Genomic DNA, 72,089 nt, shown 5'->3' with positions numbered 1-72,089 from the left:
TTTTAGGGAGAGAAATTCTCCTTCCAAATGCAAATGTCCTAATTCATTTTAACATAAATGAGGATATATTTAAATGTTTCTGTCTGTGTTACAATTTGACCTTGAGTGACTACTGGGAGATGGCAAAGAAACACTGTCTAGCTACTCAGATCACTGTTTTTTATTTCGTTTTGTACTGGGAAGATGAGTATTAGAAATGTATTTATGAGGGAAGATGGCTAAGAAGCACTGTAGCTATGCTTGAGCTGTTCTTGAGCTACGTCACATTCTCACAACAATGGAAAGAGAATTTGGAATTTCTAAATTGCACGTAAACCATGTCAAACAGTCAGGGGAGCACAGGTGTAGGCAGAGTGCAATTGGCTCTGGCGCTTTGGAGATTTAGGAGAAAAATCACCCTACAATGGACCTTGCCGACCAGGTGCCTAGTGAGCTTAGACAGACACCTGCAGGGCTGGCCTTTGTCTTCCAAAGTAGCTCGCTGGCATCCGTTCTCGAGTTCCTGGAATATAAAAGAGGAAGCTGCCTTGGTCATGAGATCAGAGGACACCCACTGTACCTTTAGTTCTTATTAATTGTAGGGAATTGCTGCCGTGAGGGGGAAAAGTAATTGGATATTCAGGGGAAAAATAATTGGGAACTCTAAATTTAAAAATCTATCACATTTAACCCTTTGCAGTCCATTTATTCAGCACTTGTCAGATGCATCAGGTCCAATTTATTTTCACACACACTGTTTAATTTATTTTTTTTCAGAGTAAAACAGGTTTAAAGGCATTGAATCGCAAAAGGACACTCAGTACGTATGAGACTGCTGGATACGAAATGCATGAAAACTACAGGGACCTGTCCCCTGTCACTAACCTGACATTTCCCCTTTTAATGTCGGACCTGGTGTAGTTCTGCAAAGGGTTTAAAGATATCAAAAATATATATATATATATATATATATATATATATATATATTATATATATATATATATATATATATATATATATATATATATATATTTATATATATATACTATATACTATCCAGTTACTGTAGTTATTGATATATTAACTTGATAGGTCTTCCAGTTTTGTTTAATTATCTACACCCCACACATGTTCATTCTGCAATATATGTTATATACAGTACATTAATGATGCATTTGATTAATTATACTGCTGCGCTGGGGTAATTAGACTCAAGACAACATGGACAGACCAAGACAGCACCTAGAAATCCAGAATCCAAAATCAAGAATACAGGTGCTTATTCACAAAGAAGCATTGCAAGTTTGTGGATTCAGCTGTATATTTTGTTTGTATTGGTCACATGTTTCTGGAAATTCCCAGGCAGGCAACAATTAGCTGTCCTGGCATTCTTTAACTACTACATGCAGTATATTCACAATTGACTATTGAGATGCCAGGAACCAATGAAGTACAAGCTTGATAACTTGTAAACTCAAACTGTGCAGCAAAATTGTTATGCGTATTCATTACACATTACATTTAAATATCATATTGTGATAGAGAGAGAAAGAATCGATGCTGTAAATCTCCCTCCCGATTAGAAAGGGCGCTGTGTAAAGGGGAAGGTAAGTTGCCTCCTCTGCTGTAGGTGGAAACCGGAAGGTGACCATATTAGGAGGGGCGCGTAGCTGCAAGTACTCAGGACGATTCCATTGCAGTCAGCTGCGGGGCAGCCCTCTATTAGGGAAACCATGGCAACGCGGTGACTGCGGGGAGGAGTTTACTGGGTACAAAGGGGAGCAGCTACGTCAAAACCTCCCCTTACGGTGATAATGAAAATAGACGGCCGGAGCCTGTATTGCTTTGTTTTTGGGATTACGTGTGTTTTGTGTTGCAGAGGAGGAGCGAGCCGCGGACCGGTAAAACACACGGCACGGCACGGCACGGCACGGCACCAAGAGCGCTGCGTGCACGGAGAAGGTGGGGACGGACAAAGTCCCGTTTTTGTTTACTTTTTATTTTCAACTAAGAAGAGCTGCTGCGTACCCCCCAATACTATTGCTGGTAAAGGGGTGGACTTATTTGTGTTTTTTTTTTTTTTTTTTATTATTATTTTTGTTATCATTAAAACAAGCACTGTTTCATTCACTGCACCTGACTACACATATGTAATTCATATTTTTTCAATGTGTAAAACACCCTTTGCAGGACTTTTCTGGAGTGCTGCCTGCTGTATTTATTCCAAGACACATCCCAAACCCAATTCATGACATCAGTTGTACCGGTTTCAGTTTTTACCATGCTGTATTCTCAGTACTAGCCCTGTTTACGTCACCTGTGTTAAAAAATCATACCTGAGAATACTTTCAGAATTGCATTCAAGTGCAAAGTCAATTCTAAATGGTGACATCATCATTTAGAATAGAACTAATTAGAAGCACATAAGTCATTAGATTTGATACCTAGATAAATATGCAAACTATGGTGCCATAGCTTTAATGTATCTATTAGTAATAGTAGAAAAAGTTTTGTTATTTTGCATACAATGTTAAGCACAATATAATGGCCAATACATCTAATGCCAATGATGGTTTGAACATGTTTTTATTAAAAGGCAGTTGTTAAACTTTAGAAACATACTCTTTTTCTCAAGTCGTTTTTCATGGATGTCTGAGCTTTCAAACTGAATATACTGCCTTCAATTATTGTGTCAAAAATTGCTACACCATAAGTCTTATGTGACTGTAATCAGTTCATTAAACACAGTAAATACAGATGAAGTTTGCTATTGTACCAAACTTCCTATGAAGGTCTGTGATAAAGTATTGCAGGTTGCAAAGCTCTTTGATGACGCTAGTATTCTGCCCATTGATTTATAAGTGAATTAATAAAACATCCACTCCTCCTTTAATTCATGCTTTATTGAACTGTTAAAGTTTCACCCTTAAGACCAAACATAGCTGTATAAAAATTGTGACATGTTATTATTTCAAATGTTTGTACCTTAATTTAATTTAACCTGTGTCATTTGTGAGTTTGAATAGGGCTTACCCTGATATTTTCTTAACGGATAAATTAGTACAAATCATTAAGATGCATGGAGAAATTAAACCATCATTCTGCATTTATTGATATAAATAAACAGGGAGAATATACTGTTAAAATCAGTCGTTATTTGACAGGTTGTCTTGATTCTCTAATGAGTGCTTCTTACTGTTGGGTAAAACACACACATAAACAGTAATTCATTGAAGCCAGGAAGCGATAATTTCCAATTGAAGTTCATGATGAATTTAAAGCACAAGATATCTCATACATCAGAGCAGAAACCTTATACATTCCAAAACTGACCTTCCAGATAAGTTTGGATCAGCTATAATGTGGATCAATAAGGGAAAGAAAGTCTTAGTTTGTTAAAATAGTTTTTGTGTGCTATCTTCAAAGAAATGTGTCTGCCGTCTATGTGAAGTATTAATTAACTAGACTAGGTCACCATGCATCAAAGTTATATCTAAAATATATAATAATATTTATTTTAAAATAAATACACCAGTATACATGGCAATAATGTATTTGTAACATATACATTTCCTATAACACGTTAACTATATTTGAAATATGATAACATCTTTCTAGAGATTTATTTTTCTTTTAGATTTATTTTTAATTTGCTCAATACATTTTTTAAGAGTTTACCTATTTTTATGGCTGAAGATTGAAAATGAACACTAGACTATCTATAAACCTGCATCTGACATGGTCCAGAGATTAAAAACCACTCAGCTACAGTCATTTGCATGCTTCAATATGGCAAGACAGAATAAGAGACTGTAATCTGTGCAGTTCTGAAGTTTCATCACTGACCCTGTTTCTGTGGAGCACTGGAACTTTATCCAATTTCATGGTTTTCAAAGTGCTACCTTGGGTCAAGAAGGAGCACCAGGAGGGTAGGCACAACTTTATTGCAAGCCTGGGTGGAGTTACTACAGGCTGTAAAGGAATTGCATTTCTGTAGTCAATAACATCTTTGGCTTCTGACTGGAATAAATGTAAAAGTGTCAATGTTTTTTTTTTTTTTTCCGGTGGGCAGAGTGTTGAAGGAATCCTAGACTTGGGATAGTAGTTCAATTTAGGTGAAGGATGTATTTGGGCCTAGGGAAAAGGCAATAAAAGGGGCACAGATGAATGTGGATTTATGCCACATACTATAATGAGTGTCTGGGGAATTATTAGGTATTGCACACTATCGCATTGAAAACTAATTAAGTTATGAATGAATAGCAATTTTGGAAGAGGATAGGTTAAAGCTGTCAAGGGAATTCTAGATAACAACTGTTTATTCCAATGTTTAGGTATTGTACAGAATATTATTTATAGAGTCAATAAAACAGATTAGCACAGTGCATTGCTTATGATGAGATGTTAAGCTGTCTTTCTTTTAGATTCCTTGATTTTAAAAGTAATACAAAGCATTACAAAATAATCATATGCTTCAATAATAAATACTATTAACAGTGCCACATTTTTATAATATGGTTGCTACAGTAATAAACCATTTTCACCCACATATCCTACAGAAGCACAACAGCAAGTGTATCGAGGAGTGTGTTTGATAATGGCTGTTTGATAAATGCCTGTAAAATATTTATTAACACAGATGTACGATGTCTTTGGTTATTGTGATGTTTTTACTTAATTTATGTATTTCTTTCTCTGCCTATTCTTCATTTTAGATCTGTTATTTAATCAAATGGATCCCTGCGCAATCTCCTCAACCCAAGTCTACACAGCCTCTGCCCTGGCTCCTTTCACCCTCTCCTCTGCGTCCGGCTGGTCTTCCCTTCAACCAGGACGCCATTCTGCATTCCTTGTCCTTGCAAAAGACAACCTATTCCTTCAGTATAGGTGTAGCAAACTCAGCAGCCAAATATATATAGTAAACTGGGCTCACTCTCTGTGGTTCGTTTGCCCCTTTTAAAATAAGACCCAAACACAGAACTTTAATTTTCAGCGCTTACGCGCACTTACTTTAATAAAGAAAAAACAACAAAAGTCTTGCTCTTACGAGCACTTATTACACATACAGCAGGTCCCTGACTGACTCACAGGGCAGATAAGCAGGTAACCTGCTGTAAGACACAAAAACAATACACAACTGCACAAACAAACACTTTGCGGAACTACGTTTGCAAACGTGTTTATGTTTTGAATATCTTTCTCTCTACGGTTCACGACCGGGCTCTTCCTTCATACTTTCTCATAATATATATATATATATATATATATATATATATATATATATATATATATATATATATATATATATTATAATATATATATATATACAGCTCTGGAAAAAATTAAGAGACCACTGCAAAATTATCAGTTTCTCTGGTTTTACTATTTATAGGTAAGTGTTTGGGTAAAATTAACATTTTTGTTTTATTCTATTAACTACTGACAACATTTCTCCCAAATTCCAAAAAAAAAAAATATTGTCATTTAGAGTATTTATTTGCAGAAAATGACAACTGGTCAAAATAACAAAAAAAGATCCAGTGTTGTCAGACCTCGAATAGTGCAAAGAAAATAAGTTCATATTCATTTTTAAACAACACAATACTAATGTTTTAACTTAGGAAGAGTTCAGAAATCAATATTTGGTGGAATAACCCTGATTTTCAATCACAGCTTTCATGCATCTTGCATGCTCTCCACCAGTCTTTCACACTGATGTTGGGTGACTTTATGCCACTCCTGGCGCAAAAATTCAAGCAGCTCGGCTTTGTTTGATGGCTTGTGACCATCCATCTTCCTCTTGATCACATTCCAGAGGTTTTCAATGGGGTTCAGGTCTGGAGATTGGGCTGGCCGTGACAGGGTCTTGATCGGGTGGTCCTCCATCCACACCTTGATTGACCCGGCTGTGTGGCATGGAGCATTGTCCTGCTGGAAAAACCAATCCTCAGAGTTGGAGAACATTGTCAGAGCAGAAGGAAGCAAGTTTTCTTCCAGGACAATCTTAATCTTAAGCGGCCTGATTCTAGCCTTGCTGAAGCACCCCTAGATCATCACCGATCCTCCACCACATTTCACAGTGGGTGCGAGACATTGTGGCTTGTAGGCCTCTCCAGGTCTCCGTCTAACCATTAGAAGACCAGGTGTTGGGCAAAGCTGAAAATTGGACATCTGGAGGTGCTTCAGCAAGGCTGAAATCGGGCAGATTTGTCTTTGTGAAGGACACATGAATCAAGCCAAGTACAAGGTTGTCCTGGAAGAAAACTTGCTTCCTTCTGTAATTCCTTCAGCAATGTGAAGTATTTCACAGAGGCAGGACCACGGACAGCTCAGTGGAAACTTCTAGACTGCAGCAGAACAGCCATACCTGTCTCCATTTGTAATCAGAGCCAAACTGCACACAGGTGATACTAATCAGTTGCTCTATTTAACCGCACCCTGGATTTCTTTCTTTGTCTTTTTGATCCTGGCAGGTGAAGGGAAAGGAGGTTTTACAGAGATAATTACAACAAGGATTGAACACTCAATGACAAACTAGGACTGGAGAACTCGAACGGCACTTGGACCCACCTTCTGTATGAAATCAACCCTCGGTAACAAACCCTGGCTTGAAAAGACAACGCTTGAAGGACCTCCCACTGGCGGCGGACTATTTACTTTGTTTTGATTTTTATTTCTCAAGAATGCTGTCAAAACCTGAAAATAATAAACAGGTTTTAACCTTAACTTGGACTTGTGTTGTGTGGCTTTATGTGTAAACCCCGCCTTACAAAGAACCCGCCCCAGAAAACGCTACATTGGTGAAGAATGCGGGCAAGGCAGTGAGGTTACACACAGACGCACAAAAAAAAATAATAATAATAATTTCCTAAAGACAATTGAGCGCACTGCAGAACAAGAGGTTTGGCCAAAGATAAAGTGGGCGGGAATACTGGCTCCATTTCTTTGTGGGGAAGCACAAAAAGCGTGGTCTGATCTGGAGGCAACAGAAGCCAATGACTATGACAAACTGAAGAAGGAAATATTAGCACAGTTGGGAGTCACTGTCTCTTTGAGGGCACAGCGATTCCATACTTGGATGTATCAACCCGAGAAGGCACCCAGGTCACAGATGTTTGACCTTGTCCACCTAGCAAAAAAATGGCTGGAGCCCGCGTCCCTCAGTACTGGTGCCATCGTTCAAAGAATAGTGATTGACCACTTCATTCGAGGCTTACCTTACGAGCTAAAGAAGGTTGTCAGCCAGGGTAGTCCCACCACAGCGGATGGAGTGGTGGACCTCGTTGAGAGATGTTGAGCAACTGACGAACTGCTCAAACCCAGCCTTCTGGACAGAACCACCCATGAAAAGAGAGGCCTCAAAGGAGGAGGAAGAAAAACATCCCAACTTCATCCACCCCAGGTTTGGAAAGAAATAAACCAAAGGGCAGATGGGGAACATATGCGCCAGGACCATGTTTCCCCACCTGAAGCAAAGATGAGGAATAGATGGTTTGTTGACACAGACACCCGAGAGTACTACAGCTGTGGTGAAATAGGACACATCACATGGAACTGTCCCAAGAAGGCAGAATCTATGCAGGTCGACATTTCCAATCTACACCACTGCCATGTCATTTCTGCCAATGTCCAAGCCCACCGCCACCCACCGCACCTCAGTCGGGTACAAGTACAAGGGAAAGAAATAGATGCTCTTCTAGACTCCGGGAGCATGGTCTCCCTCATCATGCCTTCACTAATAACCCAGCTGCAGATGACTGCAGCTCCAACCATGGACATCACCTGTGTACACGGGGACACCAAATCTTATCCAACTGCAGATGTAGAGGTTAACACCACCAGAGGGCGGTTCAGAGGTAACCTAGGATTGATTGAAACCCTACCATATCCCATGATACTGGGCTGCGACTGTCCATATTTTCCAGAATTGTGGAAAGGACTACAGGACAAAGGAGATGGCTGGGCCAGTAATAGGGCGTGCCAGGTACCATTTACATTTTCCAATGAAAAGAAAATGAAGACGCTACCAAAGAACTCCCTGTCCTATGAAAGGAAAATTAACAAATTGGTACTTACCTGCCTGACTCCCTTATCCAACACACGTGTTCTCCTGGGGAGGAAGGGGAAGAAGATGACGAAGAGACAGGAAACCCATTCGGGATAAATGGTCCAGAAATGGTGGAAGAGGAGGAGCCTGAAAAGCAGGGTGAGGAGGTTGGAAATTATTATGCCAATGAGATTTTTCCTCCTGTGTTAACACAGTATAGGGGAAAGTTTGGTACTGCTCAGCTGGAAGACCCCACACTACAGAACGCAAGACAGAATGTCAAGGTAATAGATGGTATACCTATAGATCCTGCTAATGCACTCACTTTTCCTCATTTTTCCATGAGAAATAATCTCTTATACCAGGTCACGAAGTCCAATGACGTCACAGTGGAGCAGCTGTTGGTTCCAACCCCATTTCAACGAACAGTGCTGAACCTGGCCCATAGCCATTTGTTGGGGGGGCATTTACGGAGAGAGAAAACACAAGAACGGGTGTTACAACATTTCTTCTGTCCGGGAGTGTATGCAGATGTGGTAAGATATTGCCAGGGGTGTCCTGACTGTCAGAGAACCTCACCACTTCCTGTTATACAAAATCCCTTAATCCCATTGCCAGTGATAGACACGCCATTCGATAGAATTGCTATGGATTTAATTGGACCATTACCACGGTCTGCAAAAGGCTTTCAATATATACTTGTTATGGTAGATTATGCCACCAGGTATCCCGAGGCCATTCCCCTGCTTAGTGCCAACACCAAGAGCATCGCCAGAGAGCTGCTACAGATGTTCTCCCGGGTAGGTTTACCCAGAGAAATCCTGACCAAGGCACGATGTTCATGTCTAAGGCAATGAAAGATTTGTGTAAATTGCTTCAAATCAAACAACTGCGCACTTCTATATATCACCCCCAGACCGACGGCCTAGTCGAGAGATTTAATAGAACCCTGAAATCTATGCTCAGACGGACTATGGAGCGGGATGGGCGAAATTGGGATCAGCTGCTGCCATTTTTGATGTTTGCCATAAGAGAGGCACCCCAGGCATCCACTGGTTTCTTACCATTTGAGCTATTGTTTTCCCACAGGCCCAGGGGATTGTTAGATGTGACTAAGGAGAACTGGGAGCAACAGCCCAGCCTCCACAACACTGTCATAGAACACAGAAGAAATTAGAGAATGAATAAACAGTGTAATGCCCATTGTGAAGGAACATTTACAGCAGGCCCAAGAAGCCCAGAGTCGAGTGTATAATCGTCCCGCTCAAACCCGAGAGTTCACCCCTGGGGATCGGGTTATGGTGTTAGTACCTACGATGGAATGTAAATTCCTGGCCACATAGTGGGAACCCTATGAGGTGTTGTAGAAAATGGGACCCGTGAACTACCTCATCTATCTATCAGCCAGGAAGACGAAAGCCAGAGCAGGTGTATCATGTTAACCTGTTAAAAAAGTGGGTAAGCCAAGAAGCACTGTGGTGTAAAGAAAACATACAGAAGTCAGTGTTTTCGGCCACTTCCTCTTCTTCAGAAAACTTGCTGGAAGAAATTTCCATCGGAGATGTATCGCCTTCCCAGACCCAGGAGCTACGTGAGTTGGTTATGAAAAATAAAGATGTGTTTTCTTCCTTACCAGGACACACCCATCACATCCAACGTGACATCATTACGCCACCTGGGATACGGGTCCATCAAAAACCTTATCGGGCTCCAGAGGCAAAGAGAGTGGCAATAAAAGAAGTAAGGAAGATGTTGGAACTGGGAGTTATTGAAGAATCACACAGTGCGTGGTCTAGCCCGATAGTCCTGGTGTCGAAACCAGATGGATCAGTACGATTCTGTAATGACTTCCGTAAGTTGAATGCAATTTCTGAATTTGATGCTTATCCCATGCCGAGAATAGATGAGATGATAGAAAGACTGGGAGATGCATGATTTATTAGTACACTTGACCTAACCAAGGGGTATTGGCAGGTTCCTCTGACCACTGCAGCTCGTGAGAAGACTGCGTTCTCTACTCCAGACGGCCTGTTCCAATATGTGAGACTGCCCTTTGGACTTCATGGAGCCCCCATCACGTTTCAAAGGCTGATGGACCGCATTCTGCGCCCACATCAATCCTATGCTGCAGCATATCTGGATGATGTGATAATCCACAGCCACACATGGGAGGAGCACCTAATCCGATTAACAGCAGTCATCGATGCCCTTCGGCAAGCAGGACTCATGACCAACCGAAAGAAATGCACGCTGGGGGTAAGTGAAACAAAGTATCTGGGCTATTCCATAGGGCGAGGGTTGATCAAACCACAGGAGAAGAAGGTCGCTGTGATCCAGAATTGGCCTCGACCAATAAATAAGAAACAGGTATGTGCTTTCCTGGGAATAACCAGTTATTACAGACATTTCATCCAGGATTATACGATCATTTCAGGACCACTGTATGACCTGACCCGAATGCCCAACCTGCCATGGTACAGTGGAACCCTGTGGCCGAAGAGGCATTTCAAAAACTGAAAACTGCCTTATGCACGGCCCCTGTGTTTTATTCGTCGGATTTCTCGAAGCCTCTGATTGTACAGACAGATGCATCGGACACTGGAATTGGAGCTGTACTCTCGCAAGAAGTTAATGGAGAGGAAAATCCTGTGCTGTACATTAGCCGTAAGTTGATTCCCCATGAAATGAAATCTGCAACAATTGAAAAAGAGTGTTTGGTGATTAAATGGGCTCTGGAGTCCTTGAAATATTATGTTCTGGGCCGCAAGTTTGTATTGATGACAGATCATGCTCCCTTTACCTGGATGAAGCAGAATAAGGACACTATTGCCCGGATCACCCGTTGGTTCCTCAGCCTTCAGCCCTTCAATACTTATGCAAGCAAGATATTTCAGTATTTTATTTTTCTTAAAAATATTTCTCAACATAAAACCAATGTCACCTTACAATAATTGATTCTGAGTTTCAGTGTTTAAAAATAAAATATCAAACAGAACGAAATTTCAATGTACCATTTGTAATTCATTAATATGAGAGAATTATATAGACTCACACACATACACACACACACACACACACACATACACACATATGTTGCGGGGAGCCGGGGGTCTTCTTTTAGGGGCAAGTGAAGCTCACTCCCCAACCTAGAGGCCCAGCCACACTAGCCTCTTCCTCCACCAGGAAGATTCTCCACAAGCCAAATGGAAATCTAAAAAAGCCTGAAAGAAAGCCTGGGCAAATCTATCCTAACTCTCTTTCCTTTTCCCATTCTCTGCCTACTCAAGGTTCACCTAGGGGGAAGTAATAGTTGCTTCCCAGCCTTGGAGACCAGTTGGTTCGGTCTCACCTCCTAAAGGGCGGCTCTCCACGAGTCAAAGGGAAACCTTGTTTTCTAAGTCATAAGAACTTCTCTCATATTTCAATTCCCATCCTTCATCCTCCATGAATTTGTTTTTAAATCTTCACTCATGGGCCTGACACAGCAAAGAGCGTATGAGAAATACACTCTCAACTGCATTAGAGATAGCCACCAAATACCATAAAATGACCGATGAGTCAAAGGGGTTTCGGTCTGCAATTCAGCCTCCCGACAGTAGAAGGCATCAAACCAACTCAGGACTTCCCTTACCAAGGTCTCGTGACCATGACAAAAGTCATCTTTATGAGGGGTGGCACCTTGGTGAGGGGCGGAAGTACGAGTATGTAAATTCCATCCACTGGAGTCAAGTGAAGTTAAGGATACCTGTCAGTCTGGGATTGGTGATCCACTGACTACCGGGGCGGGGTTTGCATACTAAAGGGAACGTGCTACTGTGTTTGGGGTTGTTCCTGATGAATAGAGGCAGGGAAAAAAAAGGCTGGAGGGAAGTACGTGCGGGGTGGACTGTGTTATTTACTTTTAGTTAGTTATGAACGGAGGCCTTACTACTTACTATACTATTACTATTTACTTAAAAATTTTTATTTTTTTACACGTGAATTACTGTCTGTAAAATCCATTTTTACTCACACGCCTCACAATGACCTAATAGCCTGTCATTACCAAACCTATTTAAAACAATTATATAGTATTTTATTGGCATTGATTTGCCTGTTTGATATTAAATAAATTTTCTCAAACAAATTTTGTTTAAGAACATAGATTTTCAAAAACATAGCCCATTTAAGATTTTCCAATAACTCAAATCATTCTTTTGATCTTCCTATGACTTTCTATGATATAGTAACTTATTTTTAACTAAAACTAAGTTAATCTCATTTTCTTTGACAAAAAAAATCATAATATCTCATTGAATCTAAAAAAGATAGATTGGAAAGAGTAGTGCTGCTCAAACTTCTCATATGTAATAATCGGACAGTGATAATTATCAATAAGCGACTTATAAGTCGGCTCCATATTAGGATCAATAGTAAACACTGTCACTAATGCCCCAGACTTCTATTTCAGTATTAATAAAACAGACAATCCCAACATAAATGCAAAAGCTATAGGCACAGTCTTCTTAAAGGAATAGTGTGCCAGTAAATCCAAGACTTCAGTGGAATTAATGGGATGCTAATGCTTGATGACAACACCATGTTCAGTCCTACTTATTTAAATAATTGGCAGACCATATGTGCAAGTTATGCGCATCCATTATAATTTTAATAACTATTTCCATATAGCATTGCCTTTTTTTACTTCATCGTCAGTGATCAGATTTGATCAATTATTGTTATCATAGAAATAATGATTTGTGGCTCTGGCTTTCACAAAGATGGGCTTTTTTTAAGACTAACTATTTATTTTGCTATGGCAACAAGCAAGGGCTTATTCGTGGGAGCTACCGAGAGCTCTGCAAAGCCTCTGATATGGTGGTGCTCAGTCTGCTATTGCAGAAGCTCAGAACATTCAGATTTGGCATCTGCTACCTAACTAAAGCCAGTAAAACATCTAACACAAGTGACGAGATGTACTGTACACAAGCTTTTCTTTAAAAACTTACCAAAAGAAGGTTACACAGTTTTTTAGGCTTGTCAGGATCTATATTGTTCAAGCTGGAAAAGTCTCAATGGACTTGCACTAATCATTATTTGATTGTCAAAATGTATACACCCATTGATGTTGTTCTTAAACACTCTCTTAGTCCCACTCTCTCTGGTTCTCTTTTGCTGTTTCTTCACATCAACATGCAAGTGTTTTCTTTTATTAAAGGGTAATATTAAACACATTTTTGAGAAGGAACATTGTATTCCAAAAAAAAGACACCTCATTTGCTTATGTAATGTTCATCAATATATAGCCATGCATAGGGGTTTATCAGAGCTCAACCTGAACAGAATGCGGAATTCATAAATATTTTATTCACCTATCAGACTCAAAAAAAAAGAATACAATAAAGACCTGTATCAGCTCTTTCACTTACGGGTTTTAAGAGACCAGTGCCCTTCAACAACTTAACATGAATATTATTGTATTGTATGGATCAAATAGTCCTTATCTATTCCTGATCATTTAAACTGTATAGGCTATACATAATGTTTAAACAGTTGGACTATGCAAATACAATGGGGGAAAAACGTTGTAAAATACTAATGATTACATCTAGTGAGCAGCTTTTAAGAAACTGAGAAACTTGCCATTTTGACTCAGAAAAGGTCAATTATCAGTAAGAAATCTTCGGCCACGCATTAATCCTTTAAAATATGTTTTTGTTGCATTATACAATTTTGAAACAATATTCTTCTTCCAACACAAGTATCTCAACAATTTTACAATGTACTTTAAATTTAAACAAGACATTTATTGTGGCTCTGCCTCTGATTTTGAATCATCCTTTGATCCTATGCAGCCCTGTTGGTTGTTATCATAGATACAGCCTGCATGCTTATCTGGTGGCCTGCATGAAATTGCTTTATACTACTGCATAAAACACTGGCGTCTGCACATTGCACGTACTGTGTTTGTTTGCACATATTTCTTAATTGCTCATTATGTAATTAATTAGCACTTGTTTTTATGTATGCAAGTGTCTTGTTATATTTTCTTTTTCTTTTTGTTTGGTTTATTTACCCCCTGTTATTGGTGGTGAGTTAACATCATTTTATATTAAGCTTTATTTTTTCCAATGGGCACTTAATAGCAAAAATTAATTACAGCTGCTGGCCATCTAGACTCATTGTGGTTAATTACCTGTCCCATACAAATAGACATTCCACACTCCACTGAATGAAGGCTTGAGTGGGACAGGAAGCCAGAGACCGGAGACCGGCAACCGGAGACCGGAGAACAAGGCACAACAGGACTCTCTGGATGAGAGACTGAGAAAGCAAGCAAGCAAGCAAGAAAGAAAGAAAGAAAGAAAGAAGAATACTGTAAATACTTTATTTGAATCAAGCAAACAGTGATTTAAAGCAAAGTTACTATTAGAAGAATGTAACTATTGTTTATGTTGCACATGACAGGTAAGGTGCATGCTTATAAAGCAGGAAGAGACTGTGTAGCATTTGTATGCTCACAGTATATTGGGGTGTACGAAAACCCTTTTAATTGTGATTCAACCCTTACAAAATAAGTTGCAGTTCTACTGCAGTTAACTGTTGTACAATGCAGTAGCAATGCAGTAGTACTGGAGTTATTTATTTGTACTTCAGTATGACTACAGTATACATACATCTGCAGTTTGACTTTTTTTTGCAGTATTGCTATTTTATGAATAGTGAATATGCAGTACATACTGTAACAACATTTAAATATGATTAAATTATCTGTGCTATACTATTGCATTAGTGCTAGAATGTTATTTATTGAGTGTTAAGTATATCTAGAACAACTTTTGTAAGATTTAGGTTTTTTTTCAGTTGTCTTAATTTTATGAAATGAATCATTCAAAGCTTGTCCTTATGATGATTTGACATTTAAAGTCCTCCCCCAAAGAGTGCACCCTTATTAAAGTGGCAGACAAGGAATGAAATAAGAAACATTAAACATAAAAAAAAAACATTTACTCAGGTAACATTTTGTACTTTAAATATATCCTTCTGAATAAATGCTTATTTCCTTGTGTATTCTTACAGCTACTGGATAAACCATGTATGAGATCTACCGATTGAACAGCATAATTGACAATACAGTGAAAATGCATTTTTCACAGCACTAGTAAAGAAAGCAACGCACGTCTTTCTTGTGGATGCATTCACTCTCATGTACTGTGGTCCAGCAAAGTCCATGCCTCTAACCTCAAATGATGGTGCTTCTGTAATTCTGTCTCACAGTAAGGGAACCATCACCTGCTGTCCAGGTTTAACACTGAGCCTTCTGCATATTAAGCATTTGGAGATGATGAATTTAGTCAGTTGTCTTGCTCTTATGATCCAGAATCTCTCCCTCAGCTGTCTCGCGGGCCTTATTGCATCACCCTTTCATGTTGATATTGCACTAACATTTCAGAAAATCTGTATTTTGGTGGTAATATCCATGGATGTTGTTGTCTAACACTGAAATCTGATTTCTGTAGTCATGCTCCTATACTGAGTAGTCCGTGTTTATCTAAGAATGGCTTCAGCTCTGATCTTGGAGTCCTTGTTTACAGACTTCCCTGCCTTTAACAGCTTCAGCTCTTTACTAAAACTGGTTTTGTGTTGAATCCAATAATTTTCTGCTTCAAACAGTTCTTCTGTAGATGGCTCCTTTTTTTTTTTTTTTTTTTTTCTTGTTCGTACATTGTGGATGAATCTCTTGATCCAAGCTGTGATACAAAATACAGTTCTTATTTTCCTATATTTCTCCAACTCCAGTACCGGTGTTATTGAATCTTCATCACTGCTATGGAGTTGTACTGCTCCATGACCTCTGCATTTATTCTTTCAACAGCAGCTTCTTTGTCTGTAAGATGTTTCATATAATTGTCTAAAGAAGTCAACCATGCAGGTCCTTTCCACCAAAGCATGCTTTCCTTCCAGCTGCTCTCAGCTCCGGCAAATTTGTAATCCACTTACAAAGTGTCATGCCGGCTGTGAGCAACATTTCCTTAGCCGTGTGATGAATTGAGCTTCTTCCTCACTTTCTGAGCTTGCAATGATGTCATCGACAAGAAGTGATTCCCTTAACATCTCAACAACATGTGGATGTGACAAATCATATTGTTTCAGATGACGTCAAATGGTAGCCGCCAACAAAAATGGGTTAGGTGAAGCTCCAAACAGCACTCTGGTCATTCGAAAAACACATAGCTTCCTTTCATCGAGATTAACCAGAGGACTATCTGCCTAAAGGAATCTCATTGCATCTCTGTCCTTTTCAGCCAGGGATATCTGCAAAAAAGCTTTTGTGATGTCTGTCATTTATGCTGTTGAAATTTAATCAAGATTCCTAATAACTCAAGATTTAAATTGTGTCCAGTTAACAAACAGTCATGTAACGCATCAAACTCAACTCTCAGGTTTGTTGTAGCCTTATCTTCTCTCACGACTGTGTGATGAGGTAAGTAGTACATCACATCTTCAGTGGCTTCGTTTAACATATCATCTGCAGCCACTTCCTCCACCATGTCATATTCTTCAATCACTCCATTGTACCTGTCTGTCCTGGACCTTCTCAATAGGCTGTCAAACATTTTCTTCGCAACCCTGTAATTGTCTCGTCTCTCATGTCGCCATGCCAGCTCAACTTCATATCTGCCTTCCTTATCTCAGTGTCTTCTCAAAGTTCTGCAGTGCATCTGTATCGGCGTCTGATTTCCCATCTTGCTGTCCGGTAATGCCCAGGGACTCCACCTCCCAAAATGCATGCAGTTGTTTCGAAACAAGACTTTCTTCATCCAGGCTGACTGGCATAATTCCAACACTTGAAGCACCTGTCAACATGCTGGAGACAGGAACTAGTCCTTGTACAGCCAATTCAAACATTCCCTCAATTGCAACCAGAGCTCCTACCAGCCTTTCCACCCTGCCTGAAACAACCTACCAATAATGATCTCCCCTGGTGAGTACTGCTAGTTCAGAATCTTGTTCATTTTCTTTAGGAAAATCTGCTAGCTGCAGCTCTTTCTCTTCTAGCTCTTGTCATAAGTGCTCACCTGGTACCTTCATCATAGCAGTGCATACCTGTGGAGTCTAAGGCCTCTATTTCCACTCTCTGCTGTCCATCCCAGATGTTCTTAAAGATAAGTTTTGCGTTTAGTCATTACTGGAGCATCTGAGCCAAATTTGTGCAGGTTGAGCGTCTCTTCTTACCACAGACAGCTTCAAGGCTTTGGCGAAGTCCTCAAGTACAAAGATTCTCCGACCGCCTCCATCTAGCAGGCAATGCATAACCCTTCTGCTGACAGGGCCTTTTGTTCTGCTCAGGATTTAGCTGTCTGCAGCAGCACATTCTTCTGGTAGCTGTTTTTTACAGTGACATCATTTGGAATGACAGATGAAATAACAGCATCACTGGCACTGGCGGAAATGACAGGATTTTGTATATCACTTTGATGTTAACAGAACCTTAAAGTTACAACACTCCCAGTCTTCACTAGAAGAAAAATAATTGCTGAACAAATAATATGTTCAAGGCAAACTGTTTTGTGGAAGTTGCATCTTAAGCAAAGACAATCTTAAAATGCAACTTTTGTAACATAATGGTGAATCATAAATGCTAGCAGTGTAATCAGGCGTTCTCCTTTAGTTATTTTTGTTGCAATTCCTAAATGTATAAAGAAAGAAAGAAAGAAAGAAAGAAAGAAAGAAAGAAAGAAAGAAAGAAAGAAAAAAGTAGATAATTTTTGTAAACAATTCTCCCTATATCTTTATGAAAAAAATAATATTTATTTAGCTCTCGATGATGGCAAAGCAGTGTCATCTCTATTTGCAAGCATTTCTTGAGATGCATCATCTGAGACATTTTCATCTTTTGTTTGTACCTAAACATAAACAACATTATTGGGGTTGTATCTACAACTAAATTCATAATTAGCTAAACATTTTTATTTTTTTTTTTACTTTCTGGTTATTTCAGTCCTTACATTCAAATCGTTATGCATGTCCTCTGTTTGGTTCTGTATTGTATTTCCTTTTGAATATTGTCATGTTGACTATTCCTGTAGAAATAGCTGTTTTTAGATGCTGAAATGTCCATTTTTAACATTACTATAATTATTGTTCTAGATGCATATACAGTTTTGGTTCAGATTACTTGCATTTTTTTTTTAAATAAACTAATCATGGTTTAAATCTTTCATTTACACTGAAGTTATTTTTAAGATCATACCTCTGTGTGCAATGTTGAATGTTGGAATACTCTGTCACCTGTATATTCGAACATTTCTTGAAATGTATCATCACAGACATTTCCATCTTCTCTATGTACCTAAAATCATATCACTGGAGTTGTTTCTCTAAACACAATCAAAACTACTGAAGAAGCACTTTTTAAAATAATGTGTTTCATATGTGTGTGTGTGTGTGTGTGTCTGTGTGTTTTAAACAGCTTACATATGATAACACTACTTAACAGCGACCACACTCGCTGACGACAACTACTTGACAACCACTATTTGATAAGTATCATAGGTTCATATATATATATATATATATATATATATATATATATATTATATATATATATAACAAATTATTAAGTAATATTACATATATTAATTGAAAGGGTTGTATTAAGGTGCAGAACGTAGAAGTGGTTAACTGTAATATTGCGGTTCTTGAAGGCAACAGACCACTATGTTTTATAGGTCTTTTTATAGTTAAAAAAAAAAAAAAGATAAATTGGCCCTGTTAAACAAATATTAAGTTAATTTGCAATTATCCCTCAAATGATAAGATATATGGCACGCAATGAGTAGCCTATACTTTGGGCAAAATATTGACACAGAAAATAACAGTACAAGTGATCAGTAAGTCAACAATTTCAAGATAATTAAACAAAGACAAACTCAATTTTAAATGTTTTAGAGAATTGTATAAAGTGTTGGTAAAGAGCTATGTGTATAATTTATGTTCTTTCTGGTTTATTATTTATATAGAAATATATTATTGATTAAAAATGTCTCCTGTATTATATAACAGACAACATCTTGATTATGCTGATAACTAGGTTTTTTTTTTTTTTGTGTTTTTTTTTCTGCTGCATTTATATACGATAATAAAGAACGTGAGCCTTTCATCAGCTTGTTTTTCATGGAGACTGTTTCTGTAATGCTGATTAAATGTGACCAGATACAGGTTTACTTGTTGCAGTGATGAAATTAGTTATTTTTTTATTAAAGGTGTGTTATCTAACACACTATTTACATTGTGCTCACATAGACAGATGAAGCAGTTAATTGAAACCTTGTACATAATAAACTGCGGGTCTCAAATTGTCTCCGGGGTGTGAAGAAGTTTTATGAATTAAAGATTTTCATTTTTCTACAATTTGTATTAGTGGTTTGCATTAATTGCTTTAATGCCGGAGGGAAAGATTTTATCTGGTTCATTAATTAATTAATTATCCATATATGCACCAATTCACCAACAAATATTTTAAAATAACTGCGACACACATGTAAAAAATATAAAATTGTCAATTTTGTATACTGTTTAGCCTTTCAACACAAAATATTGCCTGGTATTTAAAAATTAAGTGAGTGCTTCAGACTTAAGTCCAATGTAACACATAGGGGGTGCTTTAGACGAATCAAAGATAGTGTGTGAAGAGATATATAGTTAATGTATTTTCAATATCTACCACATCCAAGACATATTAGACTTTGTGAGCATGGTCTCTTTGTAGTAAAGCACTGTTCCTTGAGTAGTTTCTGTCTCATCATCTAAAAAAAAAAAGTTATATTTATTTTGTCTCAGAAATGGCAAACCAAATCAGGGGAGTGACAGACATATCCTTGTCGTGTCATACAATTAGTTGTAAGTAATGACATTTTAATAATTGTTTTAAAAAAAATAAAATTCATCTTTCTTTCTTTAAAGGAAGTGAGGACAGGTGTATATCGTGTAAGCTGATAAGAGTACTGTAAATTGCCCACCAAGTTTGACACATTTTTATTATTTTTAACTCCATTTTCATTGAACAGTAAACACCAAGTAAGTGTAGGTGTGGATACAATGTTCAATATATGGGTGTATGAATTGATTACGTTTTTTTTTTTTTTTTTTTTTTTTTTTTTTTTTTTAATGATAATTATTTTAATGCAGATTAGACACTTGCTTGTAGGGCTCTGGCAAAGTGGTTAACAGTGTGCAGGTGCAGATAATCAATGAACAATTATAATCCAGGTGCAAATTTTTTAATGTGTGTGTATATCCAGTGCCTGACGACAAAACAAACAGTAAACAATAAATGATGCTAAGTAATACAGAGGCATGTATTACTTAAATTGTAATTCCTGGGTTTATCCCGAAATAAGTCCTGTTCTTTTATACACCCACATGAAACACAAAACACATACACAAGTCAGTTAGTAAGTAAATTAGTGCTTGTGGTGCAAGTACAATTTATTTGTGATATAAATGAAGTGCTGTTCCAGGTTTGTGCTGGCCCTTGGCAACAGCTCCAGAGCGTGTTAGCCATCTACTAATAACAAAACACAATTAGAGACAAACAAACAAACACTCATGATATGTTTACACAAATCGCAGGTCCTCACAGGTTGTTCTCTAACCAAAATGAATGAACAGATTATGTCGCTTCGTCCCCTATTTATACTGTCACACATGACCCCTTGGTAAACGATTGCAGCCGCTCCTCCAATCCACGACTGCTACATGTTCTAATTGTTGCAATGCCTGAGGAACTGGGGAAAGGAAGATGAGAAAAGAAAGCAGGCAGTCAATCAGACTACAATCAGTCTATTGGTTTGCTAAAGGTATCATGCAGCTCTTAGTTTGAGTGTGAAAATTGGAGAGGCTTACTATGAAAAAGCAGTTCTCATTGGACCAAAACTGGTCAACGGATGACATAAAAAAAAGAAAACTACAAAATTCATCCACTATAGGTAACTTGTAGTTCCTTTGTTATAATTATGTGCATTTCTCTGTTTATTTGAAACCATGTAATGAATAGCTTATTCCCATTTTGAGAGTGGCTTAAAAATATTATTTAGGATATGTTGTATTTTGGTTTTAAAGTGCAATCACAGCCCATTTTAAATAACTGTTTATATGGAAATTATCCCTGCTACACAGTATAAAAACGTATCATATCTACTAATTATTTTGCATTTACATTGGAATGATTTAAATGTTAGGAAATCATTGCTAGGTATGGTGCAATTTGAAGAATAAATCATCACCATCACTGTATTGTCAATATGTTGAGCATTTTGGTGTGGATGTAACTGCAAGGGCATTTTTAGCATCTGTCAAATTACAAAATTTATCAGAATTTCTTTTTGTAGCAATTGAATTGCAGGATAAGCATGCCCTGATGATAAAAGTATTTATCTTAAGATAAATTAAGAATTATATGAGAACACATGATATTGATGCAATATCTTATTAATCAATAAAGTTTGATGAAGCTATTACAAAAAACCTGTAACTTGGATTTTGAGGGAAAACTATAATGATTTAACTGTTTATATGTAGAAAACAATGAAAACAGTTATTTGAAATATTGTAAAACAACTTTTTACATGAAACTAAATACATGCATGTATTGCAATATGAAATGTATTTATGCACGTCAATGGACTCCAACAAGGGGGTGATCGCTGTTTTCTGTGCATTGTTTTGCACAGAAAAAAAAGAAGAATGTAATATGAAATACACTGTATTATTCGTATGAGGCCGATACTAATTAAATAAACTAACAAATACATTTGTGATTTCAACATGAGTTTATTGTACTTTACAGTTGTTTTTGTTACGTATTATCACCTGATTATATCTTAAAGGCATGATCCTCTCGTGTTGCGGTCAGACCGCAAACACACACACGGCCCAAGCCACCTATAAGTTACTTTGCTTGGATACAAATTTGTATTGTAAAGATAATGTTTAATCTATCAAACGTTTGAATTCATCGGACTTTCAAGTTGTTTACTTTCCATAACAAAACATTAACCCAACTTTGTGTGGCTGTACCCTTTTAAAAGAAACAATTGTTAAGCTATTTCAATCACTGATATTTTCCAATAAGATGTATCAACTGGACATAAATAATTCTGATGAATAATTTGAAGACTTTTTTTTAAACTAATAAATATTTTGTACTACGAGCGAGCATTGCGCTTTTGAACAGACTAGAATACAACTTTAATAGTAGGCTACTACACGTTTGTCATAGGTTTAAATATGCAACAACGTAATCTGCATTCTCTCTATTTCTCACACACACAGACACGCATCCCTCCTCCTCGTATTTTGATTAAATTACCAATAAAAACATACAGTAGGGGTTTGAAAGGGATATCAAATATGAGTGACTATAGAAATTGATTGCCATGAGAGCACACACAGTATCTGCTTCAGCGTTAACAAGTTATAACAATTATTTACTTACCAGGTACCTGAAGTTCCACAGCAATTTCCCTCCATCTTTGTGTAGTGGGTGGGACCGTGAGAACAAGGAAGTGTGTATTGATGCATTATAAATAATAGCACTGCAAGGGTAAAGCAGAGCGAGGAAATTGATATACCTGTGTTTCGGTGTTCCTGTGTTCCCAAGGTTCCCCCTGTGACTAGGTAAGTCAGTTGCACTATTGTTTTGCCCCTTCTAAATCTTTGTTAAATGTAGTACTCTCTTGTTCTTCCTCTACCCAGTCCTCCACAGTGCCCCCGCTGGCTCCACTTCTCCAACACCAAGCCAAGAATCTATGGCCAAATGGGGTGTTCTTCCAAATAGTAAGGAGACTGACTAGTACTCTGGTGAACAGTCATATTATAAGCAAACAACATTTGGGGAAGGTGAACAGCCCAGTGCCATTTCTTTTCTGGAGGGAGTGTCTGCAAAAGGTCATGAAGCGTGCGATTAAACTTCTCACATTGGCCATTCCCCTCAGGGTGGTAAGGAGTCATTGGACTCTTCTGCACCCCATAAAGTTGGCAGAGCTGGATCAAGGTGCTTTCAAAGTTTCTTCCTTGATCCAAGTGAATTCTCTCAGGCACTTCAAAATGATAAAACCATTCCTGGACTTGTACTTTAGCCAACATACTAGCTCACCGATCCCAAGTTGGCACTGCTTGCGTATACTTGTCATTACTAAAACATTTTCCCTACCATCACTAGAGGGCTCCAATACAGTAAAGTCAATGGCCAAAACTTCTAGAGGCCTTGAGGCAAGTAAATTACACATTACGTTGTGAATTGCATTGTTCACACCAGTGCTGAACATCCTTCCTCTTACCTGGCCAAAATACCCTCTGCCAAACCAGGTACTTAGTTTGCTCCAGCCCTTGATGGCCATGGTCATCATGTAAACTAGTAAGGACTTCTTTCTGAAGAATTTCAGGGAGTAAAAGTTATTACCTCCTCCTGAAGGATATGCAGTATGATACAAAACATCTTGTTTCTTCTCGAAGGCCTGGTAGCTCTCCTCTATGATATTTGACCTCAATGCTTGGGGGTCTTTAACAACCAAAATCCTATGGTTGGGAATTACTTTCCCCAATATTTGTACATCCAACTCCAAATAGCCCATATGCAGTATCTCTAGACCATTAGCTGCTTGAAGCTTTAACCAACCACAATCTCTAAGCTTCCCCCCACCCCAGGACTTAAAGTTCTGAGCAAAGAAGCTTTCGTTAATGGTAGTAACCATTGAACCAGTGTCCAGTACACAAAGCACTAAGACCCCACCCATATTAACTGTCACTACTGGACAATGGCCTAACAAACATGATACTGCAGTAGCGCTATTTGGAGTAGTGTTGAAACCTAAACTGGCCCCAACCAACGTATGGCTCTGTATACTAGCGGGCTCTAGTTTTCCAATGGCTGAGTTCTACTACTGGGCTCTAACTCCTCCCCCCCCTTCACTACCAGACACTTGCTTATGCTGTGGCTGTTCCCTCATGCAATGCCACGCAATATGCCAGCCAGGTTGCACAGAGTACAAATGGGCCTCCCCTCTGAACCTAGAAAGGCTCGGAGATGCCCTTTGTCCTTACTAAGAGCCCGTTGCTGTTATAAGAACTGTAATAAGCGATCAATTTGCAACTGTTGACTACTTAAAATCCCTCTGATTTCCTCCAATTCAGTATCTTGTGGTTTTGATATGGCAACCACTTCACAACTGCCTTGGACCTCTGATTGGATACTACTGGATTGGGCTGGGGAGCACGAACAGTACTAATTGGTCCCTGTTCCCTTTCCTGAACCCATCTAATTGCCTCCTTACGTAAGGTAATCTGTGGGTCTTGACATAGGATGCCTTTTAACTCCCGGCGCAACATATTATCTCTGAATTTGGAATACTGTTTTGAATTACTCTGCAAGACCATTTCTAGTAAGGACATTAATGCATGGGCGTATTCATTAAGAGACTCTCCCTCTTTCTGCCTTTGCTCAACAAACTGCTTGTACAAACCCACATAGGACTGGGAATAGCCATATAACTCAATCAATATTTCAAATACTTTCTCAGGATCCTCCCTCTCTTCCTTGGATCGGTATTTTATCTCATTCCTAGCCTCCTCTTCTAAATGGTCATATAAGGCAGTACCAACTTGGGATCAGCGAGCTAGTACGGTGGCTAAAGTACTAGTCCAGTAATGGTTTTATCATTTTCGAATGTCTGAGAGTAGTAATTCAGATCAAGGAAGAAACTCTGAAAGCACCATGATCCATGAGCTCTGCCAACTTTATGGGGTGCAGAAGAGTTGAAAGTCTCCTTACCACCCTGAGGGAAAGGTTTAATTGCATGCTTCATGACCTTTTGTGGACACTCTCTCCAGAGAAGAAACATCGCTGGGCTGTTCACCTTCCCCAAATGTTGTTTGCTTATTATGTCTGATCACCAGAGTACTAGTCAGTCTCCTTAGTATCTGTTATTTGGGGAAAAAAAAAACATTTGCCCATAGATTCTCGGCTTGGAGTTGAAGAAGTGGAGCCAGCCCGGGGCACTGTGGAGGACTGTAGAGGAACATCAAGATAATTTTCAAACAGTATTTGGGGAGACTTGAAAGTGCCTGGTGGATGTGGCACAGTGGAAGGTGAGAAGGCATAATGAGAAGGTCCGGGATGTGAGGATAGAGGAAGGGCAACTGGTTTACTTGAAGAAGCATGGGGTCAGAGGACAGAATAAATTTCAAGATATTTGGAACCTTATGGTGTATAAAGTGGTACAGTCCCCTCAAGGACAGGGGGCAGTTTATTTTTTTGCCCCTGTGGATGGAACTGGGACAGGTCAGCATGTCCATCGAGGGGAGTTAGGCCACTTCATCCCAATGTTGTGGAAGTAATATCACCTGCTGTAGACCTCGATTTTGGCCTGTTCCCCTCACAGTTTCCCTCTGCAGGAGAAGATACTTAGCAAATTTAGCAGGTGGGACCGTGGGAACCAGGATGAGTATATTAAGAACATACCAACATAAGAAAGTTTACAAACGAGAGGAAGCCATTCGGGTCATCTTGCTCATTTGGTTGTTAGTAGATTATTGATCCCAGAATCTCACCAAGCAGCTTCTTGAAGGATCCCAGGGTGTCAGCTTCAACAACATTATGGGGAGTTGGTTCCAGACCCTCATGATTCTCTGTGTAAAAAAGTGTCTCCTATTTTCTGTTCTGAATGCCCCTTTGTCTAATCACCATTTGTGACCCCTGGTCTTTGTTTTTTTTTTCAGGTAGAAAAACTCACTTGGGTCGACATTGTCAATTCCTCTTAGAATTTTGAATGCTTGAATTAGGTTGCCGCGTAGTCTTCTTTGTTCAAGATTCAATTCTTTTAGCCTGTCTGCATATGACATGCCTTTTAAACCTGGAATAATTCTGGTTGCTCTTCTTTGCACTCTTTCTAGAGCAGCAATATCTTTTTTATAGCGAGGTGACCAGAACTGAACACAATATTCAAAATGAGGTCTCACTAATGCATTGTACAGTTTTAACTTTACTTCCCTTGATTTAAATTCAACACTTTTCTCAATGTATCCGAGCATCTTGTTGGCCTTTTTTATAGCTTCCCCACATTGGTTAGATGAAGACATTTCTGAGTCAACAAAAACTTCTAGGTCTTTTTCATAGATTCCATCTTCAATTTCAGTATCTCCCTGTGACAAAGTGCCCGCCCCTGTGTGTATTTTCTGTTATATGTTGCGTATTGTGTGTTAATGTTGGTGTATAGTCATTGGTATACAGGATATAAACGGGTCTGTGTAACATGAGTGTTTAAAATGTATATTTCTATTTAGGCATGAGGATTGCACAACACTTCAACTGCAAGTAAAAAGTAATAATATGTGAGCACGGGGAATTGCACTTTATTAAATCACATGCAGTTTTACCGAGACTCCAATTGAATGATTAATTAGCAATCGAGTCTTAGTACAGCTGCATAAAAGCAACATGTTTTCACCCACTCTGGGTTGGGTGTTTGGTGAGTGGAGAACGGGATTGGAGACGGAAGTAAAGAGAATAATAACAATAATAATAATTGTAAAATATCTGCTCACCGTGTTTTGTTTAGTCCATTTTGTTTGTCTGTTTATTTTGCCGTGTCCTTGTGTTTCTGTTTGTTACCACCGTTTATTTTTTGTTCTGTTTATTTATTAAATGCTGAGTGAAAGCATTCGCTCCACTCAGCTCCACCAAACTCCACCTCTCTCTATGTTTATTTTCCTGTTTCTGGTCTGACACCACCCACTCCGGCCGTCTTTGTGACACTTCCTTATGATATTTATAATGCACATTTGTATTGTCTGCATGCAGTACCTTACACTTTTCTTTATTAAATGTCATTTGCCATGTGTCTGCCCAGTTCTGAATCTTGTCTAGATCATTTTGAATGAACTTTTCTGCTGCAACAGTGTTTTCCACTCCTCCTATTTTTGTGTCTGCAAATTTAAAAAGTTTGCTTACTATACCAGAATCTAAATCATTAATTTAGATTAGGAATAGCAAAGGACCTAATGCTGACCCCTGAGGTACTCCACTGGTTACCATACTCCATTCTGAGGTTTCTCCTCTAATCAGTACTTTCTGTTTTCTACATGTTAACCACTCCCTAATCCATGTACATGTGTTTCCTTGAATTCCAACTGCGTTCAGTTTGAGAATTAATCTTTTGTGCGGGACTTTGTTAAAAGCTTTCTGGAATTCTAAATAAACCATGTCATACGCTTTGCAATTATCCATTATGGATGTTGCATCCTCAAAAAAATCAAGCAAGTTAGTTAGACACGATCTCCCTTTCCTAAAACCATGTTGACTGTCTCCCAGGACACTGTTACCATATAGGTAATTTTCCATTTTGGATCTTATTATAGTTTCCATAAGTTTGCATATAATAGAAGTCAGGCTTACTGGTCTGTAGTTACCTGGTTCAGTTTTGTTTCCCTTTTTGTGGATCGGTATTACGTTTGCAATTTTCCAGTCTGTCGGTACCACCCCTGTGTCAAGAGACTGCTGCATGATCTTGGTTAGTGGTTTGTAAATAACTTCTTTCATTTCTTTGAGTACTATTGGGAGGATCTCATCTGGCCCAGGGGATTTGTTTATTTTAAGAGCTCCTAGTCCCTTTAACACTTCTGCCTCGGTTATGCTAAAGTTATTTAAAACTGGATAGGAACTGGATGACATGTGGGGCATTTTGTCAGTATCCTCCTTTATAAAAACTTGTGAAAAAAAATAATTTAATATATTTGCTATTTTTTTCTTCATCTACGATTTTGCCATTTGTATCTCTTAAACATTTAACCTTAGCAATGTTCATTTCTATTTCTCTCTTGGCCTTTCTAACTACTTTTGACTTGCGTTTGCAGTTCTGTGTACTCTTTCTGTGTACTTTCTTTTTGGTCCCTTTTTAACGCTCTGTAAAGTGCCTTTCTTTGCTGATTTTTTTTTTTTTTAATTGATGTATTAAACCATTTTGGCAATTTAGTTTTACATTTAGATTTGTTTACTTTAGGGATGTAATTGTTTTGCGCCTCTAGTACTACATTTTTGAAGAACAGCCATCCTTTTTCTATGGATGTTTTCTCTATTTTACTCCAATCTACTTCTGTTAGTCTCTGTTTCATACTTTCATAGTTTGCTTTTCTAAAATTGTAAACCTTAGCTTTAGTCATTACTTTTGGGGTTTTAAAAAGCACTTCAAATGAGACCATGTTGTGGCCTGAGTTTGCTAGTGGTTCTCTCACCTCTGTTTTAGTTATTCTGTCTTTGTTATTTGAAAAGACTAAAGGAAGGCATGCCTCCCCTCTAGTCCATTTCAATTACATCTGTCATGCTCCCCACCAGATTTTCCCACTTTATATTGGGGAAGTTTAAATCCTCCATTAGTATGGCTTCTCCTTTGCTACACGCATTTCTAATGTCATTGTATAACAGATTATTTTGCTCAACGTCTGCATCTGGCAGTCTATAGCATGCTCCTGTTATTATGCCCTTTGAATTTTTGTCCGTTATTCTGACCCATAATGATTCGGCTTTATTCTCTTTGTCCAGGTTTAACACCTGCGCTTCAAGTCTGTTTCTTATGTATAGCGCTGCCCCTCCTCCTCTTCTGTCCTGTCTGTCTTTCCTATACAGTGTATACCCACAAATATTATATTCGTTCCCATGACTCTCAGACAACCAAGTTTCTGTAACACCTATCATATCATAGTTACTTGTTAGTGCAGTAGCTTCAAATTCTAAAATTTTGTTTCTGATACTTCTAGCGTTTAGATAAATACATTTAATGGTTGTCTTACCTGAGTTGTTGTCCTTGTTTTGATGGGGTCTCCCTTCTGTTTTTTTGTGATTTCTCCCCCCTTCCTTTCTAGTTTAAATGCTTCTGAACCTGCTCAAGGATCTTTTCTCCAAGTAGACTGGTTCCCTTTTTATTTAAGTGCAGTCCGTCTCGTCTATACAGATAGTCAGATGTTGTAGAATGTGGTCCAATGATCAAGATAGGTGAAACCTTCCTGTGTGCACCACGTCTTCAGCCATAAATTAAAGATTGACCATTAATTTCCAGCTGTCCATATGGTCCTTTGTAAGTTGCTGGTAGTACAACAGAAAATACCACAGTTTTGGTCTTGTCTTTTAATTTCCTTCCTAGCTCTCTGAATTTGTTTTGCAGGGATTTTGGTCTGTCTCTTCCAATATTGTTTGTACCAATGTGGACGACTACTACCGGGTCGTCTCCTCCTCGTTCTAGGAACCTGTCCACGTTCTCAGTGATGTGCTTGACCGAGGCTCCTGGAAGGCAGCACACTGTTGTAGTAAGGGGGTCCAAACTGCGAATTTAACTTGCTGTGTTTCTCAATATGGAGTCCCCAACAATCATGACTTTGATTCATGACTCCCTTCTTTTTGCTGTCTTGTCACCACTGTTAATAGGGTCCTGGATGTTGTTCCTTTCGTTCTGTTGTTATTGGTTTTGCTCATCAAAATTTTGAAGTGGCTCAAATTTGTTGGTTGTTTTGATTTCTGGTGGTTGTGTTTAACGAAGTTTCTTTTTTTCCCTGCTTCTGCCTACCTGAACCCAGCTATTCTGACCTTCTCTCTCCCTGGTGGCTTTCAGTCTGTTAGGGGTGGTACAGACTTCCATGAATTGTGGGTTTGCCAGCTCCTCAAGATCCTGTTGCTGTCTCATTTCTTCCAGCTTCATTTCTAGCATACTTACTAGTTTATGCAAGTCCTGGATCGCGCGGCACTTTACGCACACTTGGTTGAGCGCTGTTGGGTTTTCTCGGATTTCCCACATAATGCAGGTGTCACAGATTACTGGCTTGAAGAACATGTTGATGTTTTTTTGTTTTTTTTGAAGTTTAGTTTCTTCTGCAGCCGTCAACCTGCTTTCAAACTGCTTCTAAATTGCTCTGCACTTTTCCATGCCTGTACTTCTCCCACGCTATCGCTACCAGCACTGCAAGGGTGCAGCAGAGCAAGGTAATTAATGTACCTGTGTTTCGGTGTTCCTGTGTTCCCCTGGTTCTCCCTGTGACAAAGTAAGCTGGTTGCATTATTGTTTTGCTCCCTCTGAATCTTTGTTAAATGTAGTACTCTTTTGATGTTCTGGTTTTATTGTATTGTTTATTGATATATTGTAGGGTGAGTCGGCGGACATACTCCTGGTGTCAGTATTCAGGTCTCTCCTGAGGTAATGTAATGCAATTGCTGTGTTAAATTTGTTGTTGCGGTGAGGCGTAACCAGGTTTTTTTTTATTTACTGAAGGATGTGGAATGCCGTCAGCCACTGTTTCTGGTAGGTTTCTTCCCTGTGTTTATATCTTGCACATTGCTTTTGTTATAATTGTCCCCTTCATTTTAGTTTGTGTATACGCATGGTTTTATTTGTCTTTATAGTTTTTCTATAGAGCATTGAACATTCAGTCAAGTCGGTTGCTGGGTTGTGTTTTCCATTTAGAATTGTGCACTATTAAGTCTGGTGTGGGTTTGTAGGTATACTTCAATATATTTACTTTAATTATTCATGTGTGGTTTCTTTTTGCTTAATTTATCACAGGTGGTGGTTGACTGCCCTTTTTAGGCTTTGGCAGGTAGAGCAGCCCAACATTATTTATTAATTGGATTGACGTTTCTCTATCTCTCCTCTAGGTGTCGCTGGAGACAATAAGTAAACAATTATTTTTAGTGCAAGCTATATGGTTAAGATTGTTTGATCTATTGCACTGCAGCAATTATTCATTTTAGTTTTGTTATTTTGTTGCTTATAATAAAGATTTTGCTAAAAAAAAAAAAAAAAAAGCACAACCAACTTCGATTCTTTTGTCTTTTCATTTATTTGAGAGGGGCGCTATGTGGGGTCCCCAAATATTGCTGGCATATAGATAAGGTTATTAGAGGTTCTTGTCTTGCATATTTACGTTGTATATCAAGGATTTATGTCACAATTGTGTCCTTGCCAATTACCATTAAAGAAAATACACATTATAGCTCATATTGTAATTATTAACCATAATAAACACGATGCCTCAATAAGAACTAACGATTCTGGCATAATTATCCCTAGATTCATGATGAAAAGAGATTAACAATTAATATTATGTATGTTTAAGTATTTCAAATCAATCATAAATGTGTATATGTTATAAGACAAAAAGAAACCTAACAATCCAAATTATTATTACATTTATTCATATTCTCAGAGGAAGAAGAATAAAGGTTCGGCTTCATAGTTAAAAACATGTATAAAGAAGAAACCAAATAAAACATTCAAGGAAAAGTAATGCATTGTTAAATGTTCATAATGAATCCTTGATGTGCTCTCTGGTCACAGAGTTCTCCATTAGTGAAGCAGTCTTAATAGTCCCTCATGCATTGTTCGGTTCAGTCACGCATTATGTATACATGTACCAGCTTCCACGTGGCTAAGTACGCATGTACAATGTTCCAGCATCTAGTTAAACGCACATTATGTATTGTGACAATATCATTATCATGGCTTCAGTTCAGTTATTCGTAAACTCACAATATAAGTTTGATACTTATTCTGTTGGTGTAATGTTTAAAAAAAATTCTTCTTAACACGGTTGTCCTCTCTGTGGAGGTTAGTTGTACAGCAGCACAGCGCAGCATCTCCATGAAGGCTGTAGGCAAAAGCTTTTGTCTTTCCAGAGGGAGCCCATCTTCTCCAGCTTTGAAGTTTAGAGTTTGATGAGTTAAGAGGGATGAGATTGAATAGAGAAAGAGCAAATCCAGAAAGAAAGAAAATCCTTGTTTTGGGTTTAAATAACACAATGTATTGGCGTTCTCTTGTACTGTAAACAAGTCGTTGTCAGTCCTTCCATTGGTTCACAGTATTTGATAGACAGTTGCATGTCACACAAAAAGGGTGTGTTAGAAATGGAATGTATCCACCTATTTGCCTATTTGTGTATGTATCATTTAAACCTCCTATTCAATATAACTTTATTTCCATTCAATAGAGAAGCATATACAAAATTACAATTACAATCATGTAAAACACATCATAATACAATCAAAGGATAATATTCAAAAATAGTTATTAGTTTATAATGTTCATTTAAAACACAATAAACCCTCCAGGTTTAATGAGAAACTTACTTAAAATAACTATTAAACTTGTGTCTACAAGTTATGTAATTAAAATGATTCTTAAAGCATTTTAACTAACTTTTAACACAATAGTGGTATAACTGCATAGTCACTATAGCTTGGCTTGATAAGTTTTATGGCACCTTAGTAGACCAGACAATCAGATAGCATTTTGGAAGGTGAGTTTCAAAGAGTTAATACAGTTTGTGGCCTGTGCCTTGGTCTAATCAACAAGCTTTGGAGTAGATCTAGTTAAGAATATAATCGGTGTTAACAACCCAATCACCACAGAATGTCACACAGACATGAGTCTGAATTAAATATCTGGGAAATGCTTACATTAAAATGAATTTAACCATGAATTTCCTTGACATTCTATTCCTTGTTAAATTATAGATGGCATAGTTTGGATAGCGATCTGGACAGTTACGTAGAAGAGGTTGTGGTCGCAAACATTTGTTCCTTCAATGAGCGATCATGATAGGAAATGTCACTTATGTCAAAGAGACACGGATGTTCCTGCCACATCTCCACCATCCTTTCCTCAATTTCGAGGCTCCACATCTTGCAGGGCACAACTTTTCTCTTTGTTGCCATTGTTGCTAGCTTGTCCTATTGGCTACTGGCAGCATTTGTCAAGAAATTGGCCCGTAGTCCCTCACCCTATCATGATCGCTTATTGAAGGAGCAAAGATGGAGGGAAATTCTCTCTACACTTGCATTTTTGTTGGAAGAAGTGCGTGACTTTTGTTGAGAATTGCTTTCTGATTTTGTTTTAAATTAGAACTAGGTTTTGTTTTTCAAAAGCATAGCCTGTTTTTGGACTCATTTGGCCACACTTATTGGTTGGATTTTTAAATAATTTTATGTAGCATTTAGTTTTAATTTAATTGTATTAGTTTAACAGGAGTTTTCCATGAACAGATCTCTGCTTGTTTATTTATTTATTTTATTTTATTTTTAAATGACTCGCTTCATTTTTTTTGTAACTTGAAGTCTTATTCATTCATTTTAAAATACAGAATATCATACCCCTGTGTATGGGCTGCATTGTTTACTAATCAGGGTATAGTTTTACTGAAATCTGTGCTAAAAAGCAAGCACGTCCATCGCATTGGTAGGTAGGCATTTTAAAAAATATATATTTGCAGTTAACATCAGTAATTACTTCAGCACAGTAATTAGAAAATACTTTTTTTCCGTTTCATAGGTATATTATGACCCTATCTCAAATGGGGTGCACGGTAAACTAGATTTTTTTGGAAAAGGGTACAGGGCCTAAAGTTTGAAAACCACTTGTGTAAGTGTTTCAGTTTATTTTATGATCAAGCTAGTCATTACTACAACCAGCAATTGCCACAATAGTCAAACTTTGATTTGCCAACATAATCAGGTGATAATGTATTTGTGAAGTGACAGAGAAATACTTTTGTTGTTGTTTTTGTGACAAAACCAAGTTTAAACGTTATTTGACCCTCGGACATCTAAATGTCTGCTGTGCATCTACACGATGCAGTGTAAGGCTGCTTATAACAATGTCAAAATAAAACAGCATTTTAATCAAAATATTGTGTATTTCCCTGAAAATAGTACCAGGAAAATATTGAATAATAGACAAAAATGGGGTATAAATCAATGAAACCGATTTCCTGTTAAAAAAAAAAATAAATAAAAATTGTGTAGTTTTTCGTAAAAATTCAGAATAAACTATAAATGCGGAACACTAAATATAATACAAGAAAATGTCATAAAATCTTGTCTAAAATATTGAACTAAGGAGGAATTATAAATCATGTATAGCATTTTTTTGGAAATTATTATTGAAATAAAGTGGCAATTTTTGTTTTACAGAGGACGACACGTTCCAAAAGAAAAAAAAAACAAAAACTGTTCAGCTGCAATACACCGTAAGGTCATGAATTCTGTTAAGACTGCATGTCACAAAAGAAAGCACAATGAGGTAAGTAGTACAAGCACTGGTATTAAGGAACTTTTAATCATGTAGTGCCTATAGTCTGTGTTTAACTTCAGCTTAACTGTGGAAACTTCTGGAAAGTTTATTTTAGTTCCATTTTTTAATTACTTTGCTCAAATGTATTTTTTTGTTCTGTACGGGCATATATTACATGTGATGTTCTAGTCGCACTAGCGTTAAGACAATTGGCTTGTGGATTTCATTGCACTTATTTTAGTTTATGTGGTAAAAAATAAATAAAAATAAAAACTTTTTTGTGCCTACCAAAAAACACAACATTTTCATTTTAGTTGAGACAAGTCTACAAAATTTACAAAATTTGACACATCAGAGTTTTACCTATAAAATCTTAGAAGAAGTTTATTTTTATAAAATATAACTTGATTAACATTATGCAATGTATTGACATGTGTTTGTTATAATCACCACCTAACATGGCTGGAATAACTTCTGTGATGTTTTATTTTTTTTTAATAGATAATAATAGTTCTCTGACTCCCAAAGCGATTGTGCAAACAGTGAGGATGAAGCAGAGAGCAGCAAACTTCACTTTAACCAAAAAAGGTTAACTGCCATAGAAAAATTGTAGTGAGAGCTCAAATACAAGTGCCAATGGAGATTGCAAGCAGAAAGGGACCTCAAGCAGTGGAAAGGTCACGGACAATCTACATGTCTTTTCAAATGTAGATTAGCAGTATTGGCATAATTCTTATCTGCAAAACTAAACATAATGAATTCTCCTGCACTGGCCTTATATATTTGTATTATTTATATATGTGTATTTCTTATATATGTGTATTTTTTATATATGTGTATTATTTTATATATGTGTATTTTTTGTTTTTAGCCATCACCAACAAATATGTGCTGCAAACCAGACACTGGTTATGTGCTGTGTAACTGGTGCGCTGGTTTTCAGCACATAATATGTGTTGCTAGAAATGTTATTTAACTCAATAACTTTATATCTTGACAGAAATGAACAGCCTTTCAGATGAGATGAGGGAAAAAGTGGGTGAGCTTAAGAAGCTATTAACATAGATTCATGATTTTATTAATAATTTTGTGAATAAAATTATCCAATGTAGCATCACTGTCAAGTTTACTATGGTAAGTACACAATTATTAATCAATCTCTTTATATATACATTTTAATTTAAGGACAGACATAACAGGAATTAAGGCAAATAAAAAATAAATTACAAATAAACGGTAATAAATAATATGATCAAAATTTTAAATCTTATTCCATAAAATATCCTTCATTAAGATCTTTCTGCCTTTGAAACCTTGAGTTTCCACACAGTAATGTTTTTTCCAACATGGCCACATGAAAACGAGGTCTCTGCAGTCCATGATTTCAGTCTTGCCCCTCAAAACTCGTTATCAGCAATGTTGTTGGTTTGATTATGAAAGACTGAAAGTGAAAACGTTAGGTTATTACCATAACCCTGATTCCCTGAAAAAGAATGACAACCATTACTGAATGAGAAGAGCCCTCTCTGACTGTCAATCACTGAGCATATATAGAAAAGCTGCCCTATCAGGGCCCTGCTGTGAGGAGGAAGTCCCTTCCACATCCTGTTGAAGAGGGTTGACCTCACAGTAGCATATCGTCATTTTTGGCAAAAAGGCTGGGTTTGTTCTTAATGTCACCCACAAGTCATTTCCAGTGAAATCCATACATGTGTCACCACCCTCAAGGAAACAGGGCACAGCTCTGCTGACGCCATGGGCTAAAAAGGGGGACCCATAAGGACCCTCAGTACCAGTTCCAGATCCCACTTGGAGACCATGCTTTTCATGGGAGGACGAAGCCTCAGAGTCCCTTTAAGAAATTGCACTGCCAGGAAGTGTGCCCCAGGGGACACAGAGTCATTTTTGGCATGGCACACTGATATTGCTGCCAGATATACCTTCAGAGTGGACACGGATTTTCCCGCATCAAACAGGTGTTATAAGAAGGTTAATATTGTCTCAATAGGGCAGGTCACCGGATCGTGACCTTCAGCAATGCACCAGTCTTGGAAAACTTTCCATTTATACGAATACTGGGCTCTAGTGCTCGGCGCCATAGCCGACTGTAGTGTCTCTACCACTACATCTGGGAAACCTCGTCTGGATAGATGGCTCTGTTCAACAGCCAGACCCAGAGCTGGAGCTGGGCTGGGTTTGTGTGCCATAATACCCCCTCTGCTTGGCTCAGGAGGTCCTTGCATAGCGGTAGCTGCCATGGTTGGTCCAACAACATGTTGGAGAGGAGAGCAAACCAGGGGTGCCTCAGCCATCTGGGTGCAACCAGCAAAACCTGTGCTCTCTCCACCCTGATCCTCTCTAGTGTCAGGGGTAATAGCGGTAGTGGATGGAACGCATACAAGAGCCCCTGTGGCCAGGGGGGAGGTAGCGTGTCTACTCCCAGGGATCCCCCGTCTCTCTCCATAGAGAACCACAGGGGGCAATGAGTGAACTCTGCTGTGGCGAACAGGTTGACTTGTGCAGTACGAAACCTCTCCCAAATCTGTTTCACTACCTGAGGGTGCAGTCTCCATTCCGAGATGTCTGGAGCTCTTCTGGACAGGAGGTCTGCTGCCTTGTTTTACACACCAGGGAGGTGAACTGCCCTGGTGGAACGCAAGTTTCTGTGCTTCCAAGACAGGAGTATGTGCGTTGCCTGGTGAAGGCCTGGCGAGCGCAGGCCACCTTGGTGGTTTATGTAGGCTACCACTGTGGTATTGTCCGTCCAGACCAGCATGTTTGTGCGCTACCTGCTGACGAAAATTAGATAACGCCAGGGCTACTGCTTGCAGCTCTTGGGCATTTATATGCACTTGCTGCTAATGTCCCTTCCACTGACCTCTTATCCCCCCCCCCCCATTCCAGACAGCTCCCTAGCCCAGGCTGAAGGCGTCCGTAGTGACAACTTCCCTTCTGTAAGGGGAGATCTGAGGCAGAGATTGTCGGGACGAAGCCACCACTCCAGTGTTTTCTTGCATTGTCTGGACACTCGCACCAGCCAGTGTTGATCCCGGACCGGGTGCACCTTGACTGTACTTACCCAGGCTTGAAGTGGCCGCATTCTCAGCAGCCCTAAGTGAAAGGATTCTCGAGGCGGCTGTCATCAGCCCCAACAACCTTTGGAATATTCTGACCTGTAGAAGAGCATCCTCTCTGAATAGGGAGAAGGTGACTTCCAATGACCGAATTCTGTCTTCCGATAGTGAGGCAAGCATGCTCACAGAGTTCAGTTTGATCCCCAGGAACACTGTGGACTGAGACGGTACGAAGTTGCTCTTCTGTTGATGTATGGAGAGCCTTAACTTCGTCACATGATCTATGACCTGTTTTGTGTGTGCCTCGGTGCGTGCTTTGGAACGAGTGCAAACTAGCCACTCGTCCAGATGTTCAGGATCCGAATACATGGCAGCCTGAGTGGAGCCAGTGCTGCATCCATGCACTTTGAAAATGTGCAGGGGGCCAGCGAGAGGCCAAATGGCAGCACGCAGAATTCATATGCATTGCCTTGAAAGGTGAAGCGCAGATACGGATCGGGACATGGAAGTAGGCGTCTTGCAGGTCAATCAATGTGAACCAGTCGCCCTGCTGGACAGACTGGAGGATACGCTGTGCGGTCAACATGTTGAACTTCTTCTGTTGAGGACCCTGAGGTCCAGAATAGGTCTGTAACCGCTGTCCCTTTTGGGCACCAGGAAGTACCTGGAATACAAGCTGCTTAGGGCATCGCTTGGGTTTACCAAGCACACAGAGTTCTTCTGTTGATGATTGGCGATCTCCTGTTGAAAGAGTATCATGCTCGCTGGTTCGATGGTGGTAAGGAGCACACCCTTGAAGGGTGGCGGACCTAATTGGAATTGTAGAGCGTAACCATGTCTCATTGTCGATAGCACCCAGGAGTCCTGGGTACAGCTTTGTCATGGGTCGTGTCCAGTGGTCAGTCCAGTTGTGGTGGGGGCCCTCTCGGTGGTCTCCCTTGGGCTTTGGAGGGGACATGTCTTTCTTTGGCCCTGGCCTTGGTCTCCAACCAGAGATCTGGTTAGGGTTGAAGGCGGCGTTCAGCACCCTCAGGGCTGTCCTCCTGTGCTTAATTCTTCTGGAAAACTTGCGACAGGGAGAGCAGTCCAGCTCGCCCACCAGCACCCGAGTCAATCGGCGCCGAGGTTGGTGTTTTGACCGGTGCCAAGTTTAATTGCCGTCAGAAGCCGAGGTGCTGTCCAAGCCGGTGAGGGGTTAATTCGGCGTTGGGGTCGGCGCCAAGGAGAGTGAGATCAATGGTGTGCTGATGTAGCCGAGTCAATAGGCGTTGGCGTTGACGGTAAGAGCAGTTGCGATGGAAAGCCAGAGGCTTGGGAGGGGCACGTAGGCCTGAGCTGCAAGGTAGCTGAGGCCAAGTAAATCGGCATAGGGGACAACACCGCAAGCCCGCAGATTCACCCTGCAGCACCACAATAGCTCACACAACAGTAATTTTGACTACATAAGGTAGTGAAAAGAGAATTACGGCTGTTTACCAATCTCAAAAGAGGGGTCGAAACCAGCTCTAATCAGTAATACTGATAAGAGACTTAAGGCAAGAGCAATCTCAAAAAACACTTGAGAGTGTAACGTACCGTGTGAATAAATTTGTAGGCTCGAAGAACAAAACAAATCAGCCAATTTCCAGAACAAATACGCATGAGGCAATCTGTGACCTTACTCAGTGCATTGAGAGGGAAAATGGCAGTATGCTACTGTGAGGATTACTCTCTTCAGCAAGAGGTGGGAGGGACTTCCTTCTCACAGCAGAGCCCTGATAGGGCAGCTTTTTTATATATGCTCAGTGATTGACGGTCAGAGAGGGTTCTTCCCTTTCAGTAATGGTTGTCATGCTATTGAAAGGGATAAAAAAAAAATATTGTTTTTTGGAATAAAAAAAGACAATTTCATAACTCTGTCTACGGTCTCTTGCCTTTCTACACCCCTGGGCGTGCATTTATTCTAGAACAACCAACACCCTGGCGTGTCTTATTGCATACTTATTATATTATAATGCTATGAAAAAAAAAAAAAAAAATATATATATATATATATATATATATATATATATTATATATATATATCTATATATATATATAATTTTTTTTTTTTAAAATTTCATAAGGCGACACGGCCTCCCTTGCCTCCTATAAGGACCCTCCACTGATATAAAGAGCTGGAATTTAGTACTGTTGCTAGTTGCACAGTTTTGCTGCTTTTATTAAGTATTATTGCAGATAATTACCTGTGTTGTTATGTATTAATAATGCTTGCATTTAGCAGTTGAATATTGACTCTGAATCATTGTTTGCTTTACAGTATTGCCTATATGTATTTGTACAAAGTGTTTTTTTTAATTTTGGCTCCATCTAAAAAATAGTAACATAAACTCTTACCACCATAAAGCCCTGCAATACCAAGAGCAGAGCCCAGAGTCCCCTCATCCAGCTGGTCCTGAAGCTCACTGCACTAACCCACACTAACACCAACCAGCTTCCGGACAGCACCACTCTAACACATACAATTAGAGTCAACCAAATTATAGCACAAAACAAACAAGAATACCTTATTCAATGGGGGACACACTAAAACACAAAGCAAACTGGAATGCTATCGGGCCCTAAAAAGACACTACACCCTGGTCGAATACCTGACCAGGGTGAAAGACAACAAACAGAGACAGACCTTAACAAAGTACAGGCTTAGTGAGGACAGTTTGGCCATCGAGACCAGCTGACACCAGCAGACATGGCTGCCCAAAGAGGACAGGCTGTGTGATCACTGTCAGCTCAATCAGGTCAAGACAGAGATACACTTTTTACTACAGTGCACTAAATATAAGAATATAAGGGAATCCTTCTTCCCACAAATACAATATCTCAGCACACAATTCCCAGACTTGCCAGACCCAGAAAAACTCCCCATCCTCCTCGGAGAGCAAACAAGCTGTATAGAAGAGGCAGCCCAGCACACAAGCTCCTGCCACAGCCTGAGGGACAGAGAATGACACTGAGGCTCATCACACAGGAAGAAAGAGGGAGGAAAAGAAGAAATAAAAACATAAATAAATAATGTTATAGAATACATATATATGTATATCATTACACCGTGTAACAATTATTATTATTTATTTATTTTTGTTCCTGGGTAGTAAGTGTTATTTCCTAATTGCTTATGCCTCAAAAGTATAGAAAATGGCTATTATTCCCCACAAACTTTGCTTTTGTGACCAGGACAGTGATATTTTGAAATTTACCTATTTTCCAGAACATTCCAGATAGATTCAGTGCTGAGTAAACTTGGAGTAACTTCTAGAACTTTCTAGAACTTTCCAGTAATATAAATAGTAGTATAAATACAGGGGCCTTAAGCCCACCAGTTCAGTTTAGTTCCAGCTGCCTAAGTGGATACATATCTGCATTTTTCTGAGATGGCATCAAGAGGCTGCAAGCATCCGGCAGACGCATTTTGCTATGTCTGAGGCCAATTTATCAAGACAAGAGCGAAAAAGTACTCCGTGGAAGCATCTGCTAAGATGTGTGAGGCCTAGAAGGCATATTTCGGCATGCCTGTCGGGGATCAAGACAAACCCTGGGCACCTCATTTCACCTGTGAGCACTGCAAAAAAACCCTGGAAGGTAAGATGGACAATTGTTGCTCGGAATTTTATGTTATAAAATTTGTTAACATTTTTAAAATTGTAAAAGTTTTTAATTTTAAAATGTTTTACAATTTTCAATGTTATTGAAAAAATATATCATATATGAAAAATGTTGCGAGAATCTCTTACACATTAGTCATGGGTGAAATAAATGTATTTTTGTAGGATGGTACAGAGGGAAGAAGAGAGCCATGAAGTTCGCTATCCCAAGATTTTGGCGGGAACCCACTGACCACTCAAGCAACTGCTACTTCTGCATGGTGGACCCTTCCAAACTTCGGACTGGCTAGAATGCACCTGCTATCACGTATCCGGACCTTCCTTCATCCATTGCCCCAGTGCCACACTGCCATGAGCTCCCCATACCCACTCCTCCAGAGAGAGAGCAGCCGTCTTTAGAAGAGAGCAGCAAGTCAGAGAACGAGGAAGACGTTGTAGATCCAGATGACAATTTCAGAGGTGGAGCTGAGGAGAGAAATCCATACTACCCCAAACAAAAAGACCTCAACGACTTGATTAGAGATCTTGGTCTCATCAAGTCCAATACCGAGCTTTTGACGTCTAGGCTCAAGCAGTGGAACTTGGATGAAAGTGTGCAAGTCGCAGATCAGAGGAAGTGTCACCAACCTTTTTCCAGCTTCTTCACCCATCCAGATGGGCTCTGCTTCTGCCACAATGTGACCAGTCTGTTCGAGACAATCGTAATCGCCTGTAACCAGAATGAGTGGCGCCTCTTCATTGACAGCTCATCCAGGAGCCTCAAAGCCGTGCTGCTCCATAATGGTAACAAGTACCCGTCTCTTCCCCTGGCTCACTCGGTGCACCTCAAAGAGGATTACAACAGCATCAAGACCTTGTTGGACGCCTTGAAGTATGATGAGTACGGCTGGGAGGTCATAGGAGACTTCAAAATGGTGGCATTCCTGTTGGGTCTCCAAGGAGGTTTTACCAAGTTTCCCTGCTATGTTTGCCTTCGGGACAGCAGGGACACCAAGGCGCACTACCACAGGCGGGACTGGCCACAGCGGATCGAGTTCTCTGTGGGGAGGAACAACGTCAAGTGGGAGCCACTGGTGGACCCCCGGAAGGTGCTGATGCCACCATTGCACATCAAATTGGGCCTTGTGACGGGGAACTCCCCGTCTATATGAATATGTTTGGAACTGGCAGAGAGGGGGTTAAATTTCTCCCTGCCAGGAAAACATGTGAGAATGTGGCTAGAGCTCTAATTGAATAATTAGTAATTATTTTATTTGGGAGTTTGTTTTTGTGTTGGAGAGTTTTGTGTTTTAAAAGAAAGGAGTATCTTGTTTAAAGACCTGGAACCTTTATAAGTTCACTTATTATTTCTGCTTGAATCTCTTTTCTGTTGGCACTTGGGCCTATTTATTTGATTATTTTGTTTAAATAAAGAACTTTATTTTTGCCTTTACTCTGTCTCTGAGCCTCAGCCCTCTGTCATTCTGCCACACTTGGTGTCAGAAACGGGATAGCACCACCTAGAGGCTCAGAGCAGCATTTTTTTTTTTTTGGGGGGGGGGGGGGGGGGGGGGGGGGGGGGGGGGGTATTTTTGAATTTTATTTTTTTGAATTTTTGAATTTTTGGAGGTTCTTTTTTGTTGTTTTTGGTAATCTGAGAGAAGAATGGGCAAAAGGCAAAGGCAGCGGAGGCAGCCTGTGGGAGGACCCAGAGAGCTTGTTTCCATGGTGCACCTGTTGCAGGAAGGATGACCACTGGTGGAGGTACTGTCCGGATGGGCCATTTGGTGACTGGTGTGGGAGTTGTGAGGAGGACGGCCACAACTGGGCAGGATGCCCCCACTACCCGGACCAGGAGCAACCACCAACCCTGTCCTCGGCAGCCACCCTACCAGCACCGTCTTCACCACCATCACGGGAGATCTGGGAGTGGTTGGTGCACCCCGGAGCGGACCTCTTCCACGACCTTCCCTTCACCATCAACATACTGTGGCATCGAGATGGGGAGAGATGGGAGGAGGGGGAGAGAGAGCATCACCCGGGGTCCCTCCAGGAAATATTCATTATGGTCCTGGCATACCTGACGATAGACATGGGGGAGATTCCCCACCTTGAAGAAATGGGGGTGGAGCCGCTGCAATCACCCATGGAGGGGGAGCCACTGCCGTCGCCCAGAGAGGGGAAGCCACCACTCCCAGAGCCCAGAGAGGGGGAGCCGCTGCTCCCTGAGCCCAAGAGAGAGGAGCCTGAACATCCACAGCCCGAGAGGGAGGAGCCCGAACGTCCACAGCCCGAGAGGGAGGAGCCCGAACGTCCACAGCCCGAGAGGGAGGAGCCCGAACGTCCACAGCCCGAGAGGGAGAAGCCCGAACGTACACAGCCCGAGGGAAAGGAGCACAAGCGGGAGGAGTCCACGGCCCGAGCGGAAGGAGCCGGTGAGTCCACGGCCCAAGAAAGGGAAGCCCACCGGCCCAGGGCTGAAGGGACCAGCAGGGAAAGAATACAGGCTGTTCCCATCACCAGCAGAGGAGGATTACCTGCTGGTCTCGCCTCCACCCTCAGGGGAGGACTACCCGTTGCTTCCACCACCAACAGCAGAGGAGGAGTACCTGCTGGTCCCGCCGCCATCGTCGTGGGAGGACTGCCCATCGCTCCCACCGCCACCAGCAGGGGAAAAGTGCCTGCTGGTACCACCTCCACCAGCAGGGGAAGAGCGCCTGCTGGTGCTACCTCCATCAGCAGGGGAGGAGTACCTGCTGGTGCCACCTCCACCAGCAGGGGAAGAGTGACTGCTGGTGCTTCCACCGCCAGGAGAGGGAGAACACCCAGAGCTGTGTCTCTCTCCACCGCCAGTAGAGGGAGAACAGCGGGCGTGCCTCTCCCTCCACCTTCAGCAGAGGGGGAACAGCCTGAGCTGCCTCTCCCTCCACCTTCAGCAGAGGGGGAACAGCTGGAGCTGTCTCTCCCTCTACCACCAGCAGAGGGAGAACAGCTGGAGCTGTCTCTCCCTCCACCTTCAACAGAGGGGAACAGTGGGTGCTGTCTCTCCCTCCACCGCCAGCAGAGGGGGAACAGCGGGCGTTGTCTCTTCCTCCACAGCCAGCAGAAGACGTTGGAGGACCCTCCCAGCCTCTGTACCGGCTGCTGAGGGGAGCACGGAGACAAGTTGCCCGACGGTTAAGAGGCACAGCACAGCCCAAGGATGCCTGCACAGCCCAAGGATGCCTGCACAGCACCGCCCAAGGATGCCTGCACAGCACCGCCCAAGGATGCTCTGACCACTTCACTCAGGGATGCTTGTGCGGCATTGCCTGGGGATGCTTGTGCGCCATCGCCTGGGGAGGCCAACTGCTCCGCATCTCCTGGGGTTGCCCGCCTGCCCGCATCGCCTGGGGTTGCCCGCCTGCCCGCATCGCCTGGGGTTGCCCGCCTGCCCGCATCGCCTGGGGTTGCCCGCCTGCCCGCATCGCCTGGGGTTGCCCGCCTGCCCGCATCGCCTGGGGTTGCCTGTCTGCCCACATCGCCTAGAGAAACTCTCAGTGTGCTTTCTCCTAGGGATGCTGGTCCACCGTCGCCGGAAGGTGCTGCTGTCCCAAGAGTTAGAGAGGATGGAGCTGCCATCCCGAGAGCCAGGGGGTCCAGCGCCACCAGGGGGTCCAGAGGGTCCAGCGATGCTAACGTCACCAGGGGGTCAAGCATCGCCAGAGGGTCCAGCTTCGCCAGCCCCGCCAGAGGGTCCAACGTCGCTAGCGCAACCAGAGGGTTCAGCGTCGCTAGAGGGGCCAGGAAGTCCCACATCACCAGGGGGGCCAGAGGATCCAGAGGGAGCCGGGCCGCCGTTCTCGCCTCCGCCACCAGAGGGAGCCGGGCCGCCGTTCTCGCCTCCGCCACCAGAGGGAGCCGGGCCGCCGTTCTCGCCTCCGCCACCAGAGGGAGCCGGGCCGCCGTTCCCACCTCCGCCACCAGAGGGATCCCGGTCACGATGGTTCAGTCCCACTGGGAGGACGCCGGATGGGGAAATAAATATTCCACCTTGGCCGCCCCCATGGACCATGGACGTCTCCCTGTCCCGGGACCAGACAAAGGACTTTGGGACTTGAGGGGAGAGGTGGCCGTTGGGGCCATGTGTGCTTGGCACGGGGGGGGTATGTGACGGGGAACTCCCTGTCTATATGAATATGTTTGGAACTGGCAGGGAGGGGGTTAAATTTCTCCCTGCCAGGAAAACATGTGAAAATGTGGCTGGAGCTCTAATTGAATAATTAGTAATTATTGATTAATTGGGCTCCAGCCACAGGGGATAAAAGCCAGGGGAGAGGGCCTGGCTGGGGTGTTTTTTTTGTGTTGGAGAGTTTTGTGTTTTAAAAGAAAGGAGTATCTTGTTTAAAAACCTGGAACCTGACCATTTACTTTGTAAGTTCACTTATTATTTCTGCTTGAATCTCTTTTCTGTTGGCCCTTGGGCCTATTTATTTGATTATTTTGTTTAAAAAAAGAACTTTATTTTTGCCTTTACTCTGTCTCTGAGCCTCAGCCCTCTGTCATCCTGCCACAGGCCTTATGAAACAATTTGTCAGAGCTCTAGATAAGGGGTCGGCAGCCTTCAAGTACCTTTAAGACTTCTTCCCTAAGCTGTCTGAGGCAAAGGTCAAAGCCAGTGTCTTCGTCGGACCACAGATAAAGAAGATCCTGGAGTGCAATGAATTCCCCAAGAAGCTCACTAGTAAGGAGAAAGCGGCTTGGAACAGCTTTGTCGCAGTAGTTTGGGGCTTCCTGGGCAATCACAAGGCCGAAAACTAGAGCTGGTTGAGACTCTGGTGAAGAACTACGGTACAATGGGCTGTAGGATGTTCCTCAAAGTCCATATCCTTGATGCTCATCTTGATAAATTCAAGGAGAACATGGGAGCGTACTCGGAGGAGCAAGGCGAGCGTTTCCACCAGGATATACTGGACTTTGAACGTCGCTACCAAGGGCAGTATAACGAGAACATGATGGGAGACTACATTTGGGGGCTGATTCGTGAAAGTGATTTACAGTGTAATCGTAAATCTCAAAACTACTCACTTCTAAATCTTTTTTAGTCACTTTTGTATTACTTCAGTATAAATACATGTTAATTTGGATTCAGATGTTTTTTTCTGACTTTATGTGAACTAAAAGACACATTTGCCCGCTTTCTCAATGGAAATAGGTAAATTTCAAAATATCACTGTCCTGGTCACAAAAGCAAAGTTTGTGGGGAATAATAGCCATTTTCTATACTTTTGAGGCATAAGCAATTAGGAAATAACACTTACTACCCAGGAACAAAAATTGTGTTACATAGTGTCATTATTGCTGTTGTGATGTGTTTGAAGTATACTGTGTTGTTTTTATTTTTTTTACATGTTTTAAATGTCTATCGTTGCTTTGACAACACTTGTAAAAAATCAGTCATGCCAATAAAGCACTTGAAATTGAAAAATTTAATTGAGAAGGACACGGTTTACATTGAGTAGTCAAGTTGTGAAAACTATAGTCACCTTGTTGTCTCTCCTATAAGTGTGTGTGACAGCTGCAGTCGCGAAATTGAATAAATATACAATTAAGTAGATGTGCTGAGTTTATATCTCAAAAAAATCAAGTCATTTGGTACATCCATTCTCTCAACCAACATTGAACCCGAAAGGGAGAATTTCAAACATTATTCAGAGAGATGAGAGTATGTGACAGTGAGAGATATTTTAGAATGGCAGATGAAAGGTTTGACAATCTGTTAAGGCTGTACTCCTTTCCAAAAAAGACGCACTTTGCAAGGTTGTAGGTTATGTAATTCCAACTTTTCGCACAGACCCTCGACTCCGCCCAGAAAATGTTGGAGTCTGAAGTATGTACTGTAAGTTTTGTACTCTAAAGTAACATTTAAACTGGTCGGGAAGTATGTACTGTAAGTTTTGTACTCTAAAGTAACATTTAAACTGGTCGGGAGCCAAAAGGAATAGTCTTTATATTGGTTTTTGTGTACTATCTAAAAGCTCTTGTGTATGTTGTAGCTAAAACTACATCATTTGGTGAACTTTCCGTGAATTCATGTATTTTTTTTTTTGTTTTTTTAATGTATCTAAGAATTACCTTGCCAAAATCGTAGCCTTGCCCATAATCCTACATGATCACATTGCTCTACTGTTAATACAAAATAAGCTTATTGGATCTGAAGAAAAACAACAACAATAAACCAAAGCTACATTTTGCTTAATTGCAATAAAATGTTTCCTTTTTGTTCCCCACATACTGTATATGGGGTGGCCGTGCATTTATGAAATTCAGTTTTTGGGCTGACTGCAATTGCCATAAGGCTTGACAGCGTCGTTTGGGGATTCGGGATCGATCTTGGATTTTTTTTTTTCCTTTAATACAGTAATACATCTCTCTTTCACTTGATTGATTTGCCTCCACACTTCTGCCTTTCCTCAACAAACTGCCAAAGAATCAGAGCTGTATGATAATAAAGTGCTGGGAATTTCCCATTGAATCGGCCCCAGAGATGGAGTTATAGCCTAACAGCATGCATCAATCAGTAGTGACAGCCTGGTGAACCAATGGAAATCTGTAGCTGTGCCAAAGAATGTTTGATGGACTATTTAAATTATATAAGCAGGGGGATCTTTGTACATTTTGTTATGACCCAAATCTTGGAATGAAATTCCTGACCTTGAGACTGTTTGATGCTGTTTGTTGTACAGTCAAACGTTGATCTATCTATCTATCTATCTATCTATCTATCTATCTATCTATCTATCTATCTATCTATCTTGTGGCAGATGCCTGTCTGGAAAAATTGTGTTGGTGGTTGGCAGGGTTAGAGTTAATTTCTGTCACTGCCAGATAAATATGTGTGTGGCTGTGTTTGCACAGACTCAGGTGTAATTAGTTTATTTAATTTTATTTGATTACCTGTTTAACTGTTTTGTAATTGAATTGGTGTCATCTGCCTGGGATTAGCAGGCAGGTGTTTAAACAGAGACAAATGTTCAGGGCAGTCTGTGTGAAGACAAGGGGCTGTCAGTATGGAGAAACCTGTGTGGTTAAGGGGAAAAAAAATAGTGGGTAAACCTTTTTTGTTTGTGTTTGTAACATGAAAAATGTTTTGTGACTGGTAAACAGCTTAGCTGTCCAGTGTTAATTTAAGAACTGGAAAAATTTAGTTAATACTCCTGGAGAGTTGGGTTTTTGTTTTTGTTTTATTTTTCTTTTATTTCTGTAAAATAAAATGGCATGAAAGTGCTCAAAACTTCCATTTCTGTGTCTGGGTCTTAGTAAAAGGGGCAAACGAACCTTAAAAATAATGTCTATCTGCAGGCAGGGATGCAGAGCGAGCGCTCTGGCAATAGGTCAGTTGTTAAGGTCATGTGATTGCTCTTTTAGTACAGACATTTTGTAGCCTTAGTAAATGTCACATAAAATACCAGAAATCTTTATCTGAAAACTCTTCTACATAAAAACTACAAAGCACAAATCAATATTGACAGAGTGATTCTTATCGCTTTTGCAAATTATTCCCAGAACTAACAAACTGACATTACAAACAATGTGCTGGAAAGCTTGGAAACTGATTTCTGGTGTAGATTACAGCAAGATTTTACAAGTTAGTCCCATACATATTTACAAAAAACGAACAATGTTCAATGCCGTTTTAGTATCTTTAATCTTTGTGCGGAACCTAAGGCACCACTTTATATAATTTTTGATATGTAAAAGGCTTCACAACACTTTATCTGTAGTTCAGGATTACCCACAAAAACATGAGCAAATGAGAAATGAATGTATTGAACAGATTGTGCAGTCTACTGCACATTTAAATTTTGTCCCATTGAATGCTTATGTTACATCTCTTAACTTTTACAAATTATAATTTTGTATGGGTGGTTGCCAACCAGGAAGTATTATGCAGCTGTCTTACAAGTCTATGGTCTTGACATAATGTTTCTGTTTGCCAGCTGCTGGCTTTTTAGTAGTATGTAATTATATAGGATAAAATAAGAGGTGGTTGTCATGCAGCATCTTTGACAAAAACACCTCATTACCAGTTGTTTAATACTTGCAGAATCCCTAATATAACCACATGTTCCATTTTTCACTAGCATTTGCACAATGTGCTATTGTTACAAAACTACAAATATGGGTTATGTTTTTTGGCTAGTGCACAGCAAGTGGGGTTTTGGATATTGAGCAACATTTCTGTTGAAACGTTTCCAAACGTTTCTGAGAAAAGTAGATGCTGGGATTTTCCCTGAGCAGGGAGTTTACATCCTGTGTGGGGAGGTACAACATTTTGAAACCTGACTATAAATTAGAGAAGGTTTTGAAGAAACAGAAGTGGTTGCTTCATGCAGTGGGAGTGCTGTCACTGCTTAACTACAAGGGTCTTTTAGCATTCACGAATTCCATCAATAATCCAGCTTCTGCTAATTGGCTGTAAGTGTCCTTGTTTTGTGTTATGCGTTCTAAAATACCATTCATATTTAAATACAACTTATTGTATGTTAGAGTGCAGGGTAATAGTAGTCTTAATATCACGTGGCTGGAGCTTTTGATTTATTATGGTTGTATTGTGCTTATTTATTTAATGTATATGGTGTGCATTTTGCATGTTGATAAAATTGTAAATCGAACTGAAAATGATTACTGTAGTAAATTTGTCACTGGTAAAGAAGCTCACTATAATACCAACTAGAAAATTAAACCTTTTTTTTTTGGAATGTATGATTAATTAATTAATGTGTACTTAATACTTAACTTGTAATTAGTGAGTAGTTGCAATCTAATTAAATGTTAATGAAGCTTAAATAAAGCTTCATGTCGGATGTTCTATTAAAATCATATAGCTTGCCAAACATGTAATATGCATGTAACCACTGTTCCCAAAGCAACATTCGATTAATTCAAATTTATTAGATTGAGTTAAGGCAGCAGGAGGTGTCCCTGTTTTACCCATATGAACATGAACTTTGTGGTGTGGCTCATCATTTTAATGAGTATTTTGTAGACCAAGAAGTATCATGCATAATGTTTTGTGTTTGCCAACCGTTGCATTTTTAGTAGTACGTTATTAAACAGGATAAACTAAGTGGTTGATGTGATGACAGAAGCAACTCTTAACTATTTTCTTATTATTATTTTACTTGCAGAATCCCAAACAACCACATATGCAGTTTTTCACTAACATTTGTAAAATATGCTATTAAACTACAAAAATAAATGAGCTTTTTGGCTAGTGCACAACTTGTGAGGTTTTGGGTATTAGGCAACATTTCTGTGTCACAGACTATTTAGAAACTGTTAAAATGCCTCTAGGATTTTCCCTGGATTTTTATTTTTTTCAGGAAACTGTTTCCAAAACATTGCTTAATGCAGATGTAATCTATACGTTGTAGCAGTAATTTAATCTTTCTGTGTTGCAGGGATGGAGAATTGCTTTAATATGACTCCTCTATGTCCCGATGCTAACAACACGTTGGGTACCGTGTGTATTTTTGGAACTGGTGACTTTGGCCGGTCACTGGGATTGAGATTACTGCAGGCTGGCTATTCAGTAGTATTTGGGAGTCGAAATCCCCAGAACTCAAGCCTGCTTCCCAAAGGAGCACAGGTGCTTAGCCATGTGGAAGCTGCACAGACTTCTAGAGTTATTTTCATAGCAGTGCACCGAGAAAACTATGAATTCCTGTCCGCATTTTCCCAAGAACTGGCAGGAAAAGTGCTGGTGGACATCAGCAATAACCTGAGGAAGAACCAGTACCCAGAGTCCAATGCAGAGTACCTGGCCAAGCTGCTACCTCAAGCCAATGTAGTAAAGGCCTTTAATACAGTCTCTGCATGGGCACTGCAGTCCGGTAGCCTGGATGCAAGCAGGCAGGTAAGGATCGCTGGAAAGTAAGAGGCATTTTTTCAAAGAGTTTACTTCAGTCTGTAATTAACTGTTTAATGTTTAACTAAATATAAAAACACCTATTGATTTACAACTAGCATCAAACATCTCAGTAAGGTAATTGATGCTATTTTAATAACTCTTGAGTAGTTTGTTTCTCAGTATTTTACATAACTGTTCAATTTAAATCTTTTAGAAAATAGGAGTTAATTAAAGACTGGTAAACGCTTTGAAAATATGGCCATATGTGCTTTACAAGAGTGATACCTGATATGTTAATGAAGGTGTGAGAAAAGGTATGTAAACAAATTCTTAGTTGCTAGTAGCACAATAATAGATTCATTTTCTCAAACTGTTTTGCAACCAGACTTATTTTATGAGTGTTTAAGTGCATTGGTCAGTTTTTTTGATACACGTTATTCAGGCTCATATCATGCTACTGTACATTTCTTTATATTTTCAATAATACAATTATCTGTATGTGGTGATTACAGTACAATACTTGGCTGTATAAATTACCTTTTCAATAACAAATTGACCTCCAATTAACTAAACAAGCTGTGGCAGTATCTCATGTCAAACCATAATGTGATGGTGTGCCCTCATACATACTACGGGTGTACATGAAGCCAGAAACTGAATACCATAAAAACTATACATTCCTCGACATGGTTTTGAGAATCTAGATACACACATTGACTTCACAGTATTCTCAGTTAGGCTGAAACAGTGAACACTACTGGATTCATTGCATATGGATTAGTATTAGTATGAAACTAGATTTTACAATAGAGGAAATTAACTAGCACTCAGAAATTGCACATTCTTACACTCTTAGGGCTGTATTCTGATCACATCACAAATGACAATGCAAGCGTGAACAGCACTTGCCCCAGATTATGTGCCGCATAAATGGAGCAAAGACATAAAAAAAAAAACACTGCACTAAAATCGTTTTCTGACTTGCACTGTTACTGGGTCACCATAAATTACAACGTGTGGTATCATTAACATATTCGCCAAAGCGATTCTGATACAGGGCAATTGGGTCCCAAAGTGACAATTGAGCACCAGGTTTATTTAGTGGCGCAATCAGGAACTTTAACAATTGAACATACTATAAAAAGCAAATTAGTCCTAAGTAACAAGTTTGTGTGTTTGGACTGACACAGAAAGAGGAACTCAAAGAAAGAAAAGAAAAAGAAAAAAACAACTGAAACAGGGGGGGGGGTGTCACCACGGGAAATTTAAGCCCTGGTTATATTGAAACAGAGGGAACGTGATGCTACACTTCATGTCCAACAAGAAAATGAATCATCTGCTGCTACTGGTAGACTGGTCAGGGAGGGTAGTAAGTATTTTACATTTTACATGTAGTAATGTCAATGCCATGAAATAACGTACCTTGTATAATTACTATAAATAATAAATTATTGCCCGACGTGCCTCTGCCTCTTCTATTAACATAGCAATCTCCTGTGTTTGGTTTTGTATTCTCTCGGCAAGTGGCCTACCACTTTCTGTTCTGACTTGCGCTGCCACCCAACATGATCGCCACTTCAAATTTTAAATCGGAGCCTTGCGGTTACGCAAGCGCATTCTGTCTCTTGTTGCCTGGCCCTGATTGGACAGCAGATTCCCCAACCTACTCAGCATTGATGGGTGGGGGGTGGAATTAATAGGGCACACTACAAAAAAAAAGTTTTACAAGGCACTTCTATCTCAAGCTACTGTATGGCTATAAATGAATTTATGTTCTGCATACTAGCAACACACATGTGTTTCAAATGTTCCCTGTACAGATTTTGTTTATAAAAACATTTTCCCTATATTTGAAGATGGTACAATTATCTGTTCAGGGATATAAATATATTTGGTGAGCAGCGTGTTTCACTGTCGTCATTTATCATTCATAGAAAATAAATACAGTACTGTTTTTGACCTGTTTTTTTTTTTTTTTTTAATAAAATTGGATTTAGAAAAGGGTAAATGTATAACACGTGATAAAAGAGCGAAATGGGTAACGGTTTATGTGTTGTACCAATAACCTGTTTAAGAAATATCCTTCACTCCAATGTTTATGACCTTCAGCTCATTCACATTTCTTAGATAAGCTACCGCCAGAAGTTAACCCATGCTTTTCTCTCTACATGTCGTACTGAACTTGTACTTGTAATATATATATATATATATATATATATATATATATATATATATATATATATATATATATATATATATATATATATATAATATATATATATCTTCTAGTATTAAATAATGAAAGCAGTTCTGAATGATTACAAACTGCAGCATTTTTTTTATGAGTTTATTTTCAGCTGAAGTGTTGGGTTATGTATTTGCTTTTCAGTTAATTATCTAGAATTCCCTGGCAACAACAGAAAAGCCCCTAGCAACTGGTGCATTGGTCACAGTTTTGAACACTGAATTTGTCAGAGCATCAACTGAGGATTCCTAATTCACAAAAGGTGACAGCACCATCAGTTTTCATTTTCAGAGGTGTAAATCCCTTTATTAAGAAAAAAACTAAATGCTTCAGTTCACATTTTGACTGTATTTATTTCTCATGGGTTTTCATGTGAAAAACAGCAAGCTCATACAAATATTGCAGCGGTTGCTTTCTTTTTATATGTTGCATCAGTTTGTGTTTTCATCCTTTTTTATTATTATTCAAAATTATTCCAAATGTACTGATTTAAAATGGGCAACAAATACACAAACTGCAATCATTCTGCATTCATTCTGTTACAATACTTAAGGGTACTGTATAACTATAGATCTGCCCCCACATATCCATCCTTCCATTATCTGTAACCGCTTAATCCTATAGAGGGTCACCATGAGCAGGAGCCTAACCTGGCAGACACAGGGCGCAAGGCAGGACTACACCCTGGATGGGACGCCAGTCCATCGCAGGGCAACTGAGGGGCAAGTTGGAGAGACCAATCCACCTAGCCAGCATGTCTTTGGACTGTGGGAGGAAACTGGAGTACCCTGAGAAAAGCCACGTGAATATGAAGAGAACATGCAAACTCCACAGAGACAGACCCCTTTGGCCAGAATCTAACCCAGGACCCTGGAGCTGTGAGGCAGCAGCACGCGCTACTGTGCCGCCCACTGCCCTCATATAAGCTCTATATTGTTTTTGGTGGTGTTGTTGTTGTTTGTTGTTGTTGTTGTTGTTGTTGTTGTTGTTGTTGTTGTTAATCATACAGTACAACATTCCCTTTCTCCTACAGGTTTTTGTTTGTGGAGATTGTGAATCAAAGCAGATGGTCATGGACATTGCACGGAGTCTCGGGCTCATAGCTCTAGATCAAGGATCTCTTCTGGCAGCCAATGAACTGGAAAACTACCCCCTGCAGCTCTTTCCTCTGTGGAGATTGCCCATGTACATTGCCACGGGGCTGACTGCAGCTTTCTTTATCTACTGTGTGCTCACAGATGTAGTCTACACCTTCGTCACTGAGGGAAAAAATATTTCTTACCGGATCGTGGTTTCTATTGCCAACACTATTTTCCCAATTGTGTCTCTGATTATGCTGGCTTTGTGCTACTTGCCAGGTGTGATTGCAGCCATCTTGCAGCTTTACAATGGCACAAAATACAAGCGTTTCCCCAACTGGCTAGACAAGTGGATGCTCTGCAGAAAGCAACTCGGGCTGGTAGCCTTGGCTTTTGCTTTTCTTCATGTCCTGTACTCACTGGTAATTCCAATCAGATACTATGTTAGACAGCGCCAAAACATTTACACAATTTCCCTGGTAAGTACACTGCTTTATAAGGAAAGTGAATTGATCTGTTTTGCTGTAACACTGTCATACACTAGTGTAATCGTCTTAATCATGTAAATAATTCAACTTCAATACACAAGCTATTAATGAAGTAGCAGCACCTGGTTATCCTGGAAATATTCACACATGGCTAGCATTAGTAACCTTCAGCAAGATGAGTGCTTGTGCTGGTCAGGTGTAATTATTCCTGAAGTTACCAGGAGATCTGTTTGATTATTTCATTTATTCAACCCTGTATATATTAAAGTTCCTATCTGTGCAATTTTTAGAAAGGAGAGATGTTGTGAGCTCAGGCTGAAGGAGGCACAGCTGTAGCTTGTAACTTTAGTAATGAAACCAAGATATTCTGTGTTTAAACTGAACCATGGCAATGGCACATAAATAGAATCCAATTAAATCATGATGCAAGTTTTACCCAGGGCTGTAGTATAACTGTATAGAACAAAATGCATGTTTAATAATATAACTGCCTGGTTAAGGGTACTGTATATTTTTACATGTGCTGTTGCTGCTTAATAAATGAATAGCTGGCTGTGTGATTGGCTGAAATGACCTTAAGCATTGTATAATACAGAATATAAATAATGTATCACTTCCTGACCTATTTATTTTAAATTCCTTGTTTATTATATACATTATTTAAACCCCTGTGGATATTTATATACACACACACACATTTAGTTAAAATGCTGTTACCATTTTTTTTCAGGTCAAGGATAATAAGACATTGACATTTGACAGTGCCATGTCCTGGCGTAGTGATTCATTCTATACCCTGGGGATTCTGGGATTCGGCCTCTATGTCCTGTTGGGAATAACATCTCTTCCTTCAGTCAGTAACATGGTCAACTGGAGGGAATTTCGTTTTGTTCAGGTACGACTACTAAAATGTAGGTTTCCTCTAAGCATAGCAAGATTGAGTACTTGTTTCCTGTTATTTTTCTCACCTAATAATGTTCTAATCGTGATTGTTTTCATTAACTTTGCTATAAATTTAACACAATTGCATCTCCATCGACCACACCTTAATCAAGGTATCATTTGAAAAATGTTTTTTTGGTATAAGCATTTTATTCAATATCTTGGTTATAAAAATCCTGTGGTGAAAAGTTACTGCAGTGATAGAACATAATTGCATATTCTACATTGGGGAGAAAGATGGAAGTCAAATAATTGGACACTATAAATTTAAAATTACAAAAAAGAAAAAAACTACTGGCTTCTTATTTGTGTCTTAAAGGACAGTATGTTGTAGACTACTGCACATAAAATTACAATATTTATGTTTTTTCATTCACTGAATTAATCTATGGGTGTAACTTTTGACTTACTAAAATGTTCTTTCTTTACAGTCCAAACTTGGCCACATCACTCTCCTGCTGTGCACAGCTCATACTCTTGTCTATGGCTGGAATAAGTTCCTTTATTTGTCTCGCTACAAATGGTATCTCCCCCCTGCCTATGTGCTTTCACTCATTGTTCCCTGCATTGTGTTGGTCCTCAAGCTCATCCTTATAACTCCGTGTGTGGACAGAGTCATCACAAGGATCAGACAAGGCTGGGAAAGGAAGTCGGTACATGATAGAAGTGGGCAACCCCTTATTTAATAAATGCATGCTATCTGTCCTGTTACCACTGTCATGTGGAAGTATTGTCATGAATTTGTACTTTCTAACTTTTACTATGACTGAAGTACATGTTTAGAAGCACAGTGGAAACCACGTAGTGCCAGTTTTAAAATACTGTTACTCTATTAAAGGGGAAGAGAAATGGTGGGATTTTACAGCTATTCATCAAGTGCTAAAGATAACATTTCCCACTCAAGACACCCTTGTATTTATCATATAACATAATAAAAAAGACTTAAAACTATGGCAACCGGCACTTAAATTGTGATGTGTACCTCCATATTGACAGTTTTCCCGTAACTTCACTGGTTGGAGTGCTCAACCGGCGGGTTTGTAAACAAAGATGGCAAATCTCACAGCACTGGAGCCAAGTGACTTTAAAGAGCTAGAATCTATTGGTAAAAATTTTCCAGTGCTATATGAATTTGAGCTAATCATAGAGCGCCAAATAGGCCTTATTGAAACTGAAGGAAAGGAAATTCCTGGCAATCTGATCCAGTAGAGAGATATGGATCCTGACAAGACAGGACACAGTTTCTGGTGCAGCTGCACAGTAATGCCAACTCGTGAGGAATGTGTTTGTTGTTTTGAAATTCATTGCATACAGCACAGAATTCTTGAAAAATTGTCAGGCCAAGGTCGACCCTACATCACGCAACATGCCAGTTTTAAAATTGTGTGCTTGGATAGAGAGGTCCTGGATACTGCACTGCTGCTTAGACATCCGAGCTGACTCTGTACGACCTAACGCCAGTAGGTAGCCTGTGTTGGTATTTATGTGTTTCATAATTCTCATACAAATTACATTATTATTACTATAATAATAAAAATAATCCCCCTTCATCGGTATTAAAATTATAATATAATTATAATTATAAATTTTTCCCCGTGGGTATATTTCCTTTCTCACAAAACGGCACCGCTAAAGCCACCTCTTGTCCACCTTTGAATCTTTATTGTCACTCTGTATGTGGAAGCCTAAAGCATCATACATGCATGCATGCATACTCATTCTCCCTAGTTACCACAAGTGTTGTACAAAGATTGGATCAAAAAATCTTCTTTATACACAAACACCTTTTCATAATCTGGCTAAAAATGAGCCGGGATCCAATTCTGTTTTTTGATCCCATTACAGTACAACCAGTGCCAGGTCACTGATGCCAAGTGCATTTACTTTAATACTAAGTACTAAGGACATTTTTAAACTGGAGAACTCATGTAAAAGCTATATGTAAATTGTATATAAATTACTTTGTTGTAATGATATCGTACAAAATAATCATCAGTAAGTCACACATACAAATCTCTGAATCTCATGATAAAATGTGACATTTTCCAAACAATTTGAATGAGAGAAATTACTTAGTTCACGTACTTCTCCCACTGCCTTCTCCAAGCAGTGATGTCACAGGAGAGATTTCTAGCAATGGCTGATTACAGTTTGATAGACCATGGAATGTAAACAGATCAAAAACAATCAAAACAAACTCAAGATTACATTGCTTTGTAATCATTTATAGTATATTCTGAAATATTTATTATTTCCAGCATTACTCATTATGATTGACATCCTTTCTAACATAAACCCATAAATAACGGTACTGAGGTTACTGGGTGGTGCTGCTTGGTTATTCAATGTATGCCACCCTTTTCATATTAGCATACAAGCAAAAGTACAGTATTCAAATTATCACAAACAGTAGTAATCTAGCCATAGACTACACCAATTAAGTATTTACATTATATTTACACAGGCTTTTTATATTTTTGTATACTTCAAAATATAATATTTGATTAACATGAAAATCTCTAGGGGTTCAATTCCCGCTACATTCACGTTGAACCACAAACATCACAACCAGCCTTGCACTTTAGTTGCCATAAGGCAATGCATTTAGACTGATTATCATGCTGTTCTTACAGTTTGAGGCACAAAAACAATTTCTTTGGACTTTGGTGTTTCAAGAAACTACATTTTAAAATGTGTAACGTGCAGATTTGTAACACAACAAGGGTGACATTTCTGATTTCAATAAAGGGGGCAACTTCAATATTCCAAAGGTTACATGTGTACATGCTGGTGCAATGATACATCCTGCTAGTTGTGTGAATCTTATGAGCTGTGTGTGCAGCGTACTGTGCCCTTTTACGTAGCTTTTGAATACAAATGCTAATAGATCAATCAGTGCTGATTGTCGCAACAGGTGCAGGATATTTTAGAAATCACAAGGCTGCAATCTTGAAAGTCGGTTAGTAGTTGGAATGCATTAAAAGCTTTTATACAGCAGAATAGTTAGTAGATTTTTTTTTCCAAATTCTCAGCGGCACCACATGCTGAAATCAGCTTGTCACAAATGCTGCTAACTCAGGGTGCTGATTTGTGAAGCAATATTAAAAACACACAAACACAGTGACATTCTGGATACTTTTTATCTCCATTCCCTCATGAAAAAAAAACAAAACACCCCATGTGCCACAAAGACAGCCAGAGTGGGGGATGTCAGACCAGAAAGAGGAACCAGAAAATAAACAGAGAGGTGGAGTTTTGGGGAAGCGGGGCGCTTATTTTTATTATTATTACCTCCGTCTCCACACCCGTTCTCCACTCACCAAACACACAACAACCCCAAGTGAGTGAAAACATGCTGTTTTTATGCAGCTGTACCGAGACTCGATTGATAATCAATCATCCAATTGGAGTCGCGGTACAACTGCACGTGAATTAATAAAGTGCAATTCCCTGGGCTCACATATGAATACATTTTACTTGCACGTGAAGTGCTGTGCAATCCTCGTGCCTAAATACAAATATACATTTTAAACACTTGTGTTACACTGACCCATTTATATCCCGTGGACCAATGACTATACACCAACATTAACACACAACTTGCAACACAAAATATACACAGGGGCGGGCACTTTGCCACAGGTGCAAAAGCAAGAGGAAAGAATCAGGTGTGTAAAGGTCATTTCCCAGGCCAAGCAGGGAGAATGGATGAGATGGGAGAGTGTGGAACAATGCAAAATCAGCTGGCAAGACCTGTGGACAACGGAACAGAGCAGTATCAGTTTCCTCATCAGATCAGCATATGATGTTCTCCCATCACCATGGAACCTAAACCTCTGGGTGGGTGAGGATACCTCATGTCCTTTTTGTTAATTACCTGCAATATTAAGGCACATTTTGACAGGATGTGAAGTGGGTCTTAGCCAAGGACAGTTTACTTGGTGCCATGACCAGGTGCTGCAATGTTTGGCCTTAGCATTGGAAGACAAGCGTAACCTGACCAATAAGTTTCCACCAGTTCCATCAAAGCATTACACACAAAAGACAATATTCCTCTGTCCAGGAGAGCAACCACCAAGAAAAGGTGTTAAAATCAAGCCTCGCTCAGGACAACTGGAAGCTACTAGAGACTGGAAGATGCTGGCAGATGTTGGTCAAAGGCTTATTTTTCCACCTGAGATTGCCACCAGTAACCTTTGACCAGACATTGTCATGTGGTCTGGATCAGCTCGCCTTGTTCATCTGGTAGAGTTAACAGTGCCATGGGAAGATGCTGTGGATGAGGCGTATGAGAGGAAGAAACTTCTGTAAGCTCAACTAGCTGCTGAAGCGGAACAGCGAGGATGGAGAGTCAGAGTTTACCCAGTGGAGGTGGGTTGTCAAGGATTTGTAGCACACTCTACAACTCGGTTTCTCAGAGACGTTGGGTTCAGAGGCCAAGAGTTGCATCACACAGTGAAGAACTTATCTGAAGCAGCAGAAGGTGTAGCAACTGGTTGTGGTTGAGACGGAAATATTCTGGATGGGGATCTCAAGCACAATAGAAAGAAAGCAACACTGATGTACAGGTAAGTAAGCTGGGCTGAGCTGATTGGGGGGTGATGCTGGGACGCCAGAATCACTGTTGAGCCGTCGTGGGCTAGTCAACGAAACACCGAGGATGGAAGGTGCCCACTTGAAGACCCCAGAGATGTACCCTACTTAGCTCAATCCAGACAGTTGTCATGCTGATGCACTGGGGAGACCACACTGGGTTGATCCCCGGAGCCAGCATCGCAGCCGTTGTGTGTGCTGATGCGCTGGGGAGGCAAAATGAGCTGATCCCTGGAGCCAGCATTACACTTCAGCAATCAACATCAGACAGAAGGATATCTGCATCTTCAAATGGAAAACAACGCAAATGGATGGAGATGCAGATGGATCACATTAGTTTACTGCAAAGCTACGTCTTAGTTGGTGCTTATCTTGGCGAGAGCCGAGTTCAAATTATCATGAAGTTCAACATCTACTCTCATGTAATGGAAATCTTAGTACATCATAGTAATACTATAGTACATCATAGTAGTACTATAGTATATTGTAGTACTTTATAGTAATACTATAGTAATTTATATTATTTTATAGTCATTGACAGATGAAATGGTAGCTGTATTAGAACAGAGATGATTGACAAAGAGCAGGAGATGTGATACCTTTTATTGGACTGACTAAATAATAACACTATGTAACACAATTTTTGTTCCTGGGTAGTAAGTGTTATTTCCTAATTGCTTATGCCTCAAAAGTATAGAAAATGGCTATTATTCCCCACAAACTTTGCTTTTGTGACCAGGACAGTGATATTTCAAAATATCACTATTTCCAATGGGAAAACGGGCAAATGTGTGTCTTTTCGTTCACATAAAGTCAGAAAAAAACAACATATGAATCCAAATTAACATGTATTTATACTAAAGTAATACAAAAATGATGTAAATACAGTATAATCGTAAATCTCGAAAAACTACTCACTTCTAAATCTTTTGTAGTCATTTTTGTATTACTTGAGTATAAATACATGTTAATGGCTCTGATCCTAATTAATGGCCATGATTGTTATCTTTGCTTTTTTTTGTTTGTTTTTATGTTTAACAGACCAAAGCAGAAGTTGTCATTTATTTACTGGTACTGTATTTTCCCTGACCTTTTAGACATTCATTCATTCGTTTTACAACAGAACTGAAATGTTTACCTCTTGTTTTATACTTTTGTTTTCTACCATTTTAAGCCACAACAATTGTTTTTACCTTTTGAAAAATAATTTAAGGGATTTTGACTTGGGAGTAATTTTGGAGTTATGTAATGAAAACTGTGTGAATTCTGTATATATGTGGGGGAAAAAAAAACTAGAGCCATTTTATTACAAATAAATGATTCAGCTTTATTGCATGATCTTTCATTTTAGTATTTTACAGTCATTAACCACATCTGCCACAGTGTTAGACATTAACCTTTAGGGAAAAAATGTGCACACTACACACTAGTGATATCATTACCTCCTAATGGTTTGTTTTAATGCATTTTGTTTTATGTATAGTTAATGCTGTTCTATAAACAGCCAGTGTTCACTTTAATGATCCATTTCAGAACAAGCTGTAATAATTTATAGGTGCTGTTGCATTAATACTTTCCTGCGTTTCTAGCTGAAAGCCTCTGTGTACATGTCTTGAATACGTGTTTTTGTAAGTTGACATAAACTGCAACTGTCCATCATCTATGCTCTATTCTAAGGTGATTACAAGTTATGTTGCAATATTAATTCAGTTCCAGTTCCAGACTATGTATTCACTGTCATGAAAACAATCCTTCATGATTTTCTTTTCAAGTGCTATTTGCTATACAAGATTTGTCACATGTCGCTGTCACAGGTTATTTGGTGTTGTTTGAGTTGCATTGAGAGCAACAATTAGGTTTACTCCAAGCATATCCAAGAAAAGGCAGTTCATGTCAATTTTATTATATTGAGTCAATGATCTGTAGAGTATAAACTCACAGTACCATTATTGTGATTTTTAATATTTTACTTAATCTTGTTTAAACTGTAAACAGATATAATGTAAGTAAAACATCTGTGTATTTCTGAAAGTCCAAAAACTATTTTATTTATACTTCACAGAATTTTAGCAGCTGTACCCCAGGATAGTATTAAAAATACACCCCATCTTCCAGAATTTTAATACTGCTTCATTTGTACTCCTGGAACAATTGAGACTCATTAAGCAAATATTCCTTCGGGCTTTCCATTTAAACCCATTTACAAAAATGAATTAATTTTACACAAAATAAAAATAAAATTCTTATTGTTTAATTAACTTGTCTTTGTTGTTTCAGTTATTTTAAAATTGCAGAACCTGATTATTGTATTTGTTCATTGTTTATAAAGGTTCCATTATTGTGAGAAGTAATTGAACACATAGCTCCATGCTTTCATTTCCACCCCTAGCACTTCATTGTAAAACAATTATATCAGTAACATGCATCCCTTGCCACTGCTGGAAATTCAAAGTTAAACATTATAGCGACACAACAGTACTGCTAATGTTAGGTTTTAACACTGTTTCCATGGTAAACTCAGACTCTCAACCATTAATCCTCGACAATGCTAGGGGGTAGAGTGGACATCAGATCAGAACTGGAGGATGTCATCTTGGAACGTATGTCCCAAATAAGCCCAAAGTATGCCCTACTTGAAATGCACATGTTTTAATTGCAATTTATATTAAAATACATCCTTAGACCATATCATTATCACATTATTAATGTATTTCAATATATATTATAAACCAAATGTAAACAAAATGACATCACACAATTTTATTAGGATGTCAATGCATTTTACTTTCAGTAATGACAGTATTAGTATACTTCAAAATATATTATAAATCAAATGGCAATTCCATATAAACAAAATGGTATTACACTTATTTTAAATCCATTGGCAACATATTTCTATGTGATTAAAAACTAAGCATTATACAATTTTAATTAACAAATCACCCATTGTGTTTATATTTTAAATAATACATATTTAACACCCATTGTGTATATAAATGGCATTTGTATTGCTTTAGTTATTACAATATCATATTGCAAATCTGTTTTCATATTGTTGAACAACTTACTATTAATTCAACCAGCAAGAAGTGATCAACATACAAAATAATATTATAAGGCTATAAAGGCCCTTCCCTCCCTTATGTGTGGATGATATATCAGCTTACATGTCAACAGGAGTCCTCATATAGATTTAAAACGTGTTTTTTTTTTTTTTTTTTTTTTTAATTAGCAAAAATGCGTCCGTATTGAAATGGGTGTGATTTTCATAAAAAATACATTTAATTATTTCTCCCTCCCCATACTCCACATATTAAAAATAATCATTGTTATAGCAGTTTCCCTGTTTAAAAAAATAAAAAAAAACAATAGCCTACTAATTATCAGTTACCCACGCTCTGTGTCTTGGTGCTGAAATAACAGTAACATGTAAACTAGACGAGCCGGCAGATACGAAGTAGGAAACAACCCGAGTCGTGTAAGATAAGGAAGCTTTACTGTCTTTGCGCCCCTCAAATAATCGTTGTAGTGTAAAAATAACAATAAGAAGAAGAGGAAGAAGAATATTAAAGCAGGCGCAATGACAGTCGAGTATTAGCTATCCTCCGGACTGGCAAGGGCAGTTAATTCAACTTACATAACACATTTTATTTAAGTTGAATAGATTTTTCCATCTCGGCTCGTTTGAGCATTCATACTCCCGAAACTGCATTCATATGAGTATGGAACATATATTACAATTCATTTATATAAATAAAACTTGACCATGGCGGGACTCAAACCAGGGTCTTCACAACTTATTTTCTGTCACCCTACCAACTGTGAGATTGCAGTTATAACAGATATTACGTCCAGGCACTCTTTGAGTTATTAATTCAGGTTGATGTGACATTGCGTTCGTGGCTTTGACACTCATTTCTTTTTTCGAAAAGTAGCATCTCCCTAAATTCCTGCCTATGCCCCTGCAAATACTGTTTAAAAATAACTTCAGAAAAATCCATTCAAGTTCAGATTCAACAAACATTGTCTAGAACCTGTAATGAAACAGTGCTTCAAATGGGCCGGTACTTATCTATATTTCACTTCTTAGCCCCAAATATATCTACAGTGCATTAGAGGTTTTGACAGTTAACGCTGCGTGCTTGAAAGCGTAGAGCTCCTCAGGGGTTGTATTTCCCAAGTATATATGATTCTCTACCCTACCCAACCACACACACACACACACACACACACACACACACACACACACGTGCAATGCTGTGTATGATGGAATAGGAAACAGCTACTGATAATAAAAAGACATTATAGGAAAGCTTATGCATGTCAGAGTTTATTGAAGTGTACTTTTGTCATGTAGGAGGAGTTTTCCAATAGTTGGGGTCATCCAGTACACCTGTTGATGAAAGCGGAAAAGAAGAGATTTGCTTATTTTTCTAAAGCTGTATGGTATGTCTCCATTTAGTGATAGTTTAGCACTCAATTTAGATGGGCTTTTGGCATCAGATATATATTCCTATATATACTGTATAGCTATATGTTTATCTTTCACACTCAAAAAAGGGAATAGCAGAACTAGAAGTTTTCACTAAATTAATTGATTTGTAGAAAAACGTAAAAGTGCCTACCTTACTGACTACCCAGTTTACCAATTTGTGACATTTTCTGAAAAGAAAATATAAAATAATTTTAACATGCATTCCAAATCCTTAAATGAAGCTTGTGGTTTATTTCACACTGGGTTTGTAACATTGTCAGTTGTATCCTTATCCTTTGGTAAATTGTACACAAGAAAAAAAAGGGTAAACAGGAGCCTGTGAAATGGTATAGGTCACAAGGTATACAACAAGGAAGGCAGTCATGGAGGTTTCTTTTTTTTCTATGCAGAGACCATTATTGACAGTAGCAAGCTAAAATAAACAAGACAACCTATTTTTCTCTGTCTGTAAACTAGCACCCATTAATAGGCAGGGATGCTGAGAACAGGTGGTCCTGCCACAAGGCCAGAGTCTCTTCCAATTCCATTAGCCATAATAAACCTGCGTGTCAAGTATACAGAGGAATGCAGAATTGAAAAAAAACAAAAAAAAACAAATACAAGATGTGTTTCAATTATACAGCATGCACATCTTGTTGACATTCACAAAACATATTAAAAAAATTAATATAAAGGAAAATGAGTATTTAATCCTTGAAGGATGTATTTATAATCTTGCACTCTCCCATTTTTTCAAGGAATTTATTAATTATTTGGAGGATGCATATTTAAAATTTACTGCTCAGAAGGACTCTGAATGCTTTCTCTGACACAAAAGTAATTGTGTCAGATTTAGACACAAGCATTGACCTTAGTGGTGAAAGTGACTTCATAATTCTACACTTTCAAGTGATTATAAATCTGGTCAAGGTCCAGATATTCTTGAAAATCACTCATCAGATTGTTATACACAAATTGGTGATGGGGGATGGGGGCTGGGAGGTGTTGATGTCCCACTTTATTTTGAATTTGAAAATGGAGATGTTCCACTTTTCCAATGCACTACTGTTACAAAGGCTCAGTCAGATATGTAGATAAATACACTCTTATTTTGGCATAGTTTAAATTGGTTTTTAAATTAATAGAGCTGATATTCCCTGGTGTATTTCCACCTTGTGTTTTCCAATTATCTAAGCATTTTACAAATTATAAAAACATTTCCGAAATTCACTTTTATTGCAAAGTACAGTATGTCTTGCATACATTGGAACAGATCCATCTTCTACCAGCTGTCCAGATTGTAATTAAGATCTGCAACTTCCTGATCGTAATGGAAACTGGTGATTTTTTTAATGTCTCTACTTATAGAAAGACAGCTTCAAGATTTTTTACAATTACTGATGCAGCCAAACACATCATGCGTTGGCAAGAATCTTCCAGTACTGATGCAGTAAATGATGTTTACAATGGATTATGTTTTGAAAATCTGGTGCAAAAATGTTAATTTAACAAGAACTACTTTTCAGTGACTTGGAATTTCGATGGCATACCAATTTTTAAATCCTTGCTTTATTCTGTTTGGCCAATTAAATTTCATATAAATTAAATTTCCAAATCTGTATGAAAACGTACCTTTTCAGCATCTTTGTGGTTTGGCCATTCTAAGCCACGCATAGATACATTCTTAAGACCATTTATTGATGAAATTGTAAAATTAGGCAATGGAAAATGGAAAAACCCTTCTACGCAGAATAATTTCATAAGCAGTGTTTCCAGTGACCTGTACCTGTGACTCTGTTGCATGGCCTGTCTTGCAGAATGCTATTCAGTTTTTTTCAGACAGCTGCTGTGAGCAAACTGGTGAAATGATTTCCAGGTGGTACGGTTTTTGTCATGTCTATCCTGCTGAATTTCATAATGTACTTCAAAATCATGATTCTGTTGTTCAAAATGTGTTGGATGCTTTGCATTTTGATCAGCCAGTTAAGGAATTAAATCTCTGTTGTCATTAATGCTTATTCCTTGTTTTGATATGGTTGATGGCTTTTTTCCACATTACAGAGTTGCTAGGTGTTAAACAAATAGCATCTTTGTGGCTTGTCTCATGGTATCATGGGAAATCATGGTATATTAGTAGTAAGATAACAGATGTGGATGATTTGCTACAAAGTTTTACACCTCCAGACAAACTATCCATGTACACAAAGACTAAAAGTTAGAAGATACTGGAAGGCCAATGAGTGGAGAAATGTATTTGTTTTTTTTATTCTCTGCCTTCTTTACATTGTAAATTAGAATGGAAGTATTATTTTCATTTGTCGATATTGGTTAATTCTATTTATGCCCTGCTTCAAATGGAAATTCAATTTTCAGAACTTGATGTGGACCAGCAAAATCCCAGTCTTTTGTAAAATTATTTAAAATGTTGTATGGAAAGGAACACATGTCCTTTAATGTGTACCTTTTGTTGCACATTTGTCGAAGTGTCTGGGAGTATCTATGCAAATATTAAAAATTGTTTGTCTGTTGAGAGATGTGCAACGTAATAGTCACTTTTATTTTCGAAGTGCACAATGCACAAATTAATAAAATATTTAATTCCTAAGAACAATTTGACATATTTTATACAAATTAAATGTGTTGGTGGGCTTAACCCTCTTCCCATTTCTCATTGGATAGAGACTGAATCATTCTTGAACAGTATTTATCAGAAATACTTTAGAAGAGTATGGTAGATTGAGTCTATGTGATGTACAGTGCCTATAGGAAGTATTCACCCCCCCCCCCCCCCCTTGGACATTTTCACAGTTTGTTGTGTTACAACCTGAAATCTTGATGCATTTAAATTAGATTTTTTTTCCCTTTGATTTTCACAACCTACTAAACACTTTCAATGTGTAAAAAATGGGGGGGTGAAAAAATAAATCATTAAAAATAAAAACCTAAAAAATCTTCATTAGATAAGTATTCACCCCCTTTGCTATTGTGACACACACGAAAAGTGAGAATTCATACATGAAAAAGTATGGACACTTTATTTTTTTTACTTACCTGTACCTTTAAAATAGAAACACGTCAAGTCCTCCTTGAACCTAAAGGAAAAGCCTAGTAAACTGCACTATTTGATACAGCCACTAGGTGGAGCAGCCTAAATGCAGGACAGCGCTATCAGTTAGTGGTGATATCATGCTTTCTTTCAGTAGTAAAACCGAGAGACTGCAAGCAACAATTGATTTAGTCCTGTCTGTTCCTATTTTAACAGATTAAACACTTTATCTTCTGTTGATGGGCTCTCTGCCCGAGACCCGTAACACTATGGCACTCCTAAATAAGCTCAGGTGCAACCAATTGCCTTCAGAATCCACACAATAAGCTAAATGGAGTCACTCTGCCAAAGCGACACTGGAGTGGCTTAAAAACAAGAAAGTGAATGTCCTAGAGTGGCCCAGTCAAAGCCCAGACTTGAATCTGATTGAGAATCTGTGGCAAGACTTGAAGATTGCTGTCCACTAATGATCCCCATCCAACTTGACAGAGCTTGAACAATTTTGTCAAGAAGAATGGGTGAATATAGCACGATCCAGATGTGCAAACCTGGTAGAGACTTCCCTCAAAGGTGGTTCTAGCAAGTATTGACTCAGGGGGGTGAATACTTATCTAACCAAGACATCTCAGTTTTTTTTTTTTTTTTCATTAACTGTTGTTTCACAATAAAAATTCTCCTGCCTCTTCCAAGTGGTGAGAAGGTTGTGTAAATCAAAGAAAAAAAATCCCATGTAAATGCATCAAGATTTCAGGTTGTAACACAACAAACTGTAAAAATAGTATGTGTGTGTGTGTGTGTGTGTGTGTGTGTGTGTGTGTGTGTGTGTGTGTGTGTGTGTGTATATATATATATATATATATAGATATATAGATATATATATTATCAGATATTATATATCTATACTGATGTATATAAAATCTAATTATACTGATGTACAATGAAAATGCAACAGTACATCAATAGCTCATTGGGCAAATACATAATGTTATTTACATTTTAAATAGTGAACATATAGGTTTATTGATTGCTTGAGTAGTATTGTTTCTTGGGATAACAAAAAACTGAGCTCAAGTCATGTGATTTCATAAAAAAGCCAGGTGCTCAGTGTTTGGTATTTGAATTGAGTTAAAATTCCCAAAATTAGTTGATTAAGAATCAGTATAAATAGACATTTGAAAAGACTTGATTTTAATTAACGCAAGAACAGTGAAAGACTCGACCATGCCTTGTTTGAGCAATGAAGATTGCCTGGTTGCTATCGGCATGACTGAAGGCAGCCTGTCTGAAGAATGAGATATTTTGCTTCAACAGTCGGCAGACTAGTCCAGAGAAGGCAGGAAACTGTCTCAGAAATTTTGGTCCACTTCATATCACTTAAGCAAAATGCCCCCAAATAAACTCAATAAACTTCACACTGTTACGCCCTCTGCAGACCCGATTGTCAGCTATTCAGCATGCAGAACACTAAAAAACAATTGAAATATTCTGAAACTATATTTCAAGCAACAACCACCTACCAAATCAATAAATAGTAAACAACTGGCTAGTGCCATGTGTTAGGAAGACACACCTCCCCACATCATTCTACCATGTCTTCCCAGCGACAGCGAGTGGGAGAAGTACAGGCGTGGAAAAGTACAGAGCAGTTTAGAAGCAGTATGGAGAAATTGCATCTTTAATTGCTTTAATCAGAAAACACAGGACATTGGGGAAACACAGCAGCAGCTCAAAGTCAAACAGCCGCGTGTGTTTTTCTGATAACAAGCAAGCTGAAACTCGGAGCAGCTGATTCAAATTCAGCGCCGTTCTGAGACACGGGCGAGGGGAGGAGCCAACAGCACAGCAGAACAACGCAGTTAAACGAGGCAGTCTTCCCAGCGGCAGCGAGTGGGAGAAGTACAGGCGTGGAAAAGTACAGAGCAGTTTAGAAGCAGTTTGAAAGCAGGCTGACAGCTGCAGAAGAAACTAAACTTCAAAAAAAAAAAAACCTCAACATGGTCTTCAAGCCAGTAATCTGTGACACCTGCTTGATGTGGGAAATCCGAGAAAACCCAGCGGAACTAAACTAAGTTTGCGTAAAGTGTCGCGCGATCCAGGACTTGCATAAACTAGTAAGTATGCTAGAAATGGAGCTGGAAGAAGTGAGACAGCAACAGGATCTTGAGGAACTGGAACACCCACATTTCATGGAAGTCTGCATCACTCCTAACAGACTGAAAGCCACCAGGGAGATAGAAGGTCAGAACAGCTGGGTTCAGGTAGGCAGAAGCAGGGAAAAAAAGAAACTTCGTCAAACACAACCACCAGAAATCAAAACAACCAACAAATTTGAGTCACTTCAGAATTTTGAAGAGCAGAACCAACAACAAGAGAACGAAAGGAACAACATCCAGGACCCTATTGACAGTGATGACCAGACAGCAAAAAGAAGGGAGGTCATGATTGCTGGGGACTCCATATTGAGAAACACAGAAAGTTCAATTCGCAGTTTGGACCCCTTTACTACAACAGTGTGCTGCCTTCCGGGAGCCTCGGTCAAGCACATCACTGAGAACGTGGACAGGCTCCTAGAATGAACAGGAGACGACCCGGTAGTAGTCTTCCACATCGGTACAAACAACATTGGAAGAGACAGACCAAAATCCCTGCAAAACAAATTCAGAGAGCTAGGAAGGAAATTAAAAGAGAAAACCAAAACTGTGGTATTTTCTGGTATACTACCGGCACCTTGCAAAGGACCATATGGACAGCTGGAAATAATTAATCAAAACGCATGGCTGAAGACGTGATGCACACCGGAAGGCTTCACCTATCTTGATCACTGGACCACATTCTACAACGAGGATTATCTGTATAGACGAGATGGACTGCACTTAAATAACAAGGAAAACAGTCTACTTGGAGAAAAGATCCTCAAGCAAGTTCAGAAGCATTTAAACTAGAAAGGAAGGGGGGAGAAATCAACAAAAAAACAGAAGGGAGACCGCATCAAAACAAGAACAACAACTCAGGTAAGACAACCATTAAATGTATTTATCAAAATGCTAGAAGTATCAGAAACAAAATTCTAGAACTTGAAGCTACTGCACTAACAAGTAAATATGATGTGATAGGTGTTACAGAAACGTGGTTGTCTGAGAGTGATGGGGACGAATATAATATTTGTGGGTATACACTGTATAGGAAAGACAGGCAGGACAGAAGAGGAGGAGGGGTAGCGCTATACATAAGAAACAGTCTTGAAGCCCAGGTGGTAAATCTGGACAAAGAAAATAAAGCCGAATCAATATGGGTCAGAATAACGGACAAAAATTCAAAGGGTATAATAAAAGGAGCATGCTATAGACCGCCAGATTCAGACGGTGAGCAAAATAATCTATTATACAATGACTTAGAAATGCGTGTAGCAAAGGAGAAGCCATACTAATGGGGGATTTCAACTTCCCTCATATAAAATGGGAAAACCCGATGGGGAGCACAACGGACGAAATTGAAATGGTGGAAATGACAAATGACTGCTTCCTAACACAATTTGTCAAGGCACCGACTAGAGGGGAGGCTTTAGACTTTTCGAATAACGAAGACAGAATAACTAAAACAGAGGTCAGAGAACCACTGGCAAACTCAGGCCACAACATGGTCTCATTTGAAGTGCTTTTTAAAACCCCAAAAGTAATGATTAAAGCTAAGGTTTACAATTTTAGAAAAGCAAACTATGAAGGTATGAAACAGAGACTAACAGAAGTAGATTGGAGTAAAATAGAGAAAACACCCACAGAAGAAGGATGGTTGTTCTTCAAAAATGTAGTACTAGAGGCGCAAAAAAATTACATCCCTAAAGTAGACTAATCTAAATGTAAAACTAAATTTCCAAAATGGTTTAATAGATCAATTTAAAAAAAATATTCAGCGAAAAAAGGCACTTTATAGAGCATTAAAAAAGGACCAAAAAGAAAGTATGCAGAAAAAGTACACAGAACTGCAAACGCAAGTCAAAAAGGAAGTTAGAAAGGCCAAGAGAGAAATAGAAATGAACATTGCTAAGGGAGCTAAAACCAATTCCAAGATGTTTTTCCAATATTACAACAGCAAGAGAACATTCAAAGAGGAGTGTGTCAGAGCACAGCTCTGCCCTTTAGAAATTGGCAGGGGTGGGGTTAAATCCCCCTACCTGCCTGGGTTCATTGTGTTCAGGTGGCTGGGGTTGATTAGATGATTAGTTTAATTAACAATCAATCAGCGCCCAGCCACCTGACATAAAAGGAGGCCTCTGCTTCTCATTAGAGAGAAGGGAGCTGAGGAAGCAGGTTGGTGGTTTTTGGTGTGTGATTTTTGAATTTTAATAAATCCAGTGAAGGCATTGCCCAGCCTGGAAATTGTTATTTTTGTTAGTTTTGCTTTTTGTCTTTCTTTTTGTGTTTAAATCGCTTTGTTTTGGCCCTTGTGCCCTTTAATTTTTGTGTATTTATAATAAAATAATTATTTTTTTGAACTACAGACTGTCTCTGGGCCTCTATCCA

At 39.2% G+C, this 72,089-nt stretch overlaps 1 protein-coding gene across 1 annotated transcript; it reads left to right on the top strand.

Moving 5' to 3' along the window:
* Window positions 1-49,151: 49,151 nt before the first annotated feature.
* Window positions 49,152-56,407, top strand: steap4 (STEAP family member 4). Its single transcript, XM_041245472.1, has 5 exons — window positions 49,152-49,267; window positions 50,254-50,708; window positions 53,981-54,505; window positions 55,245-55,409; window positions 55,888-56,407. The coding sequence occupies exons 2-5, from the start codon at window positions 50,256-50,258 to the stop codon at window positions 56,140-56,142; spliced, it is 1,398 nt and encodes a 465-aa protein (XP_041101406.1). The 5' UTR covers window positions 49,152-49,267; window positions 50,254-50,255; the 3' UTR covers window positions 56,143-56,407.
* Window positions 56,408-72,089: the final 15,682 nt, after the last annotated feature.

Source organism: Polyodon spathula, chromosome 3, assembly GCF_017654505.1.
Source record: "Polyodon spathula isolate WHYD16114869_AA chromosome 3, ASM1765450v1, whole genome shotgun sequence".
In the NCBI taxonomy this organism is placed as follows: domain Eukaryota; kingdom Metazoa; phylum Chordata; class Actinopteri; order Acipenseriformes; family Polyodontidae; genus Polyodon; species Polyodon spathula.
This window is presented reverse-complemented; position numbering and strand designations above follow the sequence as displayed.

Bases quoted from the DNA above. Each gene is read 5' to 3' on its own strand.
- steap4 (XM_041245472.1), top strand. From the start codon at position 50,256: ATGGAGAATTGCTTTAATATGACTCCTCTATGTCCCGATGCTAACAAC. The intron at 50,709-53,980 runs GTAAGGATCGCT...TTTCTCCTACAG, and splicing joins GCCTGGATGCAAGCAGGCAG to GTTTTTGTTTGTGGAGATTG. The intron at 55,410-55,887 runs GTACGACTACTA...CTTTCTTTACAG, and splicing joins GGGAATTTCGTTTTGTTCAG to TCCAAACTTGGCCACATCAC.